General features: G+C 44.7%; 3 protein-coding genes across 4 annotated transcripts in view; 1 reads left to right on the top strand and 2 right to left on the bottom strand.

Annotated features, from left to right (window-relative positions):
• Positions 1-4267, top strand: part of LOC311354850 (cell adhesion molecule 2-like) — a 15282-nt gene extending 11015 nt beyond the window's left edge. The window contains exons 5-6 of the mRNA XM_084474713.1: positions 3380-3502; positions 4114-4267. Coding sequence (XP_084330839.1) covers positions 3380-3502; positions 4114-4232 — 242 coding nt within the window. The 3' untranslated portion in view covers positions 4233-4267. The remainder of the gene's footprint in view (positions 1-3379; positions 3503-4113) is intronic.
• A 36393-nt stretch (positions 4268-40660) lies between these two features.
• On the bottom strand, positions 40661-62360 carry ltn1 (listerin E3 ubiquitin protein ligase 1). 2 transcript variants are annotated; one of them, XM_084474692.1, is made up of 32 exons: positions 62219-62360; positions 61824-62030; positions 61630-61728; positions 61303-61533; positions 61141-61193; positions 60868-61048; positions 60270-60443; positions 59550-59740; positions 59221-59368; positions 58862-59119; positions 58447-58755; positions 57944-58165; positions 56520-56561; positions 56215-56404; positions 54836-55075; positions 54493-54646; positions 52559-52709; positions 52122-52329; positions 51797-51950; positions 51320-51433; positions 50999-51126; positions 50568-50703; positions 50266-50410; positions 49718-49934; positions 48972-49209; positions 47792-47869; positions 46868-47054; positions 45565-45730; positions 43186-43406; positions 42472-42666; positions 41913-42080; positions 40661-41554 (listed from the first exon to the last, which is right to left on the bottom strand). In XM_084474692.1, the coding sequence occupies exons 1-32, from the start codon at positions 62258-62260 to the stop codon at positions 41492-41494; spliced, it is 5310 nt and encodes a 1769-aa protein (XP_084330818.1). In that variant the 5' UTR covers positions 62261-62360; the 3' UTR covers positions 40661-41491. The 2 variants fall into 2 exon arrangements, with proteins under 2 accessions (XP_084330818.1, XP_084330819.1); XM_084474693.1 differs by lacking the exons at positions 40661-41554; positions 41913-42080; positions 42472-42666 and adding an exon at positions 42716-42757.
• A 1101-nt stretch (positions 62361-63461) lies between these two features.
• Positions 63462-71551, bottom strand: tmem135 (transmembrane protein 135). The gene is made up of 15 exons (XM_084474090.1): positions 71371-71551; positions 70708-70835; positions 70398-70490; positions 70221-70254; positions 69403-69468; positions 69230-69276; positions 69027-69068; positions 68719-68898; positions 66928-66997; positions 66662-66829; positions 65616-65679; positions 65342-65418; positions 64998-65096; positions 64836-64903; positions 63462-64739 (listed from the first exon to the last, which is right to left on the bottom strand). The coding sequence occupies exons 1-15, from the start codon at positions 71506-71508 to the stop codon at positions 64604-64606; spliced, it is 1410 nt and encodes a 469-aa protein (XP_084330216.1). The 5' UTR covers positions 71509-71551; the 3' UTR covers positions 63462-64603.
• Between the last annotated feature and the right edge of the window lie 538 nt (positions 71552-72089).

The raw sequence follows: 72089 nt of genomic DNA, 5'->3' as shown, positions 1-72089 counted from the left end.
TCTGAATCACACAGGCTGCCTAATTGACTGTCAAAAGACTCTCATTGCACTTGTTGCAAAATAAATGGAACCATACTGATAACTGTTCATGATACAAAGTAGCTGGCCAGCAGTAACTTGTAGACCTGTAAGCTAGATCTTGCCAAGCAAGATGCTCAGCAAGGCTCCTAGTCTAGTTGCAGAACTATTTGTGTTGGCAGAGCCAAATCAATAATCTGTTGTCACTTATTACTGAGAACTAATAAATGACGCTTGTAGAGCTGGCATATGAAAGTAATATCACCATCAAGGTTGTGCTGTTATACTGAATACCGGATCACAGCCAGACTGTTATTCAGTATAACAGCACCTCTCCTGTGATATTGCTTAAGTACAACCAGTTTGACTTGTTTGTTATTAACTGCTGCTTCCCCACTGACCACACTAGCCTCTTCTGGGGGGGGGGGGGGGATGAATATTTAAGATAGTCTTTCCTGGTCCACGGGTAGTTGTTCCTAAATGATTAGCAGCAGTAATTAGTTTTCTGAATCAAATTAATCGACTTTGACCTTGCATTAAATAACCATGCTCTCGCTCCCTCTCTCCCTATCTCTCTCTCTCTCTCTCTCTCTCTCTCTCTCTTCTCTCTCTCTCTCTCTCTCTCTCTCTCTCTCTCTCTATCTCTCACACACATACACACACACACACGCTCAAACCAACACAACCAAACACATACTCATACGCCAGGGGACATAGTAATCTTAATCATCTAACTTACGTGAGAGAGTGTTTGTGTGTGTGTGTGTGTGTGTGTGTGTGTGTGTGTGGTGTGTGTGTGTGTGTGTGTGTGTGTGTGCGTGCGCACTCTCCTCTCATGGTGCACCCTGGGGAGCAGTCTTATCCTAGCCGTGGGCTTTCGAAGCATCCCCGAAAAATCCCAAAAAGTTCTGCATTACAAATTTATTGAGCAAGACATCTACACAGAAGCTATTCCTCTCTGTTTTCTGTTCATCCTCTCACCCACCCTGCAATCAATACCGAGAACAAAATGTGGCTATCGGGCCTCTGTCCAAGACAGCAGGTGAGGAAATACCTTAGCTTAAAGGTGAAGTCTGATATGAGTTCAGTCAATTCCAACACTGTTTGGATTTTCTGAGTTCAAGTTGTGTCAGACACCAATAGGCCGAGTGTGAAATTTCTGCTCATTTCTGGCTTTAAGGAAAGCTTTTAAGAAAAGGCTGGTATGTGAACTGAGTTTACCCTGATCTTTGTGTCTGGAATTGAAAATGTCCAAGAATTCTCACCTGAATTTTAGCACACTTGGAAATCCAGCTGTTAACTCCCTGGGCTTCTCTATTGATCCCTATTGCACCCTGTTTATTTCAAATAAATCTCAGCAGCAAAAGCCAGTGGATCATGACCTCATCTAAAATAAGGACTCCCACCGTTTTGAGATTGCTTAGGGAAGGTCAAAGAAAGATCCGCCAGGCTCTCCACTGATATGAGGTGACAGCTGGGCTTCTTGACAAACGGCAAGATACAGAGGGTTGCTGTATGCTGACCATACTTACATATCAAATCGTATTTGAAATGCATGCATTTAACCTATCCCTCGTAGATCTATTTGTTATTGGTGGGATGGAAACGGCATCCCTCAAAGTCTAGAAAGCAAGAGACTTTGAGGCCTCAACGGAAGTGACGGTTCATCTAGAGTATTCTGCGCTCTGAACTGAAGTTCAGTGGCAGCTTGTTCCTACATTTCTGTTTACTGCATACTCTATATACACCATAATATAGTTCATTTTCTGGCTGGCAGAAGTGCAGTGTCTTGCCTTGCCCACAGGTTTATGATACTGGCTGACAGTGATGTGGAAATTATTTTTAATATGTGATATTTTTCTCAACGGTGATTACTTCAATTTGAAAGTGTGGTAACTCATTATATTATCAATTACACTAACTTTTGCGTTCCTTTCACAGACATCGACAGAAAGTTATTAATGGAAGAGTGCACATATGACAGCACTGCACTAATAAATAATACCTTTGAAAAGAAGGCTATTAGTTCTACCGCCTGAAAAAATTGTTGTTTCTGATTCCGATAACGGATACAGCTGCACGAAACAAGGAGATGCATTGTTTTACCAGTTTATATTGATTATTTGGCTGAAAAAGGCACAGAGCTCCTTTCATTTATTAAAGATGGCCAATGAACAAGGCCTAGCAACAACGACAGTCCTATAAATATTGAAATGGGAGCTGGCTCTGCTACACTATTATATCAAATCAAGCTTTGGAAGAATGTCTGTGCACTTTTTCAAAGATAATATGTCACAGGAGCATAAAAATACATAAGGCACCACATCAGCCAGGCCTAAATAATTCTGCTTCTGTATCAAATGCTTTTCACATAAAAATAATAATGGATTTGCCTCACCCTGATGTTTCATCATCTCATGGACTATGTCCGTGGTCAAAAAAAGAATGGCAGTAAGAAAAGGCCATATACTAAGGCAATGATTCATCACATTGTTGACCATGAGCTTTCTTTGGAAAAAGGGTGCAAATGCAGAAGTGTCACCTCTATATACACACCAGAGACAAACACACGCGTCAGTCAGTGTTTTAAACGGCAGAGCATATAAAACGTTGTTCCCAGTCGTCATGGACTGATATAAATGTTACCTACTGTTCAATTAGCATCTTTCACCGCAAGCCCCGCCCCTCTGTTTAGCTGCTCCAAGCGGAGGAAGCACAAGCATCTGCAGGCGGCTTAGGAGGGGGGTCACACCAGGTCATCTATCAACTCAGAGGCCTGCTGGCTCAGCCCCCTCCACTTCTCCTGGCAAAATGTCATCCAACCCTTAACATCTCTCAGGGGGCTATGCCGCCCGGTAAAACGAAACATAAAAACAATTTGTTTCACAGGCTTGATGGTTTAGATAGAATTAAATCAAACTTGAAACAATGAGGCAAAACATTACCTCCGGCCCCACGGACGAAAACCGCTTTCCTGTCAAACACAATGATCACAAAGATTGATCTTTTATTCTGTTTTATTCAGTGCATACTGGTACTTGTCATTCTCCTCTCTTCGTCTGCCTGTCTCGACCAACTACCCTTTTCTCTGTTATCTGCCTCTTTTCCACCTCGCTTATCATTTGTTTTGCCTTATGAATTAATTATCCCTTGCTCTCTCGCTCTCTTTCTTTCTCTCTCTCTCTCTATCTGTCTCTCTCTCTATATATCTCTCTCTCTCTCCCTCTCTTCCTTGTCTGTTTTTCCTCTACGTCTCTCTCTCTCTTCCCTGTCTGTTTCTCTATCTCTCGCTCTCTCTCTCTCTCTCTCTCTCTCTCTCTCTCTCTTCTCTGTTTGTTTCTCTCTGTCTCTCTCTCCGCAGATCCCAATGCACTTGGGCAGCACGGTACTGACCACGCCCTGATCGGAGGTGTTGTGGCCGTGGTGGTGTTTGTCACCTTGTGTTTGATCATTGTTCTGGGAAGATACCTGGCCAGACATAAAGGTAACTCACAGCTGATTGTCCTCAACTGTTCAATTGGATCTTATATACATACTTATTTTTTTCATTCATACTTAAGTTTTACGGTTATTTGAGCTAAAAAAAATAATAATAATGTTTTATCATTTTGATGACTTCTCCTAGAAGAAAGTATATATTGTACTGTCTTATACTGTTCTGTTGTTTGTTTTGAGCTGAAGCACTACATGGAAATTCAAACAGCAGTTCCTTAGTGGTCATTAAGTTTCTGAATTTAACTGAATTATAAATACTGAAGACATACCGAATTAATTAAGGGACTGCAGGTGGAAAATAGCAATCTGCTAAAACCTGGCACAATGCATATTTTCTTGTTGTGCAAGATTAATGTTTTATTGTGCATTGCCCCTGTCTTAAAAATAAATTACAATTACAATTACAATTACAGACATACATAGATACAGTAGTAGATAGGTCGATATGTAAGTAGATAAGAAGGTGGGTAGGTAGATAGATACATCGATAGACAGACAGACAGACAGACAGATGGACGGACGGACAGAATGACACATAGATAGAGACAGAGAGTTGCCTCACACGTTCACTCACTGAACCCACCTCATTGGCTGTCCCAGGAACGTACCTGACCAATGAGGCCAAGGGGGCGGACGACGCGCCCGACGCCGACACGGCCATCATCAACGCCGAGGGCAACCACGCCCACACAGAGGAGAAGAAGGAGTACTTCATTTAGACAGCAGGGGGAGCCGCCCCGCTCCCCCTCTACCCTCCCCGCCTGGCCCCCCCATCACTCCCCTCCTTTCGCCCCCCCCCCGTCTCTGCTTTCTCCTTCTCTTTCTGTCCCCCCCCCCCCCCTCCTCTGCTACTCCTCCTCCTCTGTGTTGTCTCGGCTTTGGACCCCCCGGCTGCGGCCCACCGGGGGGGGGGGGGGGGGGGGTGTCCCCGGGGGGGGGGGGGCCCACAGGACAGGGCCAGTCACGCTGTTGTACTGTTACTGCCTTTCTGCACCATGGCTCTCATTCCACCGCACGCCGTTCGTTTCTGTCTGTTTGCTGTTTGCTTTCGTTTTGTGATTTTCACAGGTGGCCATCTTCCTTTTTTTTTTTTTACTTTTTTATTGTCCATGTTGTTTTGGTTCTTTTTTCGTCCACTTCGACACGATTATCTTCAAACACGTGTGTGCCAACACAACCACATGCTGGGACCCTGTCCACCTCTCTCCCTCCCTCCCTCCTTCCCTGGTTCATAGATCTCCTATCGCACTTGTCTTTAGATACATATCACATCACATGTACACTACATGGTGCCTACTACTGTACACACACGCATACCCACACACACACGCCCACGCACACACACACACACACACATGTGCACACGCAGCTCCAGCCCTGATCGAGGCCTTCATGCGTCCTCTGTCCACACGTTGGTAAAGAAAACGATCTCTGCGTTTGTCTACTCCCTGGCTGATATCCCATTGCTAAGGCTCACTGCTCTCAGTTATGCATTTCGTTTTCAAAGTTTTCTCTTTGAATGAAAGCCTGCGCTCTTTCTGCCTTATTGATGTCTTATCAACCCTGATTATGATATGTTGAGATTACCCTCCGTCCTTTCTCCTCCTTCTCCTACTCCTCCTCTGAACAGACTTGTAATTAAAAAGAAAGAAAAAAAACAGTTGTAAGATAAGCAGAGGGATTTCTGTAACACTGTAGCAGGGTTGGTCCGGTGTGTGTGTGTGTGTGTGTGTGTGTGTGTGTGTGTGTTTACTTTTGACCTTTTTTTCTTTCTAGTTCATCAGGTCAAGGTTAGTGTAGTAACTGTTTTAGAGAAGCCGAGATTAAGTCACACCAAAAATATACGTAAGAGATGCTAGGTCGCACTGCGTCGGACACACACAATCAATCACAGAAATAAAAGGAGAAACATTTTGCGAAATCCGCCGTTTTTATGTAGCTTAGCCTGTATATTCTGCTCTGCTCTCGCTGTGGGTTTAGCTAAAGCCCGGCGCATCGTATGTCTCACTGCATCTCTCTGCTACTTTGTGATTCACATCATATATGGCTCTGGGGAGTTCAACCCACCACCCATCTTTGTTTGTACTCCATACCTCCCCCCACTTTCGCCCCCATCACTTTAGCTCGTCTCTTGGAGTCTACATGATGACATGAATGAACATCTGTACCTGTAGCTGACAACCGTGTTGAGCCAACATCATTCATTCAAACTGCCTCATGGCAGATTCATCGCTGCAGCCTGTACTCTAAAGCTCCGATATTTTCAACTACTTGGCTCTTTGCCCCCCCGCTTGAAGTACAGCCTGCTCTTTACAGAGTAGTTTACAGCAACTATATGATATAAAAAAAAAAGAAAAAAATGACTTTTCTACGCTCGTGTTGTGATGGCTGTCATCGGCAGATACTCCCAGTACCCCCAAATCACCAGATGCTATCACGCTAACCAGACTGAACAGATACAAGGGACACATTGTACCATGGCTCATTTCACCGCTTACTTCACAGGTCCAAATGTGTTTGATGTTGGTCCGACCCAGACCCTGTTCTGCCCCGATACTAAATACATGAAGACAAACACAGAAGCACAAAATTGGTTCGGAGGGGGCGTGCCCTTGCCAATAACTAGAATGTCCAAACAGAATGGCTTTTGACCAGAATCTCTCTTTCTCTCTTTCTCTCTCTCGCTCTCTCTCTCTTTCTCTGAGTTTGGATGAACACGTCTTACTTTGCAAGTGTGTGTTTTATTTTAGTTTTCTATACTTTTTTATTTTACCTTTTTTTGTTTGGTTTTATGGTATCTGAGCTCCAAGTTGTATATTGTGACTGCTAAAAAAATGTGATTAATAGTGAAAATTTGCTGTTAGATTTTTGATTCCCTGATCCCTTCCAATGTGTATATTAGCCACTATATCTATTTACAACAGGAATTCATTTTTATTAATTTGTTACTGCATCTGCATATCATGAAAAAGACCACTTTGATGAGTTCAAGTACCAGGCATGTATATAATGTGTGGTAAACTTTACTTTGGTACTACAGATTGGCATGCTTTTTTGGGGGTTTATTTCTCTTCCTTAATTTATTTGAAATGAAGTTGTTTAAAAGGTCCAAATGGGTTTGATGTGAAAGGAAAAGGAAAAGAAAAGTACACGTTGAATTGGAAATCTCAAGCTGTAATATCGGCTGGCCTTGTTTGTTTTTTGTGTGTGTAATTTCTTTCATATTTTTGTAGAGACATCATCATTACATTTTCCTCCACTGACTTTGAAAGTTCATCCTACAGTTAAGGAGACCATTGAAGACCAAGTACAGTTTACTTAAAAAAAATACTGATGTATATTACTGTCACATTCAAGATTTGCCTACAGTAGTTATGTTTGACATATGTGGGGCTTTGGGGAATTTAATCAATTGTCATATTTCATAGAATAAGTTGAAATAAATCTTGTAAAAAAAAAAGAAAGAGCTGACAACACTATGGTATTCAGACCTGAAACATATCTACTAGGAGAAAGAAAATAAGAGAACTGTTTGTGTTTCCTTTATAGAGTAATGTAAAATCCACTCCTTCTTAAACTGAAAAAAAACTATAGATTAGTTATCGATTACTTTATGTGTGTAACAAACTGTTTAAGTGAACTCCAAGTTGGAAATCGTTTAATAAATGTCTTTCTCCTTTTTTAGTTGAAAGTAGAGGTTGAACATGAATTATATTCCACCCTAGGTCCAACTATATAATATTACAACGTGTATCTATTAGTTTTGAACCGAAAACACCCGATTCACATTTCCGCTTATAATTTTGCCAAGGCTTAAGTGCTCTTTTGTTGGTTCAACCTACTGGATCCCTCCACGAGCAAGAATACATTAGTATTAAACTAAGTGTTAGTAAATCCAGGCGTTGTCGTGGACTTAATCTATTCCTCATCGATAAATTGGTTATGAGATACAATACACATATTTCATAGCTTTTATGATCATGCATTTATTAAATTGCATTTTTAAAACAGTTGTGTTTTTATTTGCCACAATGTGCTGTTAGAAACACACAAAATATGCACTCTCATTTACTCGTTTTTCTAAATAAAAGATTCAAATGGATGCTCTTTTTATTCGATTTTGTTCGCTGTGAACTCCAACCTGTACCCACACTTTCCAAATGTTGATTTTTTTATATAATAGCCATGTTGTTTTGTGTGTTTATTTTGTGTGTTTAACTGCCTACACACCCGCCAGGGTACTCTGTTTTTATAGAATCATAACTGTTGCAGTTCTTTGTTGGTCTAGGTCCACAATTTTCTTTTTGTCCGTTAAAACTAAGCTTTAAACCTCCTGCCTCTGCTACATCACACACACACAATCTCTTCATCTTTGACAGACCACCTCTAAACCCCCACAGAAAAGAATCCCACCACATCCCTCTCTCATTAAAAACCAACAACAACTTTCAAAAAACCAGGCTTCTTTCCTTTGCCAGACGCAACCGACGCACGGGATCTAGGAACCGTTTGGTCATCTGTGCTCATCCGATGTTGGCGTGCGTGTATAGCGTGAGCGTAGCATGTTCTCAGCGTCTCCCCACCATACTCGGCTGTCTCGACACGCTTTAGCACGCGCCGGACTCTGAAACATGTAGAAAGGCCTGGAAGCCCTACATGGTACCTACTCGCAGCTACGTACCGTGAACCAGTGTGGAGATTGCGCTTTCTTTGTTTTATTTTGCATCTCAGGAATATTTTCATTACGTACATTTTGATTTGGTTGGTTTCGGGGGGTGGGGGGGTGGGGCGGGGGAGGGGGGGTTGAGGTGGTGTCCTGGGGTGTAGGGGGGGAGGGGGGAGGGAGGACGGGGGGGCTAGATGTCTTAAACCAGTGTTCATCACTTCCTGTTTGTCGACGCCTCATCTACTTTCTTCAGTTTAAAACTGTCACGATGTTGATGAAAAAAAGTGACTATTGTGATTATTTCATATCTTTTTCATCTTCCTGTCGTCGGGTTACAGTTTTTTTTTTTGCTGTAACCACTTGAGATGTAAAAATATAATGACGGAAGAGTTTCCAAAACACACCGCGCTATATCTGTCTGGAGGAAAATAACCAAGATTGTTCAATGTTAGGGTATGTGTGTGTATATCTATGCTTCTGTCTTTTCTGCCATCGCTTTCTGACAGAGAAACCTTTATGTAAATATTCTTTTTTTTTTTTTTTTCTTTTTTTTTTTAGGTGGTTGGAGTAGTAATTCACTTAATATTTGTCACTCACATTGCGCCCAAAAGCTCGTTACACAGCTGTACACACACAGTTCCAGTGGGTGACAGTATGCAGCACTCTCTTGGTGTATAGCGGGGGGGGGGGGCGGCGGGGTACTGTACAGACTAGACTGAGTAATGAGCACCATGACTGAGGTTAATCCCTCCCCCCAGTGGCCCTTGGAGATATTTGGTTTTAATTTAGAGGCTCATTCCCATGTTTCAAATACAATTGTTGAATAAATAGTTGCCAAAACACACTTCCACGTGGCCTGTCTTTGTTCTGTTTTTTATGGATTTATCTTTAAAAATCAATTACACGGGTGAAGCTAGGACAGCAGAATCGCACAGGAAGGAACGCACTGATGATTCATGATGATTCTTTCATTATGAAACATGAATTGCAGCATCTACCGGAAACATTTTTTTATTGACTTTCATTACTCCACGTGTGTGTGTGTACTGTTTGAGCTTTAGCTGTTTGATATCTGCAAATGAAAGAGTTTCTAAGAGTGTGATCGATCTGAGCCCCCCCTTGCTGCAGATGGAGAACAATACAAGCCTCACATTCACAGGGGAAGTATTGTATCATATATGGTATTATATCAGAAGGTAATGTGAGAATTACTCCTGGCTAGAGTGGGTTTGCATCATCGTCTACTTGCATGGATTTAGGGAGGGAAAAGATACAGACTTTCTCTCTTCTCTGCGAGACAACACGGAAAAGACACAGGAGCCATTGAAAACTAGAATCCAATTGTACAATGTGAACTACATGCTGAGGGTATATACACAAATAGGTATACTGCGGATAATGATAAAGGGAATTAAATGACCTGCCATTAGTATCATTTAAATTCCCATTCATTCATTTAGCAGGCGGTTTTAACCAAAGCGATTCCCAAGTCTCTAAAAGCATTAAAAAACGATCCACATCAAGTGCTGCACAACCACATTTCTAAAAAAAAGAAAGTGCTCTAGGAATTAGAGCAAATGGTTCTCTCATTGGTGTCATTAGTGGTTGTCAAGTGCATAATATACACAGGCAGCTTCATAGCATTACTCCTGGTATATTTAATAAAACAAACAGACAAGAGGCACATGTTTCATTAGTGTCCATTGAAGAAAAAAAAGAAAGAGAATCTTCTGTCAGTCTCGTCTTAAGATGAGCATCTGAGGGAGTGGGGTCAAGCTCCCGCAGTAATATCATGAACAGAGGTGGAGTGGAGAACAAAGCCGCGGGCCGCCGGGCCCTGACAGGAGAGGGGGAGGCCCGACACCTGAGCTGTGAGGAAGGGGAAATGTCATGTCGGACCTGGGGAGGACGCTGCCATGCCCACCTTAAGCTGTCAAGCCTATAAAACACCCTGCAGCCGCGCGGAGATCTTTCTCACTATATAGGAATGAAACAGAACTAAAGTTGACAAACTCTCCTTGGATTCATGGCAGTTAAAAGAACAGAGAGAGCAGGTAGGGAGGAGGTGAAGGAGCTGTCTCGTCTGTTTCGCCGGCTGCCGGCACCTGCTTCCTCGTTCTCTTATCTCCTGCTGTCGCGTAAAGTCAATCAAAATGAAGAGATGTGTTCTTTTTCTCTTTCCCTTTCCCTCTCGCAGGTAGGAGTTGGGGGTGGTAGATGTAATTATGATTGTTCTTACTTCGCCCTCTCTGTCCCTGTCTCTCTCTGATGGTAGCGATATATCTTTAACTATTTTTACACTTATCACATATTATTATTTCACATGATACATGTACTTTAATGGAATGGTACGATTTGAAACGGTATTATACCGTAGGATATATCTGATCTGCATATTGCAATCGTGTGGATCCCGACCATGTGTATCCAAACACACACACACACACACACACACACACACACACACACACACACACAGTAGAACCGCCAGAAGCTGAGCATAAATCCTATATGCGATATATGCAGTGGGGTGCTTCATACCTGCCAGGCTTATCAGCCTGCCAGCAGAGCGAGACCCTGGAACTGAACGCCGGGAGAAGCTTCCTACGCTGCACCTCTGCTTGCATATGCTGCATGTTCACGTCCCTGCAGCTCTGCCCGCTTCCGGCCTCACATCCTCCTTTCCCAGTTTCCCTTCCCCATGCTCCTGCGTTGCTCCCTTATGAGCTCCCTCTCTGTTAGCCCCCCCTCCAAGCCTTATCTCATCCCATTGTATCAATCCGCACCCCTTTGTCGCAATCCCCGCACCCCTGTTCTGTTTTGTCCATTTCTCTCTCTCTCTCTCTCTCTCTCTCTCTCTCTCTCTCTCTCTCTCTCTCTCTCTCTCTCTCTCTCTCTCTCTCTCCTCTCTCTCTCTCTCTCTCTCTCTCTCTCTCTCTCTCTCTCTCTCTCTGTCTCTCTCTCTCTCTCTTTTTATCTCTCCCTCTCTATGCTCCTCTAACACTCTTGCCGCTCATTCTCTGCTCCTCAACAGAGCCTATTCCAACACTCTCTCTCTCTCTCTCTCTCTCTCTCTCTCTCACACACACACACACACACACACACACACAACCACACAACTCCCTCTACACCTTCAAGGTGCTGAGGCTATTGTCCCAGACCTTCTCGCTCCTCAGCCCAGCTCTGGATGAATGGCCCGGGGAGCCTTTCATGTGGTGTCATTGTATTGTTGCAACAACGCACGCATGTATGTGCACCAGCATACGCAGACACACAAACACACAGAACGACACACACACACACACACACACACACACACACACACACACACACACATACATACATACATACATACATACATACATACATACATACATACACACACACACACACACACACACACACACACACACACACACACACACACACCCAGACACACTAAGTGCAGCCCCTCTTTGGGATGCTTGAAAATATTATCCCAAATCTTTTCAGAGCAACACAATTGTTCATGTTTTGATGCTGCGTGGCGATACGGGAGATGTGAAATGAGATTATTAAAAGTGTTTCGCCCGCTGCAAGGGGGCGTCAACTGAGAAATGGGTTTGGTTGTTTTGTTGTTAGCCTCAACCCCAACATTACATTTTGAAAGGGCACTTGAATGGCCTTCACATTTATAGCGGATATACATATCTTGATCATTTAGAGTTGGTGTACCGGTCTTCGTAAACAGTAGTGAGAACCTCTGATGTGTTTGTGATATAAAATATGTGAGCCGGTTAAGACTCTCATGGAGCAGGTCGCTGTGACCCCGTAGCCTCTCCTCGTCCTCTGGGATGAAGAGGGTTTTTGCTAAATGAGAACAGTCGTGAGTAAAAGGTACGAGGTATGCATTTGAAACAAAGGCTCAGTATGGTTCGATTCCTCTTTCCTAGGACGAGCTATGGAAGGAGGAATCCTCCGTATACGTTTCCTCCCCGTATGCCTGCAGACAAGACGAGGGAGCTCACTGACAGACGCTGGCAGACGGAGCACTGACAGATGGACACGGCTCCCATCTTGAGCTGGCGAGCTAATCAACTCCGTCAAACAACCAGCAGGCTAGTTATTGTTTAGAAATAGGGCTTCTCCCGTCTCTCTCTCGTTAATTGAATTGCGTCTTCTGGTTTAAAACACAGACAGCTTGGGTGCCATTTCAACAACGGCGAGATTTAAATGTTTGAGGATGAAGTTAACTTTCAAAAACGGGAAGTCAGGAAAGTTCACATTTGTGGTGCGCTTTGAAAGCCCTCGTCAAACACAAACTAAAGGGCTGATTATGGTTCCACGTCGACGCAATGCAAGGGGGTTTAGACCCATTACGTCCTTGTGGACCCTCCTTGCAGATCCCCCTTGCATCCATCGCAAGGGCCTGACGTGCTTCTCCCAAAAATTGTAACCTTGCGTCGAGGCGACGCAGCAGCAAAGGCTGTGATTGGTCCATTCACTAAAATCGGACACAGAACCAAAACAGGTTCACAACTGCGTCGAAGCGTCTGCGTGGTCATTGCGTTGCGTCGACGTGGAACCATGATCATCCCTTTAGAAAAGGTGCAGAAACCAAGGTGCAGAAAAGAAGATTATGAAGTCAGCTACACATCGCTTTTAGAATGACAGATACAAGATTTAAATCCGGAGAGTGGGACCTGTGTTTGCCTGCATTGTGGGCTATGGTATGGAATAAAATATGTGCAATCTAGAATAGGTTGTATGAGGGCAGGGCTCAAGTAGCTAGAGTGATTGACTCCCTCGATGCCAAACCCATACCTGCTGCCTAAATGACCTGTATCTAAATTCACTTAGAGTTGCTTTGGATTAAAGTGTCTCATGAATGACTAAACAGTTGTAGTTTGTAGCAAAGAGGACTCTCAAATCTACAATTAAACACACAATTAAAATCTGAAACGCGTGGTGTTATCGAGCCAACATTTGTCTAAATAAGAATGTATTAATATATATAATACACTTAGGACTTTGGGCCGTGTCAAAATTGGACCCAACACGGCGGATACATCTGTAGTTTGTCAGCTGTTCATTTAGAAGGGCTTAAAATACCCAAAATCAATGTGGCAGTCTGCAGCTAAGTCCACCAACAGCTGTGTCCTCTAGCATCCAAGCAACCAGCACACTACCGCCAACATGGAGGAGTGTGCAGAGCCAAGCGCTAATGGAGCACATTGTCTGACACATACCAGCGTGTGCGTATACGTGTGTGTGTGTGTGTGTGTGTGTGTGTGTGTGTGTGTGTGTGTGTGTGTGTGCGTGTGAGAGTGTGTTGTGGTGGGTGTTGGAACGCAAGAAGGTGTTGATAGAACAATAGTCCCAATTGTCTTCTAATTCATTTCTGCTTGCAGCCAACAGCAGAATGGCACACATGTGTGTGCCATTCTGTAAGAGAGGTGTGTGTGTGTGTGTGTGTGTGTGTGTGTGTGTGTGTGTGTGTGTGTGTGTGTGTGTGTGTGTGTGTGTGAAGCCATACCATAGCAGTATGCTAACCACCAGGTATCTCTATCTAAATAGATGGCTCTCACAAAGCTGCAAAGGATACATCCTAGCTATATAAAAACTTTGGGCATGTAGCTGAATGGAATATCCTTTAAATACTGAGATGATCTAAAAACCAATACCATTTAAATGATTGAAAAGCCACTATGCAGCCATTACAAGCAGACAATGCTGTCTGGATTGAGCCCACCAGTGCTTGCGCCGTCTCCCAGACAACTGATGCAGTGATTTTCCCTCATTATTTTGCATTTATCAGGTTAATCAAGTCTGCACTGCGTACATTTTAGGATAGGAAGTAAAATACTGAACTGGCATTAGTCATAGTTATTCGATTTCCGTTCAGTATAACCGCGCTCTTAAGGACACAATTATTCAAATCATACTGCCAGTTTCATATGTATTCATTCCGCCTGTATTATAAACATATTGTCAACATCAGACTCATATTGCCAAAATGGTATTCATATTGCCAACATGATAATGGTATTGGCAGAATCATCATCATATTGCCAGTAACATAATAACATTAACAGTATTATAATTGCCAGATGACTGATCAGCTGGAGCCCACTGTGTCTAGAAAGAGTTTTTCTTCCAGTCGAACAAACACTCCACAGCAGATCCTCCTGGACGATTAGCATTAGCCTCATCCAGTGTTTCTCCTTCCAACTCTGCCGTCCCATCACCGCGCCACACCAGATGTCTGCTCCCTTCTCCCTGGCCACGCCAGCACTCAGATGTCTCAGCTGCGGAGGCCCGGGGGCCCTGTCCTGGACCCCACCAGCCCGCCAGAGACCAGCAGAGAGACCACCGGGGTCCATAGTCTTCCTGCTGGGGAGGGAATCCGGCTGGGGGGGGGGGGGGGGAGAGGTCTAGTCACAGCCCCTGGCTATGACTAGGAGGAGCCAGAACACCCTGGGACAAAACCCAGTTAGGCAGACTTCGTACCCAAACCCGGTACTGACGCCTGAGGCCGCCGTGGAACTAATTAGATAGATGTCGTTCAAATAAAGTTCGAAAAATACACAAATGAGTGTACATTTCAGCTACATTCGAGCTGTGTTTGTCTTAACCAAAGAGACGACGGCAAACGTTCACCCATTAGCCTGCAATTTCAATCATTATTTTGTTATGGTTAAAGCAAAGCTCTTGATTAGCAAAGCGCATCGAAAACTTAACACCTGAACATGCTACGTTTTTAGTTGCTGACGTGTGACATACCCTCACATATTAAGCAGTGTACCCTAGCACGCATGGAACCTTCTGTTCAGAGAAGCAGCTGCAACTGAGCACAACAGAACCTTGTCGATTAACACCCACTAGAGAAACCCTTCATTCCTTTCCTCGGGCCTCTCCCTCTGGGAGCCTGTGTGAAGGTCTGTTTCAAAGCACTGCTCTCTGTCCTTTAGCGTCAACAAGGGGTCCCCTGGTAGGAGCCAGGAGAGGCCCTCGCATCCAACCCCACCCCGACCCCACCCCTTGTTTTGGTGCACATGTGGAGATCTTACGTGGACAGAGGTGTGTGATTCACACAGGGTTTACATAGCGAGTAGGTGTGGGTGTGTTTGCGTGTGTGTGTGTGTGTGTGTGTGTGTGTGTGTGTGTGTGTGTGTGTGTGGGTTCAAACTGAACCAGATGTTTGGCAGTGGCCGAAGCGTGTGCACAGACACCGGGGTCGGCATTAACCAGATGTCTCCTACCGGGAGGGACCAACGTGTCATTTCCTGTTGGAGCTGACTAAATGCTGCATCCCCCCCCCCCCCCCCCTCCCCTCCCACTCCTCCCCATTAAGAGACCTGACAGTGACAGTCAGGGAGGTGGGGGGTCCGTGCTTGTGTTCTATCAGTAGAATCCCTGCAGATGTCACTGCTGTGGCTTACAGGCTGTGTGTGTGTGTGTGTGTGTGTGTGTGTGTGTGTGTGTGTGTGTGTGTGTGTGTGTGTGTGTGTGGAGGGTCTTTTAAAAGACGTAACCTCGGCCTGAGTCCCTGAAGCCCCCCCGACAAGCTGTCCTCATTCTGCCCGCTCCCCTTCCCTGGGAAATGGTCTCCATCCTTCACTGTTAAGGTCCCACAATGAAGCCGTGTCTGTGGCTGTTGTTTGGAGTGAGTCATATGTGTGCGCGCGCATACACACACACACACACACACACACACACGCACGCACGCACACACACACACACACGCACGCACACACACACGCATGTACATGCATGCATGCATGATGCACAGATGTGTTGATTATGCATAAAACACATGATTATTGTTTGACAATAATTAAAATGTACATTCATATAATTGTATTTGCCGACATTACCTCACAACACAAAGGTGTGCTGGGGGTAGATGTGTATTAAATGTACAGCGTGTGTATGTTGTATTGCACTCACGTTGTGGCACAGAGTGAGACAGTCAGCCAGACGGTGAACGTTGACTGAATGTCCTTGAGACGAAAAACGGGTGAATTTGAAGCGCCACTGTTTGTTGAACACACTGCTCATTTCTCTGGCGCTGCCGCACAGCAAGACTCTATATAATTAGTTGTCATGGTAACAATTCCACCAAGATAGTGCAGAATTGTTGTACTCTTTGCAGAATTGTCGCCCAGACAACTAATTAAGGTGCTTTTGGTGCGGTAGAAAACACACTTAACTGCCTCTGACCGCCTTGTTCGTCTTTATAGGAACAACTGTGTCTGTGTTTCAGTTCAAAAACCTGCAGGGTTCCTATTCAGAGGCAGATGAACCAGCAACAGCTGTTGAAATGCTTCAGAGTGCGCATCTCTTGATATAGAGTGCTTTTCTAGGAATCATTACAGACCGGTTCTCAAAACAGAAATATTGCAAAATAAAAACAAATATAAACGGTTGTTTTTTTCTCATGCACTGAATCAACAGTGGAATGATATTGTCGAATTGAACTACAAATGAATGAAATTATGTAATATAATTTGGGCATGTATTAACCACACACCACTCATATGGAAAAGAATAGTGAAAAGCCTCCAGTCTGACGTGATACATACATGTTTATTGTTATGCTTACTTGTCTAATGTTATAAATAAATACATAAGCTTTCCTGTCTCTTGTTTTCCTTTCCAAGTCATATGCATTAATATGCAGGTAGTGTGGAGTGTGTGTGGATACTGGCTGGTTTAAGCAGCCTCACCTGGCCAGAGTCAGTCTGATTGGACACTGGGGCTGGGTGAGGCTGCACACCTGTTGCACATTGAGCAATCAGTGTGCACAGGTTAAACAAGCCATCAATGTACAATATTATAGATAATAAATAATAATATAGACAACAAACCGGCTTCAACATCTAGGCGGCTGCATATATTAAAATAAAAAAAACACCTAACCCTTAAATTCAAACTAAAGGTTTCTCAGCTGTTTATTAGGTGTCCTTAATAACATACTAAAAGTTTATCTAATTTTCTACACCTTGGGCAGGAAGAACTTAAAATAAAATATCCTAAGAAGAACTTAAAATATCCTAACTCCTTCATTATTTGACCTAGCCAAGTAATGTTGGTGTCTAACCCGGCTATGACTCCATTGGTCTTAATTGCACTGACATGTGTAAAGTAACTTCAAATGGAGTTGTATAACTTTGATCATCAACAACTCTGAATTAGTTAATTTGAATAAGGTAATACATATGCATCCTCTATAGATGTTTTTTTTTGTATAAAAGTGGAATTATACTTAACCCAACAACACTAAATTCACAATTTTCAGCAATTCAGAAGATGGTGGAAGAGAATACAGACCTTTGATATTGCTTGCCTCATTGAAATGTTGTTGGCAGCACAGTGTATACCATTTTTCTCAAACAAGTCACTGAGTTCTCAAGCAAGAAATCTAACAAAACAGTTCTCGATTCCATCCCACCAACTGAGCATTATGTCCTTGACTTGGCATGGAAAAAGGGTGTGAGTTACGGTGCCATTGTCATATGCAGACTTTACCATACGCCATTATGGTAAAGCACCAGTCGTTTTTGATGGTTATAGCGAAGGTCCTTCCATCAGAGTCACACGTGGTGAAAACACTCACCCCGTCGTTAACTTCAATCTAGAGACTGAGTTTGTGGGAAGAAAAGATGATTTCCTTTCCAGATTGCAACAAACAAGGACATCGGGTAATGCAGACGTAGACATTGTCAAAACTGCAGGCCTCAGAACATCAGCCCTCTTCTCCTCTACTATGCTGGGACGAACAATAGAGGCCTCTATTTTCGTTTAGTCCAAAGCTACTAAAGTGTACAAAATCAGTGAGATGAAACAAGTCCTGGGTAGTGACTTGTTGCTGTTTATTCACGCCTTTGCAGGATGTGATACAACTTCACTCATTTTTAGTGTTGGCAAACAGACAGCATTCGAGAAACTTGTGAATGGGGAATCAACCATCCAGTCCTGTGCAAATGTGTTTCTGCTCCCACATCAAGCAAGGAATATCATAGAGGGGACCAAGGTAATGGCAGTGTTGTTTGGCAGAAAGAGTTCCGATTCACTTGCCTCTTTGAGCTACAACCTTTTTAGCAAGAAAAATCGTCACCGCCAAATCATTTGTTACCCCAGAACGTCTGCCTCCAACTGAGCCCTCGACCAAATACCACTGCCAAAGTGTTTGCTTCCAGATCATGGTGTGAATTGGAAAGGAAGGTGACATGAACACAGTGGATTGGGGATGGAAACTGGTGGACGACCGGTTCCTGCCAGTTATGTCCAGTAAGACTGCTTCCCCAGAAGGCCTCCTGCAGATGATCCACTGGAACTGCCTGCCGAACACAACGGTGCAGTTGCAGGGAAAGTGCAATAAAAGTATAAAAAAATGAACCAGAATAAGAGGAAACAACTGAAGAAAATTAAAAAAATATATCTGTATAGATAAGAAAAAAAAAAAAGAAATAGTATAAAAAATCAATTAAAAAAAACAAGGCAAACGAAAAAAAAACGCATTATAAAAAAATAAAACGCAAAGAAATAAAAGGGGTTAGCGGTACTGAGTCTTCACGTGGCAGCCCTGTTTTGACTCGTTTTACAGTACCACACAGTTCTAATGAATGTAATCTTTATTGGAATCAAAATAATGGTTATGAATCACAGAAACCACCAACACTAAACAATATGATAAAGGAGAAATATGCAATTACTTAGAGGAAATTGTCCTTATTTTTCGCATATATATGCTTGTTATCAATTGCTTAAATATATAATTGTACTTGTTATCACTTATCTATCATGCAAATATGCTAATTAGAATATTGCATGGCCAAAACATGTATCAGGCACCAGTATGCCTGGTATAGAAGGAATATAAGAGAGTAGCCTAATGGTCATAGAGATTATTTTGTACATGTGTCCAGTATCACACGTGAATGTGATACAGTGCATGTCTCCCTGCCAAATGAGATTGATACTTACATGTCTTCCTGTCATTTATACGCACGTGTAGGCCTACACCTCTCCTTGCATAATGTGATTAATATGTACGTGGTGGGATTTAAGATGTACCTGTCTCCCTGCCTGATGAGGATACAATAACATGTCTCACTGTCTGAAGGCATTAATGCATGCAGTTCATGTCGTACTCGTGTGATTTAATATGTACCGTTCTTGACCTGCCTAAAGCGATTTAACGCATGTGATTGGATACGTTGGTGCTGTGATTGAATACGCACGTGATGTGATTTAATCCATACGTGTTGTAATTTAATGCACACACGTGACGTGATTTAATACGCCACATGTCACGGGAGAGCAATGGGGCCTCCCCTTTGGACAAATGCGTCCCCCGTGAATCCTTTATCATCATGCTATATCATGCGTTTATACATCACCATCCATCAACTTTAAGGACACATCCGCCCATGATGGATTTTCGTGTGCCATATCGCGCTGAAGGCAAGGCACTAGACGCATACTCACACATTAACGCCGCAAAGAAAGCCATAAAAGCACTCAGCTCGCACACTCTGCATGCACACATTAAATGCCCATTTTATATGCGCCTATCAAGGTCTTTTGGATGCCACATGCCGCCATGTCTGCAAATATGCTTTCACTCCCAGCTTTGCTTTGCAACTACGCAATAAACACGCTGTGTGCTTGCAAACATGCCCCCCCACACACACACACACATACACTGTGTATCTATATAGAGATAAATATTTCATATTTATCTATTCTTTGAAAACTGATTCAGATTATTGTCTCAGAATGTTATCCAGTGCAGGGGACACTTTTAAAGCTAAATATGACATCCGGTCATTGATTATATTAATTTATACAACAGTTAGTTCCGACCAAGTAATTTGATTGGACAAGAGGCTTTCCATGAGTGCTGATATATAACATAATATAACGGCAGTGGGACTTTTAACTATACATGTATCACTCCGCTTTACGGGTGTTCTCATAACAGTTAAAGTTATTAACAGTCTTTATGTAGCTTAGATTGTAACTTACTTTGCACAGCAAAGATGAACATGTTTCTAGGCATAACATTTGAGTTGAATTACGAATGGTCTTCAGAAGAGGACCAAGGGTCGTAACGTAACGTGTAGACCTATACAACGTAGTAAGCTAGTGTTTATTTATGTGTTTCTTGGCAACAGTTCAGTGAAGCTGCGGATCTATTTGTGTTGGCGAAGCCTAATAAATTACGAAACAAATCATAATCACAAATCAATCAAAAAATAATCATGCTGTACTGGAATATCAGCACGGCTGTGATTATCTTCGGCACTCGTACCTACTATTGTACCAACGACAGAGTACAGCCGTGCTGATATTCAGTAAAACAGCACTCCCTCTCGTGTGATATCGCTTAAATAGACTCACGTATTAATAAATGAATATTATAAAACGGGGGGCCTAAATCAAGCGATCTGATTGGTTCCCAACCGTTGTATATTGAGCGTATACACACAGCTATGACGCCCGTTCTGTTTACAGAGTCCAGTATCACTCCGCGCCTAACTTGAACTGTTGTTTATTTATATATAAAAGCGATAGCATAGTTCACTGAAGCCTAAAAAAAGCCTGTAAAGCAATAGGCACACGGTCGCCGGCAATTTAGCCTTCAAAATTGCTAAATTGCCGGCGAACCAAGCTACCGTCTCTAGCCTTCTCTCTGAAGGACGCTACAGTGTGTTGCATAGCAACCACCGTACACTTTGCCGGCAGCCAGGAGGGACTACTTTTCTGTATTCGTTAGAAAAAATGCTTTTCCGACTTTCTCGCTTTTTCAAAATTGAGGGTGTCTATGACTTTAATTTCGCCATATTTACGTAACCGTTTTATAAAAGCAATAGATCACTTCAGTCAGTGATATACGGTCATTATACCACAGTGAAGGGGGTCGCCGCCCCTCCGCTGCGCGTCGGGACGGACAACGCCCCTTAACTGTGGTATAATGAGCGTATACCACGGCCTGTCGTGATCTATTGCTTAATTATAAAATGGGTGGCTTAAATCAAGTGATCTGATTGGTTCCTAACTGTTGTATAATGAGCGTATACACACAGCTATGACGCTCATTCAGTTTACAGAGTTCCGTATCACTCCGCGCCTAACTCTAACTGTTGTTTATGTATATATAAAAGCAATAGCATAGTTCACTGAAGCCTAAAAATATGTTGATTGATGGAGAGGGTGGAAATGTTGTAAAGCAATAGGCACATGGTGAGTGAACTGCTCGATAGTAGGCTAAATTGCCGGCGAATCAAGCTACTGTCTCTAGCCATCTCTCTGATATCTCTGGACGCTACAGTGTGTTGCATAGCAACCGCCGCGCACTTTGCAGGCAGCCAGGAGTACTTTTTTGTATTCGTTAAAAAAAAAGGCTTTTCCGACTTTCTTGTTTTTTCAAAATTGAGGGTGTCTATGACTTTCATTTCGCCATACTTACAAAACCGTTTTCCGTCCGCTGCGCGTCGGGATGGACAACGGCCCTTAACTGTGGTATAAAGAGCACATTCCACAGCCTGTCCTGATCTATTGCTTAAATATATGTTATGTAACATTTTAACAGGAGAACTCGGGCCTAGGAGTTTCAGATATGTGATCTGATCTCTCTTGACAGTTGTAATGGTTTGAAAAAAACAACAACATTGGGTTCTACAGGAGCAGGTGTAAGGGGTGTTGTCAAACATAGTCAAAACCCACACCACACTCTCTCTCGAGATAGGGTGCGCAGCCCATAGAAAAATGACCACTAGCAGACTTCATGGATATTACAGAAAGTTTCCCCCATTTAGCAACATTACACATTTAGTCAAAAGTAACACAGAGGAAAAAAAAGTTCCTCACACTCACACCCGTCGACACACAGACGGCGGTGTCGACCGCGCGAGGCGACCGCCCCCCGGTCGGGAGCAGTTGGGGTTAGGTGTCTTTGCTCCGGGACACCTCGACACTTGGCTAGCTACTTGACGCTACTCATATCCGGCATAAAGCCATAAAGGCCCGACTCCGCGCAGGTAGGGGGCCGACTGGACTTAACCCTCAGCCGTCACAGCGTGTCCCTCTGCGATTAATAAACCGCCCACACGCACACACGCGTACGGCGGTCGTCGCCGCCCGCGTTGGCTGTTCCGCTTTGCGCTGTATCGCCGCGCGGCGCGGCGCGGGCGAGCAGCGTGAGGGATGACGCTGACTGTGGGAATCCATCAGCTCGGCGGCGCCACGGTGAGCACAGCGGCCTCCTGGCGTACCTGTGCTCACACATAAATAATACCCTGTTGAAGGACAGACACACATACACACACACACACACACACACACAGGCACATGCACATAGATAGACAAATAGACACACACACACACACAGGCACATGCACATAGATAGACAAATAGACACACACACACACACACACACACACGTATGCACGCTCACGCACACACACAGGCAGACACATGCACACACACGCACACACACACACACATGAACACACCCACATTTATTTTGTGGAGCCATCTGCCCAGGGCTTTTAAATCCACTTTATTGGAACAACAAGCGGCTGGAGCACGTGGGACTGGGGTATTACTGTGTGAGAGGCAGAGAGGTGGAGGTGGAGCAGAGCTGATCAACAATGCAGGTGAAACACGCACCCAGGACGAAAAAAGGTCCAATATCAACAGAAAACATGAAGCGAAATCAGGCAACCACAACATACAGATCAGATATCAAGATAAAACATGTAGCTCAATAATGCAGCCATAATAACCAGATCCAATATCAAGATACAAGACGCAGCTATATGATGGATCCAAAACAAACGGATCAGATATCAAGATAAAACATGCACCCATATCATGGATCCAAAACAAACAGATCCAATATCAATATAAAACATGCAGCTCTATCCTGCAGGTGAACAATGCAGGTGCTAAAATTGTGTGTTATGTGGAGGGTAAGTTCTTTACTGTACCTGTGAAGGGTCAACCAGTGTCCAAACATACATCTGAGTAGCTTTTCTATCACGGTCATTAAGGTAATTTCATGCAACCTTTTAAAGATCCTCTGTAACATGTGACCGGATGACCCTGACCAGGTGATCAGGCTTATCCTTGTTTTGCGTTATCACAGCTACAATAAGCATACCATAATAACCCATCCAATCAGAACCGTTTTGGTTGACAACAACTACAACAGAGTCATTCAAAGTGATTCAAACTGAGATCAGTGAGTCAGTGAAGCATACTTTTTAACACAAAAACACCAACATGCACACGAATACCCACAAACACACACACACACACACACCTACACACACACACACACACACACGCACACATCACACACACACACACACTCACTCTCTAACACACACACACACACACACACACGTCACACACACACACACACACTCACTCACTCTCTAACAAACACACACACACACACACACACACACACACACACAAAGCAGCAGGTTTATCATCCATCCATTGTGGAAATGTCAGCTTCCCCTCGGTAGGGGCTGATAAGTGTTCTCCTTGTCTGTCTGTCAGGATCCATCCTGATTCGCTCTCCACCCACGCGCCCAATTTAGCCGCCATGGGAATCTATCACAGAGCGATGTTATCTGCAAGAAGCCCACTTCTCTCCCACCCACCTGTCTCCCCTCCTCCTCCTCCTCCTCCTCCACCTCCTCCTCCACCTCCTCCTCTTCCCATGTTCTCCCCTGCTTATCTTATTATTCCTGTCTTCCTTTACTCCTCGTCCTCTTCCTCCTCCCCCTCCATCCTTCATGGCCGTGCGTGTCTCTCTCTCTCTCTCTCTCTCTCTCTCTCTCTCTCTCTCTCTCTCCCACAGGCACCTCGGAGGCTAATAAAATGGAGGAACAAGCTAACTTTGCATATCATGTGCTCAGCCGACGGGGCGAGGGAGGCAGAGGAACGATCGGCTCGCTCTCTCATATTAAGTCTTCAGGGAGTGTGATGGATGAGTTGTGTTTAGCTTCAGCAAACTTTTGAGACGTCTCCTCTGATATGACTTGATTAATGACCGGCACGGGACGCGCAGCAAGAAGGAGAAGAAGAGAACGAGAACAAGAAGAACTGCTTCGGGAGGGGATTCGTCCTTCACAAGAAGCTTGCGGATAGAGCATTCGCTGTTGGAGCTGTCAATCAAAAAAACGGCCGGGATCAGGATTTATGTATGACGCACCCGAGTGTGTCAGCTCGCTCACACACACACACACACACACACACACACACACACACACACACACACACACACACACACACACACACACACACACACAAAACACATACACACACGAAGGCAGTGGAGAGGATGTGTAGGGTTAGAATACCATGTCATTATCACTGTATAACAAAAAGCAGAACAGGGAGAATCGCTGTTCGGGATTGGCTGATCGATTAACAGCTGGCATTTGATTGGCTGGGCTCCAGAGACTAGAGTGAATGCGCTCTGTGATATGCACACACAGGAATACAAATAAGCTCTTTACTACAAATTATATTGTTGAAACAGTTTCAAACAGAGTGTGTGTGGGTCGAGCCTAGGTATTAGCAACAGTGTTGAGAAAGTCGCCAGATGCTTAATTAATTGTTTCTAATCATAGTAATTGATTAACTAATCAAAGTGATTGATTGCCTCTATATTTCATTATGAGAGCGATATCCAAGCCGACATTTTTTGCAAGCTCCTACACTTGCAATAAACTATATCTACAAGCTAGTAAAAAAACACATTTAAAACCATAATTTGTTTTTGGAGCTTGCAAAACACTCGCGGCCCAGCTGGGATTCTGGCTGGGGATTATACATTGCAGGTGTGAATTACTATAAAATATAGATATGAACAACGCAATCGCTCTGGTTGTTGTTGAATTAGATTTGATGTTTAATTTAGAAGACACTTTATGGAGATAGATGAGGACTTTATGTCTCAGATGGAGGTATGATGCTGGCTAAAAATAGTTTGTCTAGCTACTTTTTTTAAATTAATTTCTTCTTTTTTGATTGTTCTTAGCCTCACTTGTTAGTTACTTTGGATGAAAGCCTTAGGATAATTGACTGAATGGAAATATTAAACAATGCTATAGAATTTGTTTGATGTAACTTTTGGATGGTCAAAATATTATGTGCAATCCTAAAAGACATTCAGTCCAATCTAGGCCTTCTGGTATAACACTCGTTTTAGAGTATTCAGCCAATCACCAACCAAACCCTGTGTGTCACCTCAACCTATCCACCAATCACAAGTGTCCTTCTCATCGGTTGGCCTCAACCCAACCAAAGACCTGCATTTTCCGAACTTCCATTTTGCCTTGATGCATATCTCCATGACATTAACGCAATCCCGGCATGCCTCAAAGTCATGTTTTTTTAAATCCAACCCTCCAATGCTCCCTATAAATATTTATTAAAGATAAGCCATTAAGATGAGCTAGAGAGTTCCCAGTGCTAGGGCCGCGGGCAAACACCTCCTGTTTGACTTCTGTAATGCACTTTTAGATTAGAAGCCCATAAGGCGAATACTTACAGCGAGCAGCAAGGCTGTGGCGTCAGAAACATAGACTTGTTAGAGTTATTTACAACTCCCACACTGACTGCATTTGACCCGGCAATTACAGCTTGAAGCTCTGTGTCCGAGCCACCGCCCAGAGGATTTAGAGTGCGCCAGGATGAAACCTCCCCAGAGTTTGCGTTGGGGGGTGGGGGGGGGGGGGGGGGAGAGAGGGGTGAAGGAGCGGGATAAAAAAAAATGAGGATTTGTGTTTAAATAAGGCCTTGTGTGTCTCGGCATTCACTTGAGCTTGAATCTCCTCCTCATGAATAATTCCTAAACAAGCGCATGTGCGTGCATATGGTCTCACGCCTCGACTAGAGCAAACAGGTGTGTGGGCCTTGCAGAGCAGATACGGCGGATGAGGGGCCGTGCGGGCTGATGCAACGGAGGAGGCTTTAGGGACGAGGAGAAGGGCTTGTCTAGAGCCAGAGTAAGAGCCTCACGATTTGGAAAGCAGAACGCCACACATGGCTCTGTGAGGTTTGCTCCCTTGCTTATAGGCGGAAGCCCGGAGAAAGAGTCTGGATGGACGTTTGTGATGTTTGTTTGGCATGTGAGTCAGAGGAGGGGGAGGAGACATACAGGGAGAGGGTTAGAGAGAGAGAGAGAGAGAGAGAGAGAGAGAGAGAGAGAGAGAGAAGAGAAGGCAGGATGAACGAGAGAGGATTAGATTAGGAGAGCATGAAACAAAGAGAGAGCGAAAAACAGAACAGAGAGAGAGACAGATCGTGTGAGAGAGAGAGAGAGAGAGAGAGAGAAAGAGACAGAAAGAGAGCGAAGAGAGGGCAAGATGAACGAGAGAGGGTTATATTTAGAGAGTTTGAAACAAAGAGAGAGAGAGAGAGAGAGAGAGAGAGACAGAGAGAGACAGAGAGAGACAGAGACAGAAAGACAGAGAGAGAGAGCGAGAGAGAGAGACACACCGGGAACTGAGCAGAGGAAGATAGAGAGGGACTTGTTAGGTCAAGACATTTTAAAACTCTATAGGGCCTATCCAACCTTTATCCTTCTGAGTTCTCCTGCTGTTTCACATCTGCTGTATTTCCCCCCTATCCCCATCCTCTCCCCCTCGCCACACACACTCCTCCCTCCGTGCTCCTCCACCTCCCCATTTGGCTGCCATACTTTCTGCCCCTATTCATTCTCCCTCCGAGCCGCTACCTGGCCCACTTTAAAACCCCTTTTACTGTGTGTGTGTGTGTGTGTGTGTGTGCGCGCATGCGTGCATTTGTGTGGGTTTCATCATCATTATGAAAGCATCATCATTATGCATCCACTCAAACTCTCAAGAACCACAGTTCAGGGGCAGGTCAACCGATGTCTGGGATGACCTGTATATTGTGTGCACCCAAACAACAAGCAAATACAATTTGAGTAAAAGCATAAAGAAAACAAGCAAAAAGTAGAACCAATGGTTTTCAGTGGTTAACAGAAAGTCCGTAGTGGCAATCAACTCGACAGTGTGCCGTGACTTGCCCGATAACAACATGACACTCGCCCTGTTGTGTTTCTCGTACATAGCAATTATTCACTATCCATTATTCAATATACTATTGATGTGTTCACGCATTGTTGTGGTGAAGCACAACACAACAACATGAGCCTCTCGTTGAGCCTCTCGGTCTCACGTAAGCTCAATTCTGCTCTACTCACAGGACAGCACACAGCACAATACACACTTTATATACATTAGCTACTTTTGGGTAATGCCAAACATAATTTAATAGTAAAGTTAAAAGGTTCTTTGGCATGGGGTGTCTGAACCTTTGCTAAATGCACTAGATAAAACGCCACTAAATCAGAACCGGGGACGGTAAAAGTGTGTTATGCATTTTATTACCTCACTAAGTGCACACCGGACCAGATGAGATGGGTTAGTGGCACCCTAAAATACTACACTTTAATATTACACTTTAATACCCAGATTTTATTTGCTCATATTAAACCCTATATACCTTGACTGTGTGCCATATAGGGGTGGGGTGTGGGGTGTGTGTGTGTGTGTGTGTGTGTGTGTGTGTGTGTGTGTGTGTGTGTGTGTGTGTGTGTGTGTGTGTGTGTGAAATAGGGTGAGAGAGAGAGAGATTAAAGGATAGAGATCCTATTTATTCCATACTGTGTGTGTATGTGGCATGCTTATGCAGGCCATATTGTTTATGAACATAATGGTGTATTCTGCACAGGAAACACCCGAATTGTACTCAACCCATGGGAGACTATAAACACACAGACGCAAACACTGTGTGTGTGTGTGTGTGTGTGTGTGTGTGTGTGTGTGTGTGTGTCTGTTTCTGGGTGTGTGCGTGCGTGTTTGTGGTGGGCAAGTGTGTGTGAAAGCATTGATGCATGTTCAGAAAGGGGCCTATCTGTTTGATGTGGTAGTTGAGAATCCATCACATACCTCGGGGAGTTCCTCCCCATCTACATACTCTTATAAGGTACCTAAAGGACCTCTGTGTGTGTGTCTGTGTGTGTGTGTGTGTGTGTGTGTGTGTGTGTGTGTGTGTGTGTGCATGTGTGTGGGTGTGGTTGTGTGGGTGTGGTTGTGTGTGTGTGTATGTGTGTGTGTGCGATCTCTCCCCCCACAAAGTCAACGTGAAGGATCAATATTGTTGATCAAGCGGTGAAATGACTTGGTGATATCGACATATTCAAATCCAATACTGTAGACATTATATGTATATATTGATATATGACACATCCAGTAATTATGGGAAGGATGGGTTACTATGGGAACAGGCACGAACAGATGGCAGACGTACACACACTTTGTCTCCCAGCCTTGTTTACATTCATCTCCCTGTAATTCAGATATGTTCCTTGGTGGCAATCATAGTGTGGCGTGTGTGTGTGTGTGTGTGTGTGTGTGTGTGTGTGTGTGTGTGTGTGTGTGTGTGTGTGGATGATGGCTGGTTTAAGCAGCCTCACCTGGCCAGAGTCAGACTGATTAGACTCTGGGACTGGGTGAGGCTGCACACCTGTTGCACAGTGAGTAATCAGTGTGCACGGGTTAAACCAGCCATCTCCACACACACACACACACACACACACACACTCGGGGAAGTCTCATGCGTGGCAGCACGGAGCACCAGCGTCATGTATCATTGTCTGCAAACCTTAAAATAAACCGCCCCTTCATTACCAGCACTCGGCGTCCTTGCCTTGCCGGTTAGAGTCACCCAGGTGTGTGGCAGCCACCTAGGTGGCGTGTGGCGTTGGACATTTGCTACACATCGCGTTTGCAAAGGACGGTGTGTTGGTGTTTTTCGAGTATACCGTATATCCATGTTCAGAATGTATTGAAACTGCTGCTTATAGGCCTCCTCATCCGTGTAGGGGAAGGAGGGAGAGCCGGAGCACAGACAGACAGACAGACAGACAGACAGGCGGACCAAGGTTCGAAGCCCCCTGAGCTTGCAACACAGTTTCTCCATTTTCGCCGCTCCATGCCTCAGTCACCATCAGCCTGCTGGGTAAACACTCACTCGGTCACCGGGCCTCAGCTCCACCGATGCTCCCTCTTTGCAGAGTACAGAGAAAGCCAGCCCCGATCCTCATCCAGTAGGCAAACACACAACACGTTTCCCCCTGGGAAGGCTCTCCGCAACCCCAGCTAAAGAGGGACTGCCCCGCTCAGCTGTTTTCTAATAAAGAATATATATATTCTATAATAAATAAAGAGAGCAATGCTTGTGAAAAGAAAAATGGTGAAAAAACCTCAAGTATGTTTTCCCAACAGAAAAGGATAAAAGATATATAACAAATGTAGATTTTATTATTATTATTATTATAGACTTTATTTAACCAGGTTAGTCTCATTGAGATTAAAATCTATTTTACAAGAGAGACCTGGGCCTAGTTTCCCGATGACGATGGATCCACGCTCGTACGATCATTCTCACAAAGGATCTTTCAAACCTTCGTAAAAAAAATTTTGAGCGTTTCCCGAAACTCCTCTTAACATGAATGCGCGTGCTCTGCTCTTACGACGTTCGTAGGCTTGTAACTGTCTACTGACATGGTGCTGAAATAGGCTCTGTAGGAGGGGGAGATGCAGGAATGTTGTTTGATGAAACTATATTTTGTGGCAGCAAAAAAATATCTCCCCATCAAGGCCAACAGCAGAGCAGCCTACGAATTTTTTTTTACTAATATACATGCCACAAATATTAAAACACAATTGATTAGGCCTAGGCCGACATATCAGTTATATGTCGTTGCTACCCGTAGTCGGGTTAATACAGGAGTGAATGGGCTGCTGGAGCACCCGGTCTGAACGTCAAACATCGACGGGATAGCATTACATTGTAGTGAATTGAATCCCTTCTCCGTCTGCAGGGGACGCCAACAGGTACCTTTCCCGTCAGTGACTGATGCTAAAGTACCCTTGCCACTAGTCGGGATTTGACGTTCTCGGAGTGAGACTGTGTTGGATCGGAAGATCGAAGATTCTAATCCTTCAACGCTGCTTGTTGAGTTGTTGACATTGACATTAATTGTCGCCCCCTGTTGGTAGTCCTCCATTAAGCAGGCAAACAGGTGTGCTCTTCAAGCTGAGGCTTCTTCTACAAGACGTCATCCCTGCTCTCAGATATACGTGTTTCTAATAAGATGATATCATGAAAAGTTCATAAAGTAACGGTTTAATAACACAACAGCAGAAAGCATGTGAGCTGCTAGTTTAACAGCAGCGTCCCTAGCAACCTGACATCGTTGAAACATGCTTAGCGAGACCGAAAAAAAAAAAAATCAATTATCAAACTAAAGATCAGACACATTCACTGACTGAAGATTATGCAAGTTAAAAGTATATTTTTCGCTAGAAATGTTATTAGAAACACTTTTAATGGTGAATCTGCCCTAAAATATTGCATTTCCCCGTCAGATAATAAAGACTACGTAAACATTTCACCAAATGCTGGGAGAACGTCTCGCCCCCTGTTGGTGCTATTCCTCCATTCATTTAGATGGGCGGAAGAATGCGTGTACTCTTCATGCTTTGATCAGGCAAAGCGTGACAATGTACACGCTTTGCGAGGTGGACCAACGTATCTATTTCACGCTTTGGCGTGATACCGGGTTGCTGTGTGACAACTATAGCACTTATCTAAATGGCGCGCACTCAAGTCTAGAATCTTTGGTGTAAACATTAAAAATGCAACGTTCCATTAATTCATTATCATTCAAACGCAGAGGCATTGACACGGCTATTGCTGGTCTAGATCCTGCCCATATTGTTGGGCAGGGGTATGATGGTGCGGGCAATGTAAGCGGGGAAGGCACGCATCGCAGCACAGTTTCCCACAGCAGTCTACGTTCACTGCAGAAACCACGCTCTCAACTTGGCGTTTATGCACTAAGGTCAGGGATGTTCGTAACTGTCCAGACACGGTCCAATAAATAGTAAACTTCATCACAGCCTCACCAAAGCGCCTACAGTGCTTTATGGCAAACAATCGCAACAAAAAACACCTGCAGAAATTCTCTGACACCCGCTGGTCTCAGCATGATTCATGTACAGTAACCTATGTCTTCTGTCATTGATCAATATGAGGACATTTTAACCACGATCATTGAATTAAAATCAGAGGGAGACAGCAAGTGCAGCTCGCAAGCGACCTCCCACACGAGCAATGGAATCATATGATTTTATTATATGCCTTGTGACAGGGTTGCCTAGTGACGTGGCATTTGATCTGTACATTTCGGCTGCGCATGTATTTTTGGAATTTTAAATTGCTGCAATAAATTATATTTTTGTGGACTTCTAACATGTCTCTGTCTTTGCTGTTTAAATCTAACAGTAGTCTATGAGTAATACATCAGCGGTAACCACTGTTTTTGGGGTACTGCGAAATTGCGCCAGCTGGACGTTCTATGGTAACGATGCTCTTAGCGCTCTCCGAGTGCCCCTGGAGCCCTCGTTAGCGACGAGTGTTTTCACAACGTTCGCTACGCAACGATGCTTTCGGGAAACGGTGTGAAAACTGTACGATGCCCATACGATGAACTTAACGAGCCACTTAGGCTAACGATGCTTTCGGGAAACTGGATGGACAGCAATACACAGTTCCAACATAAAACACAAGACAAAGTACAAGTTCAATACTAAGTGCAATAGTGATAATACATTAAGATCATTGACTAAAACATTTGCAATTTCCAATGGAGTCCGACGTCAAACTCTTTACAACAGCTTTAAACTCACTGAGCGTAACTAGGTCTTGAATGTTGCGCTGCTTCTGCAGGTCATTCCGGGAAGATGGTGCAAAAACCTCAAAGGCCTTTAATGTTACATTGACATAACTTTCCAGAAGCAGATCGATGGAGAGGGCAAATCACGGGGCAGTGACATGAACTATACCCGGTCGCCGGCGCCTCATTCCCAACAAGTGTATGACATAGCGAGTGTGACGTGCCCCCTTGGACCCTGTGTTTCTCCCCAGTCGTCCCATGCCTCAAACTGGTGAGGCTTGACCGTGCTGTGGATCGCACCACGCCTGCATTGGATGTTTTCATCCACCACAGCGTCCGAGAGCCCCGTACCCGATCATGTGTCACATGGTATTGGATAACATGCCCTGCCAGGCAGGGTCCATGTGAGCCACAAAGAACAGCAGGATGTGGTGTCACCGTGGGAGAGAGAGTGGCAGCACTTTTTAGTGAAATATTAGGAGATGTATTATTTTATGATTACACAACCAGCGAGGCATGAAGACAGCCAGCAGCAGCGTCTGAAACCATGTAATACACTGCGGACATCTGCACATCCCAGCTCACCGTGGCTCGGAGATAACTCACTCCCCCTGTTGTTAGTATCAAATCAATTTGATACTAACAAATAAAACGGTTTTATTTGGAAGTTCTATTGTTGAGTTTGTATGCGTGTTTGTGTCAACACATGGCATCTAAAATGTGTGTTTGTGCGTGGGTATCCACTGTGAGTAAGCTCTTGACAGGTTGTCTGTTCTCACCTGTTCATGATTGTGTGTGTGCATGTGCGTCCATGTGTGTGTGCCTGTGTGTGTGTGTCAGTGTGTGTGTGTGTGTGTGTGTGTTTGTTTTTGCGTTGCACGTGTGCATGCATTCATGTGTGTGTGTGTGTGTGTGTTTGCGTGTGTGTGTGTGTGTACCTGCATGTGCGTGTACGTGTGTGTGTGTGTGTCGGTGTCCGTGCACGGGAGTGTGTGTGATGCATGTGTGTGAAATCTGATGTTGAAACAATGCACCAATGCCAGAGCTGCTGAGATGGAAAATGTTCTCTCTGGCAACAAACCAAAGTCTGTTTTCTGCGCGTCGTGTCGAATGCCACAACACACACACACACACACACACACACACACACACACACACACACACACACTTCCCTTCAAGGTTTCCAGATGGTAAACCTTCACTCTTTTGTTTTTCATTTTACAACAGGCGCACACAAAGATGCTGTTGGTTCTTCCATTACTAGAATGAGAAGCCGGCAGCACTGGCTTCTACGCCGTCATACTGACAGGGGGCTTTGAAGGGGGAACTAGTCACAGGGTTAATTGTACCCACCTCCTAAATTTCCCATCATCCAATCACCATCTGTGATTTTCCAGCACGCACCAATTGGTCGACACCCGGCCTGCACGCTCCTGGCTCTTTTCACGCCTCTCCTTCTCGCGCTGCTCCGTCTCTACAATTAGTTCACCACGTGGAGCCCGCTCCTGCGGAGCGAGCATTCTGCTTCACCGTCATGGCCGCCGCCCCTGCTGAGCCACAGCTAACCAGCGCTTTGGGTCGCAAAGGAGAGCTTAGCAATCAGGGCGGTGGATGCTGCCGTGAGTGTGTGTGTGTGTGTGTGTGTGTGTGTGTGTGTGTGTGTGTGTCTGAGTCCTGGATCCTGTTTTCAGGGAAATATAACCAGTGTGTGTGTGCTCCTGTCAGTGGAACCCCAGTATGTCTGGGTTCTGTCTGTCTGGCCATCCGGCCCACTGTGTGATCTTCATCAGAAGGATGTATCCAGCTATTTGGGTGTGTTCTGTCAGGGAAATATTTAAAGGAAAATAGAACTACCGTTTATCTGGGTTCTGCTTCCATACTGCAAAGTACATACTTACTTCATATATATAATTCACACAATGATATTTATTTTTTATTGCGTGTGCGTGCGTGCGTGCATGCATCCACGTGTGGGTCCAAATGGAACAAGCTAATGTGTTCTTTTATTTCTGGCCTCCACCCTATTGATCAGCCACAATCAATAATTCTTCTTTGTAATGTATGGATACCAACGCAAAAAATCAATATCTTTCCAGGAACCCCCTAGATCCCTCTAACGAACACGTAACACAACCACAGGGGGAGACGCCGAGGGCCCAGACAAGCACCTAACCATTACTCAAATGCATCTACTCGCATAACCTGTGATGACTTATGCTAAAGCACATGCCAGGGGGTTCAAATCGTGTGTGTCCGTGTGTGTCTGTCTGTGCGCTGGCCTCCGCGCGGCGTGTGTGTGCGAATGTGTATGTGCCGGCATGGGTGCATATACGTATGCGCGTGCACGCGTGTGTGTGTGTGTGTGTGTGTGTGTGTGTGCACGTGCTCGAGTGAGTGTGTGTGTGTGTGTGTGTGTGTGTGTGGGTATGTGTGTGTGCGTCCGATCTGCAGCCACCAGTGGCGCGGCCTGTGTGTTAAGTGGGCGTGTTGTGTGAGTGTGTGAGGAGAACTCTAACAAGGCGCAGTGGGGCTCTTCAGCCTGTAGTGGCTCCTCTTGGTCTCCAACGGCATCTCTGACCGGCGCAGGACCCAAAGAGGATGCAACTCAGGCCCCGGGAAATTTCCTGGGCTTACAACCAATTAATTAGCTTAATTGCATGGTTACCATAATTTATTACCTTGTTATTTTTTTTTTTGCACAGCCCAGATAAGCTATATTCCACACGGAGAGAGATAGCTCACACAGAATGCAACACCAACGGCAATGGCTTTCGTTCTTTCCCTCGCTTTGCCTCTTTCGCTCCCTCTCCCCCTCGCTCTCTCTCTCTATCTGACTCTCCCTTTCATTCGTTCTCCCCCCTCTCTTTTTATTTCTCTCACTTTGCCTCCCTCCCTCTCAGACTTGGTGGTACACAGAGATATCTTGGTAGTGCAGTAAGTGACTAATTGGCGTGTAATTATCATGTCATTATCATCAGCATAATTAGTTATATTTATATATGCAGCTGAACACGTAAGTGATCACATAGTATTAGTATTATTAGTACGTAGTGTGTTCTGGGGCTGCAATGTGACTTCAGCATGGCTGGAGAGCTCTGGTGTAATAATTACTAGCCCAGTAATAAAGATAAGACACCCAGCGCTGGCCACCAAACCAGTAGGCCAATCACAGGCAAGCTGGCTATATGATATCCTAATGACCAGCCAATCGCAAACCAGACGTCTTTATGCAATTCTAATGACCAGCCAATCACGTACCAGCTGTTTATATGCTAATGACCAGCTAATCACGTAGCAGCTGGCTATATACTAAATGCAATGGCCAGCTACCGTACCAGTGAACTATTTTATCTTCTAGGCCAACCAATCATAAACCAACAGGTCATACTATCTCTTAATGACCAGCCAATCACATGTCATTTGTATATATTCTATTCTAATAAACAGCCAATCACATGACAAGCGTATATATACTATGCTAATGACCAACCAACTTTTCTTTATACTATAATCACCAGCAAACCAGCAAACCATGAACGAGCTGGCTATAATCTAATGACCAGCCAACCATAAACAAGCTGGCTATATACTTTCCTAATGTCAAGTCGATTACTAACAAGCCCTCTGACAACCATGAATCCCATACCAGCCATCGTGAAACTAACTTTCTATATTGTTCTTAAAGTAAGAGAGAGTTAGAGCGTGAGAGAGACGGAGAGAAAGAGAGGAAGAGAGAGAGAGAGAGAAAGAGGAAGTGAAGTAAAAGAGAGCCGAGAAGTGAGAAGTGTTGCTTGAGAGAGACTAGGGCCATAGAGTGAGTTGTTCTCAGGTTTGGCCTCTGATGACACGTCTTTGGCCCAGGGCAGCCAGAATACCTCTAGTACTCTTCTATCCATCTTTCATCCCCTGCTACCTGTTCCACTTCTCCATTGTCCACCCTTTCCTCCATCTTATCATGTTTTTCTGTGTGTGTGTGTGTGTGTGTGTGTGTGTGTGTGTGTGCGTGCCTGCGTGCGTGCATGTTTGTGTGTGCGTGTGTGTGCATGCGTGTGTGTGTGTGTGTGTGATGGCTCTTCATTGTAAGTATATTGCATCCTGGAGCCCGGCTGTATTCTGACAGCCCTGACCTTGTTAGACCAGAGAGAGGCTCCACAGCACGGCCAGAGTTTCAGGATCCCGCCTTGAAGATGGATGTGCATAAACACATCATCTTCCAGAACGCAGCATCAGGACCACAGCATACCGACAGCAGCCTGCCAACTTCCTGCCATCTTCTTCCCCATCTCCCTTCTAATCTGTTGCGGTGCTTCCAAGAAAAACTTTATTCTTCACAGCTCATCTCTCAAACACACCTTGATTCTTACACTTCACTGTTTTTTCTTTGAAAATAAAAGCTAGAGCATTACCATATCCCATCATGCTTCAGGATGCTGGTCAATGAAGCATATTATTATTAAATTACGGATTAAATGTCACTGTAATTGCCAATTAGGATTTACCAAAGTATGTCAAACTTTCACTTTAAAAAAAATGGTGTCAACTTTTATATAAATGTATCTGTTGAGTAAGTATTTTCCAATTATTACAATTGTGTCATTGACTTCCACCATTACAGTGAAATGCAACTGTTTGAAGCGTGCCGCTATCCTCATCGTTTCCATGTGAACATTGACCTCACGTCTTACAGCGTTGACTAATGGAAACCATTGGGTGGGAGGTGACAGGTTAAAAGCTTTTGGTTTGAGCTATGTGTATTTTCCCTGTGCAGCCCTTCTATAGGCCCAGTGTATGTTAAATGTCTTATTCCACCTCAGCCTGATGTGTAACAATGCTCCAAGCCTGGCTATGAAAACACCATTTCTCACACGCCGCAGCCGTTTTAGAGAGAACAGTGAATCAAACGTAGCTGAAGGCTAAAAAGAGGCCATTTTAGCTTCTATATGGAGCTCCTCCACAGAATATGAACGCGCCCGTAGGTCGGTCTGAAACCTGAGGGAAACAAAGAGGTCTGGAAGAAAGAATGGAAGAAAGATAGATGAATGAGTAACCTCTTTATTCAGCGAATACATAGTAATCACCTCTTCTTAATCATAACCGGAACAGCCATCTCTATTCCCTGGCCACATGCTTGTTTGTATGTCAAATTCCCCATTACTTTTCTCAGAAAAGGGGCCTTGAGCTATTTTTTACACCTACTTCATCACAATAATCACCTTGATTACAGGATGGTGACAAAGGTCAGAGGATGGATGCGTATTTGCAGATGCGTAAGTGCAGATAAATTGTTGGAACGGGACAACTTTGAACTTCTTCAGGAAAGGACAAGGGTCGTTCCCTTCACACATTAAAGTCTCCCAATTAAATACAACAACCACAACACAGGTACCACGGCAACGTTGTGTGTGTTGTTGTGCTGACCAGGTTAAAGCCGAAGTTGGCTTTGAAGTCCCCCCCTGTACAATACCGTCCAATACATTACACCGAGATCAATAATCATGTCTACAGTTGATGAAATTCACAATAGAAAAATGAAAAAAGAATTGATCAGTAAAGTCTATGGAGCTCAATGTGATCAGGAAAATAGCTGTCAGTCTCGGGTCGGTGTGATGGACGTGCTTGATGAATTCTCAAGATTACATTCAGATTCCGGCATCGATTAAAAGTCGTTTGCAATCGTAGAACCCTTCGTGACGTGCACACGGGGATGGCGACTGGGAGAAGGCTGAAAGAAAGAAAGAAACACTTGCAGAGACATGTGACCACCAGGATGAGATAGATCAGTTATATTGAATGAACAGATTCATTACAATGGATTCGACACACACATCAACGGCAATAGAGACGTGTGCATTCTAATGGAAACACACACACACACACACACACACACACAGAAACAGAAACAAGTGTAGCCTACCTAAGCATAAACTGACTGACTAATGCAAACACACACACACGCACTCACACGCACACGCACACACACACATACGGAAACAGAAACAAGTGTAGCCTACCTAACCATAAACTGACTGACTAATGCAAACACACACACACACACACACACACACACACACACACACACACACACACACACACAGAAACAGAAACAAGTGTAGCCTACCTAAGCATAAACTGACTGACTAATGCAAACACACACACACACACGCACACACACACACATACGGAAACAGAAACAAGTGTAGCCTACCTAACCATAAACTGACTGACTAATGCAAACACACACACACGCACACACACACACACACACACACACACAGAAACAGAAACAAGTGTAGCCTACCTAAGCATAAACTGACTGACTAATGCAAACACACACACACACACACACGCACTCACACGCACACGCACACACATACGGAAACAGAAACAAGTGTAGCCTACCTAACCATAAACTGACTGACTAATGCAAACACACACACACACACACGCACTCACACACACACACACACACACACACACACACACACAGAAACAGAAACAAGTGTAGCCTACCTAAGCATAAACTGACTGACTAATGCAAACACACACACACACACACACGCACACACACACACACACGCACACGAAACCGAGACGAACGGTAACTGTAGGCCTCACTAAAGCTCCGCCAATAAGAATACACGACAGAGCCCCCCCCAGCACATGAAGCTGCCACCGTCGACGTGTTGACTGCTAATGAGGAGCGTAAAGCAGGAGGAGAACGGCGGTTCAGGTGGGTGGGAGTGGTACGGCTAACAGAGAGAACATCACCGCAGGCCATCCCAGCACTGAGGACGGAGACACCAGATGAATCACACCCCTGCTCGCTGCACCACTCGCACCTCCTCTCTAACGCTGGCTCTCTCGCTCTCGATATATATATACATTAACATTAACATCACCCTCCCTCTTTCTTGCTCTGCAGATACCTGCCAATAGAACTGTAATTGTTTTTTTAACGTCTACACTGTTACCCAAGCACTTTTTATTCATCAGGCAACTGAATTATTACAGTTACATTTAGCTTTTTGCTCATCCTTATCGGTGTCACATGACTTTGTCGCTTTGGTTGAAATGTAGCATCAAGGTACTTGGCCTATCGATTGATCTAGACCTTCCAAACGTGATTAGGCAAATACAACAATGTATTTAATGTCATTATCTGCTCTTTCCCTATTGGCATCTTTTATATTTCATTTTATGTTGTATTTGCAACCACATTATATAAATGTATGTCTATATGGGGAGTTGGTGATCTTCTTAGCTTCTTAACTCTTATTAAACTCATAAACTCATGTCCTCATACAACTTTTTTGTATCATGTTTTTTTCACCCAATGCATTATCTATATTTCGGATGAATTGAATTTATCTGATAAACATGATCATGATCTAGTTAAGGCAATGCAAGCTATTTATCTGCACAACTATCAACCCCGCTTTTCCTTTCGAGGACAACACTGCCACCTATTGGTGTAATCCAAACTACATAATCACAAAGAGTATTTATTATTTATCATGAGTACTAGTCGTAGTGCTATTTAAGCAGATGTCCATGCGTACACGGCTGTATTTATATGAGGAACGATTTCTGCATGTTTACGCCTGGAGTGGAAATCCATAACAATTAAAAAGGTCAAGGGAAGACCATGATTGATATTAGGTACAAATATTGATCATCTTTGAAGAGTGCATAAACAAACACAGACACACACACACACATGCATGCGCACAAGCATAGGCTTGGGTGAACTTTATCATCATTAAAAGGCATAAATTCATTGATTGTGGTTAATCCGTCATCATTTATTTCAGAGAAACTACATTGATGAGAGAGCAGCCATTACGGAGATAAATTATTCAAAATGGACCCAAGATGAATAGCTGCCACTGCTACCACATTGCAGGCTAATTAAAGTATTTCCTCAGCAACGAGGAGCTAACAGCAGTAGTTATCACCCAACTCCATTTCCCCGCAGGTTCATATAAATGCCAAGGTCTCATAGGTGATGTCATCATCAGCCTCCGAATGGTTAGTTGTAGTTGGTCATATGGTCCAATAAAGCTTCATTGTGTGTGTGTGTGTGTGTGTGTGTGTGTGTGTGTGTGTGTGTGTGTGTGTGTGTGTGTGTGTGTGTGTGTGTGTGTGTGTGTGTGTGTGTGTGTGTGTGTGTGTGTGTGTATAGTGAAAATTCTGCAAAGGTTGAATACGTTACTAATCAGCACTTAAACCCAGCATGGAAGACACACAAAATAAGAAATACCCCTTAAATGTTTGCCTTTCAAAAATTCCCAACTTGAGGGCAGCTGTCTGACTTTACTTTTTTAAAGACCATTGTCTGACGGTCCCTTGGGTGGCAATGGGCTGTCAGTTGATTCTACTGGCATGAGGCCGTCATTCACCCAGCAGGGTAGGGAGTGCAGCAAACGTGTGTGTTAAAAAGAAGTGTGGATTGGGTTCTCTAGTGAATCCAGGGAGCCAGATCGTTGCATCAGTGTTTATGCAGTCTGGATGCTGCACCGTCCAGTAAACAACATTAGTATGCACTTTAATAAAAGTAGGCTATATCGTGTAGGCAGGGAAGCCATCTAGTGTACAAAGCATGTATATTTTTTGTTGTAACCAAACATGAATGAAGATGAATCAAAAAAATCCTTGTTTTTGTTTTATAGCCACGTTATTAACTAATTAAATTTCAATCACAAGATTCAATCTGTTTTTATTTACATTTCAGCATCATTTACAAACATGATGAGCTATAATGCAAGCAAATACGAGTTGTGAACATATATTCATATTTCTTAAGTATTGGATGAGGTGTTCGACCCTGCCTTATACTTTACAAGGTTAACCCACAGACACTCCTAAATATTAGGAAATAATCATAAAAGCTAATTGTATGGAATATTTTTGAATAATAAATTTTCAAGTCCAGCAACACACTGTCAGATCAAATTTCCAAACTAAAATCTATTTTTATATGGTTAAAAAATACCAGGCAATTGATTTTTTTTGTTTGAATCACAAAGAGGCCATTTTGACAGGATTGTACAACAGCGATACAAATGAGCAGTGACTCTATATTTTCACCTAATTCACTGGAAAGGAATGAACAACACAAGATGTCAATCAACAAGGACTCGGCTGAGGCTAAAGTTAAGTTATATTTATACCAAGACCGTTGTTTTAATACCTGAAGGCAGATGCTTTATACTGTACCTTGGAGCAGGTTAAGCTGCACAGTTGCAGCCAGGCAAAGACTTCAGGGACTCACCTTACCATCAAGGCAACACTGACCGCCAGTCAATGCTGCCATCACGTGTGAGAGCTACGGTTATTATTACAACATTGTTATTAGACGTTGATTACAGCTTTTAGCCAGATACCTCATGACGACACGGTGGTGAAAGTAGGGGTTCTGTTGTCCAGACCGGGCCGATGTCTCCGTATGCTTCCTCCAATGTCTCTCAGTGCCACACGCACCAGTGCACAGCTGGGTCAGTGTTTTTTAAAAAACCTCGGAGGATCGCTGGCTAGAAGAAGGTTTCCCTGCACAGCGGACAGGTGGACTTGTTGCTGGAGGTGAACCACTTGTACTGTAGCGAGGAGAAGAGACAAATGGAAAAGAATATAGAAACAATGCCTTAAAAGGAAAGACTATAATAATATAACCGGCTACTCTGTAACGAGATGCACATTTATTGTGCGACGAATAAAGAGTCGTGCACATTTTGTAGTGTAACGACATTAGAAAGTGTTTTTGTGATATTTGAATGTGTCATTTTATGATGTAATAAAATTTGCTTAACGGCGTTTTACGATGTAATTGCATTTATGGAGTGTCCTTTTATGATGAAAAGTAATTAGCGTAATGTAACTCTGGTGTAATGTAATCAGATAATGTCATTTTATGAGATCATTGCATTAGTGTAATGTAACTCTGTGTATTCTCACCAGGCAGGCGGAGTGGAACTTCTTCTTGCAGGTGCGGCAGGCCTTCTTGGGCAGGGAGTAGTTGGAGCCGTGGATGACGGAGAAGCAGATCATGCAGTCCTCCACGCCCTCGAACCTCTTGTCCACGTTGTTCTTCCACAGCGCCAGGCCCTCCATGATGCTGCCGTTCTATAGACACACAACGTGTTCAATATATACAATATAACATTAATACATGAATATATTAAAACACACAGAGCCAGGCCCTCCATGATGCTGCCGTTCTATAGACACACAACGTGTTCAGTATATACAATATAACATTAATACATGAATATATTAAAACACACAGAGCCAGGGCCTTCATGATGCTGCCGTTCTATAGACACACAACGTGTTCAATATATACAATATAACATTAATACATGAATATATACATACATTCATATACATGAATATAAATATATAAGTACACACAAAGCTGTGCGTGCGTGCGTGCGTGCGTGCGTGCGTGCGTGCGTGCGTGCGTGCGTGCGTGCGTGCGTGCGTGCGTGCGTGCGTGCGTGCGTGCGCTACACACCTGGTGAGTGAGGTAGGTGCTGAGCTGCAGCATCCAGTTCCTCCACTGCTGCACGGCCACGCCCACCCGGCGCCCGCTCTCCACCGTGATGGACCCCAGCGGGTGGTTCTGGGGCAGCTGGATCACCAGCTCGATGAAGATGTCGTCCACCGAGTAGGTGGCGATCACCTCCCGCGCGGCCGAGCGCGCCTTCACCTGGGGGTCCGGTGTGGAGGGGTGGGGAGGGGGACCGGGGGGGGGGGGGGCACAGTGGTCAGGACGGTCTAGTGGTGGCTGGAGGGTTGGACTGCTGCTAGCAGAAAGGTTCTGGGTTCAGTGTCCAGTGTCCTCCAGACTGCCTGTGGGTATCTTTGAGGATAACGTCTAACCCCGGCCTGCTCCTGAATGATCCGTCTCTGGATTTACTGCACTGTCTCTTTTTATTGGGACTCAGTGACTGACTAAGTACTTGGTTTTAATGTCCGTCTTATTTCAACTAAAAACAGACTTTTTTTTTCAATTTGTTTTTTTTCAGTACTTTTCTGATTCCAGTATAAAGTCCAAGCGGTCGGCTATCATGCTTAGAAATGCATCGTTAACGAAAGCTGTCCCAACATAATTCCCCTTCGTTTCCACGGTTTCAAAAGTGTACAGGCATTAGTTTAGCTTTTACTGTCTCATGGGCTTAATGCAACCGCCACGAGCTAAAATGCAAACTTTAAGAACGGTCCTCACCGTCATGCTGTCGAAGGTCTGCGTGCTGGCGTGCACCGAGGCGATCTCCTGCGCCGACAGCACGGGGCTGACGTGGCGCGTGCTGAAGCGCTCCACGGCCGTGCTGACCCGCTTCTCCTGGCTGTTCCACCACAGCCGCACCATGGCCGGCAGGTCCTGCACCGCGCTGTAGTACACGCCGCACGCCAGGTGGGGGAGCTCCCACTCAACGCCCGCCGTCTCTGCAAGGTGTGGTGGGGGGGGGGGGGGGGCAGGTAGGAACGGACAGCTTGTCATCACGGACGCGATCATTAAAAGGTGAGATATTATACCACGGTGTGAGTGTGATTAGCGGTTACAATCCGTTTTAAAAATGGGCCTCTTCAGACATCACAATTGGCGTGTCCACCTAGCTGTGTGCTGATCAGTCTACCAGCCTACGACTGTAGCAAACGTTGCTCATCTAGCCGTCATACATCTAGGTGGACACGCCCACTTTTCAAAACGGCTTATAACGGCTAATCACACTCACAGCTGGTGGTATAATATATCACCTTTAAAAGGCGAGGCCGGCTGGCCTGATCAGAAGATAGTGGCTACGTCGGGAAGTCTGACACGCGACGGTAAACTTCTCACTTTCTCGATCGCACAACAAGCGATACATGTGCATGACTTATTGCACTAGCAGTTCCACTGGGAAGATGGCAACAATGAAGAGGGATAAACACTGTGTGCTGTACTTACGGCACTGCCTATGGCCAGAGAATACACAGATACACACACATACTCATCAATAGAATACAGACATCCTCTGTACCGAAATTAACTTTTTGGCTCACCTACTAAGGGGACTGGTAGATGAAAGAAAACCACGGCCCGAATAATAAATTGCCTTTTTGTGTCACATATACACATTCGTTTCAGGCCATTTCATTGGAGATAATGTGTTATTATGTTGAAAATAAAATGAAAGAAGAGGCCAGAGCAGAATTTGGCTGCGAGTGATGATTAATATATTATTTCTGAAGTAATTTACAGTCTTGTACAGGCTATTTTAACCATGGTAAATGTAGGCCTACTTATTTATTTATTTACTACCTAACATTTCAATCTCCCCTCTCTTTCCCACAATAGTATTCTTCCATTAAAAAAATGTATTTGAGGAAATATGGAAGGAATATTAGTAGTATGGCATCCAATTCAGACTCTTCGATCTGGCAGCTCTTGAGGTACAAAGTTAACTGATGAATCCAATCAAATCGCATATTAATTCAGGAATCTTCATTTTACCTTAAATTCAAAATCTCTACTGATATCTCGCTAGTGGAAAAGCGTTTAGTACCCAGGTATAGTACATTTAAGGGTCCGGATATTTTTTGGGGATTATTCTAAATGATTAAGTTAACGAACAGGACTTGGTATGAAGTAGGGCAGCTCGCAGGAGGATGATCGTCCCACAACGGCAGCCGGAGTCGGTGGTCTTCCAACTCAAAGTCAGTCGAAGAAGGCACTACGTTTTGGTTCTAACAGATCCCCAACTGTGAGGTTAGGCATTGACGTTGTGTGTCCACCCCAACCCCCACCCCCCCCCCCCTTCATAAGAAATGAACTGGGAGTATAAACAGCATTTCTTTCCTGAAATGCAGCCAAGCTTTTGACCGCTTTGCACGTTCACCCATCCTATTCAACTCTTCTACGGTTAGCTAAATGCAGATTGGCAGGCAATTCAATTGAATTCAATAACTTCGTTAGGCAATCGAGGTATGCTCAGTGCACCAGTGATTCGATTGAAACGGCATGAATCTCGTCTCTCGAGATATAACGTTACGATATAGGACCTGCTAGACTCCAATATCGGTATCGATGAGCTCAGACCTGATTTTCGGGTTCGGAAATCGCCCCCCCCCCGCCCCCCCGGCTCCTCCTTTTATAGCACAGGGTCTCAATCGCCATCCCGACACATAACAGCTATTTTATGTACCATTAACCTTAGCAGTAGCTCTGCGGCGGGTGACAGTCGACAACATAAATAGTACTCTACAGTAAATAGGAGAGCTCGACACGGCCCGACCGCCTGGAGCGGTCAGGTGACACACAGTGTCCATGTGTACACCGTTCAGGGACAAGCATGAGTCATTTCCTCTGAGCCGCCATTGCCGGCTGTTTTATTACATGTCTTATTTTGTTCCAGACGTCCGCCTGCCGGTGTGGCACAGAGCCGTCCGGGAGTTACCCGGCAAACTGAACATCGACCCCGGCGTTTGCAGCTCGGCGGGTGTTCATCTCGGACCCTGTCGACGGCGCACGTCCAGAGAATACACACACACGTGTTCTACCGCGCCACAGAAATAATCCTAAATAATATAATAAACACAGAGTCCGCCTTCGGGCTGCACTCACTGTCCACGTCCAGAGAGAGGCTCTCTGTGAAGAAGGTCTTGGTGTCCTTGGTGTCGGCGCTCTGGCCCGGGTACACGGGGTTCTCGGGCATCATCTTGAAGAGGTGGATAAGGAGCTTGTGGAGGCTCTGGCTCCTCTTCAGGTACAGGGAGTACTGCACGCGCAGCTGGGGAACGGACACCAAAGTGGCGTTAATGCCTGAGCGTGCTCCTACCTCGGCGCAGGTGGAGCTGCAATGTTGGTAAGTAAAGGACACGCGCACGCGCACGCGCACACGCACACAAACGCACAGACACACACACTAGGGCTGTCAAAATTGATCAAAAATGACGTTTGAATATTCGCTCTAAAAAAAACACATTCAAACTATTCGGATATCTATATGCATTATCTATGCATTATGTCAATGACGCGCATTACGTCAATAACAGGACAAACTAATACGAGACATAACTAGTTGTATAGGTAGTTTATTTAAGTTTAAACATATTTGACAACATATTACCTACACAAAAATAAGTAAATTAACTAAGGGCCAAGACTGCAGACCTCGCTCTCGCTCGCTCTCTTTTTCTCTCTCTCTCTCGCTCCACCTCACTCTCTCTGCGCATACTTGTTTAAATAAACAACAACAATAAACAAATGCTGAGTGCTGATCAAGAGTTTTGTGCAAGCAATTTAAGGTCCAGACTCTTGTCCCAAACATGGCAGGCTTCATTCAGTGTTTTTCCACATTCAAATATTAATTTTCACCTTTGAATGTCTGCTTTTTAAAAACTATTCGAATATATATATATATTCAAATTTATAATATTCGTTGACAGCCCTAACACACACACACACACACACACACACACACACACACACACACACACACACACACACACACACACACACACACACACACACACACACACACACACACACACACACACACACACACACACGTTAAGGCAACGCCCCCACACCCCCCCCCCCCCCGCCGAAAGGCTCTGGGTTTGCAATCTATCTTGTGGACCCAGACGACAGGAGAATATAGTAAACGGTTCATATTCACAAAGTGTTTCACATACCGGGCCTCACATGTATCCATGCAGGCGGAAACCAGGCGACACCTTGCTCAAGGACACCCCCAGTGCTTCAGCCGCAAGCGCCGGGGATGGAAACCAGCTGTTTGGTAGCAGCAGGACTCTGAGCCGTTTGTATTTCACTGGCTGGGTGTTATCACCAGTTGTGAGTGTTGGGTGGGTGGGGGGGGGGGGGGGGAGGTGGGGGGGGGGGAAGAGGGTGTGGGCTGACTCACTTGCGATGGCGAGGCTTTGAAGAAGGAGAGGAGTAGCTTCCAGGACAGTAGGTAACCAAGGAAACAGGAGTACTCCACACTGAGGGGCTGCACCACCGCAAACTCCCCAACCTGGACCCCCGCCAGCACGCTCTCACACAGGTCCTCACACGCCGACAGCACCGCCATCAGAGACTCTGGGGGAGAGCTGATGCACACACACACACACAAGACACACACAAATATAGACACACGCACACAGACACAGACCCATAAATCCACATGCACAAATAAATATATTGCACACAGACACCCAAACACACAGACACACACACACACACACACACCCACCCACACACAGATTTTGACACACAGATCCACCCCCACAAACAAACACTGACATATATACAAAACAACAACAACAACAACAACAAAAAACACACAACTGTCAAAAACAAACACTTGAGGCTAGCGGAAGCTCCTCCTGTCTGCCTCTCAGCGCGGCCCCAGCCAGCGGATGCCTTTTCAAGCTCGGCCTGTCAGACGCCCTCAGGGCTGTCCTTAGCTTCCCTCCATCAGAGGCGTGCCCGTGTGTGTGTGTGTGCCCGTGTGTGTGTGTGTGCCCGTGTGTGTGTGCCCGTGTGTGTGTGTGTGTGCCCGTGTGTGTGTGTGCCCGTGTGTGTGTGCCCGCCCGTGTGTGTGTGCCCGTGTGTGTGTGTGTGTGCCCGTGTGTGTGTGTGCGTGCCCGTGTGTGTGTGTGTGTGTGTGTGCCCGTGTGTGTGTGCGTGCCCGTGTGTGTGTGTGCCCGTGTGTGTGTGCCCATGTGTGTGTGTGTGCCCGTGTGTGTGTGTGTGCCCGTGTGTGTGTGTGTGCCCGTGTGTGTGTGTGTGTGCCCGTGTGCGAGTTTTTTTTTGTCAAAACAAACTCCTTAGCGTCTTAACTCACAGGCTGGGCTCCTCTGCGTCCTCCTCCGTCTTGCTGCTCTCCCCCTCGCCGTCGCACTCTGGCAGCTGGCCCATTATCCTGTTGAGACGCCACAGGTGAGCCGAGGCAAAGACCCCCCCCCACCACCACCACCACCACCACAAGCCTGGCTGGACACACGGGAGCTTCCCACCGGCCCACCCCCACAGCATCCACCCTGGGGGTCTGGGGAGGCTAAGGCTTGAAACGATATCATAAACACCCGGGAATCACTGGGAGAGAGAGTGAGAGAGAGAGAGAGAGAGGGGGCGAGAGAGAGAGAGGGGGCGAGAGAGAGAATGGGGGTGAGAGAGAAGGAGGGCGAGAGAGAGATGGGGGGTGAGAGAGAAGGAGGGCGAGAGAGAAGGAGGGGGGCGAGAGAGAAGGAGGGCGAGAGAGAGATGGGGGGCGAGAGAGAAGGAGGGCGAGAGAGAGATGGGGGGCGAGAGAGAAGGAGGGCGAGAGAGCAAGCGATAGGATTATGTTGGGCGAGTGGTGGTCAAGTCAAGGTCCCTTTGGGAACTGAGCGCTGTATGCAGAAGTCTCGTTTCCTCCCAGAAATGCCTAAAATTGTTGACATTAATAAAAAAGCAATTTGATTGGTCAAAAAACCTTTAATTCTTTAGGATTAGAGTGTGATCCAACTGGGTCATACTTCTTTAAACATGGCTTTTATGGAATTTACCATAGATAAATAATGCAGGGTGGGAGGCTTTGAATGAGCATCTTTTATTCCCTTTTAAGTGTCACCGCCTCCAGCCAGGGAAGATGTGTGTGGTGGAGATTGGTGCTGACACAAACAAGATAAAGGGAAACTGCATACCGGGGGTTTGAGAAGGCAGCAGTTTAGTTTATCACTTTCTTTTTTCCATATTTTATAGAGATGTTATTTTAAAGATCTTACTGGTCACACACACACACACACACACACACACACACACACACACACACACACACACACACACACACACACACACACACACACACACACACACACACACACACACACACACACACACACACACACACACACACACACACGATCAAAAGGATTTCTTTCAACCATACATATACCTATATGGAGCAGTTTATCCCCATCCTGACAACCTGATTCTCAGAGAAAGGTGTCCCTAGGCTGGGTCTTCAAAAAGAGTGGACCTACTTCTCCAGGAGGAGGTAGACGGTGATCTGCAGTGGCCTGGCCTTGAACAGCAGCAGGGGACACAGGGTGTTCAGGAGGGTCTGTAGGGGCCCGGAAAGGTTGGTCTTTTGGTCCGCTATCAAGTTTGCCGGCAGGGAGTTCTTCAGCAGCTGCTGCACCGGAATGTAGGTTAGAGCCACGCCCACCGACTGCAGCACAGCCAATGGGAAGCGAGGGTCATCCGGCTCGGTGAAGGCGTCTGAGGAACAAGGGATGGGGAACAAACACTGGATGTTGGCCTGGATGTCAGGAACACGATGTGAACAGATGCAATGCAGATGACTCGGTCTCCTGAAAGAGGCAAGCAGTCTGCTGGACGGAGTTTGGGAGCTCTTCTTCTGAGACACACAATCGATCGCTTAACCGCCAGTACAATAAATCACAACAGAAAGAACAAAAAGCAGATTGAAAATCAACACAACTGAAGACACAGCCAATAACCTGCTAATAGTCCTGTGTTTCAACAAGATCTTAAACAACAAGCAGCATCTGAAACCAGCCGCATCTTGAGCCCGGGTGAATGCTTGCAGAAAAGCACAGCAGTAACGCAATGCCTCTATAATTTACAGTACATTGGGTATAACACACACACACACACACACACACACACACACACACACACACACACACACACACACACACACACACACACACACACACACACACACACACACACACACACACACACCACACACACACACACACACCTGTGATTTTGACGGGCAGGTGGAGCAGGAGGCTGTAGATCCCCTCGATGAAGAAGTCGCTCCACTCCGCCCTCAGTTCGGCGGGCAGACTGTCTGCGGCGGCGGTGGCGGGGGCCGCCGCAAAGAAGCGGCTCAGCGTCACGATCAGCGACGCGTTCTCGCACACAAACAGCTGCACCCAGGGGCTCCCCAGGCCGCTCACGTTCTCGCAGGCCGTCTGCCGAGGGGAAGCAGCGAGGCAGAGGCGTCGTGCGTCAAGCGCGTGACATAAACACGGGAAAACACTTTGTCGAAAGCTTTCCCGCCCGCCCCCCGCCCCCCCCCCTCAAAGAACGCCGGCTTAGATGCCGGTTTGGGATGCCGAGGGGAGACTCACTTCCCCTTGTTCGCCAGACATACCCGTCTAGGAAACGAGTGGGCTGGCGTTCACAAAGACCTGGAGTTCACTGCCGCGAAGAGCGCACGCCTTCGCGGCAGTGAAGGTGAAGCCCTTCGTTTGCGTCATGCGTTTTGCGAGTGGGAGTTGCGTCATCGTCGGGCTTGCGTACCTCGAGCCACGCGAGCATGCAGCAGAGCAGGAAGTCCCACTGGCTTCCGCTGAGCGCAGAGGGGGAGCTGGAGATCAGCCAGGACAGGAAACGCATCATTTCCACCGTCAGGATCAGCTGGTCTGCGGACGCCTTGGACAGATCACTGAGAGAGAGAGCGAGGGCGGTTTGTGTTATGTCGGTATGAGAATGTGTGAGTGTATTTGTGAATGCGAAGGTCGACCGGTGCTCAGAGTGGCTTGACTTGCTCTATTCCCCATTTAGGCTTTGAACAAAAGCTCTGCCCGAGGAGTTGTGGTTACCTGCTGAAGAGGAACCAGTCCTCCCGGCTGTTCCTCCACTCCATCATGGAGGCCAGGACCGCCTGCAAGACCTCGACCTGGACAGGGCTGTTCTCATGCAGACAGCATAGCAGCACCCCCAGACAGCCACACACGTCTGGAGAACAGAGATACAACACACACCTTGATCAGGGAGATGCCACACACATATTGATCATGGAGATACCACACACATCTGGATCATGAAGAAGATACCAAACACACATCTGGATTCAGGAGATGCCATACACATATTGATCATGGAGATACCACACACATCTGGATCAGAAATACCACATCTGGATCTCAAAAATGACATTCCTTATGCAATTCAGTGTCACACTTGTTTATATAGGGAGTGGTGGATGCGTATTCTCATGATAATGTTTATTTAGTGTTTTTGATGCCGTTACCATCGTTCTCTTGCCAGTTGATGATGCCGGCAGTGGCATGGGAACTGACAGACCTTCGTTCTTCTCTGGTCATGATGGGGCACAGAACCTGCAGCGTGCTCAGTTTGGCCCGAGACACCGGGAACCAACTGACAAATACAACGGCAGATTGATAGTAATGGCACCGGGCTACTGTTAGCATGAAGATAGGTAAATATCGAACTGTGATCAGAAGGTGATGTATTGTCGGCTGCTCCTACAATAAATCCATCCTGCTATGTTTGTGCAAGTAAGAAATTGGATATATAAAAATATATATATAAAACCGGATGATGGATTTACCTTGCCGGGTCTCCATATAGCTTCCTGACGTTGCCGATGCTGCTGGTTGCCACGGCGTCTATCTGGAGATACGTCTCCAGACATAACGACCACAAACCGCCTTCTGCAACTGACCTATGGAGCAGCGACGGCGTTCCAATCAAACACAGCAGACACGGCGAGACTTAAACCCAGAGCGCGCACAGACGAAAAAAAAAACAAGATCAGATTGTACAGTAGCTCCGTTGTTTGACAACAGAGATTGGATTTATTGATCGCCTCGTCCCCCCCGCCAGACTCCATTAATCCAGTGTTTTGGCCCCTCTAAATCACTCGCTGCTGTTATGAAGCCAGAGGCAGCCCAGATTCCGCGCAGCCAGGATGTCATTAAGATGAGATAAGAGGATGCTTTATCAACCGCCCCCCCCCCCCACCCCCTGCCTCTGAGGGAGGGAGACAGTGGGGGCTTTACAGTTGTCTGGAGGCCCCCCTCCTTACCTGCTGTACAGGGTCTCCAGCAGGTCCCTGACGGGGACCAGAGACCTGCAGCCCAACGAGCCCCAGTCCGTCAGCAGGCTGTGGTGCTGGGCCACCGTAGGGAGACTAAGATCCATCTCCACACACCACTGGACCGCGTACAGCAGCTCAGACACTGGGGGAGGGGGAAGAGGCAGCAAGACATACAAACAAAAAAACAAACACATGAGCGTTTATCAAGAATCGATGTCCCATCTAGCACTAAGGGGCGTAAATAATCTAGTGGCTTCAAAACAAAGGAGAAAAAAGGCTAGCTAAACTTGAGATCTTGGAAGTCTGGTCTAACCTGTGTATTTAAGGTCTGAGTATAAGGACCAGTCTGCCCTCTGCTGGTCTGTGGGAGACACTGCGGCCATCTGGATGACCCTCCCCAGCAGGGTGCAGGCACAGAGGTGAGCTGGCACCTGGGACGACAAGGTGGACTTCCACACATCCATGGAGGGGTAGTCACAGGTCATACGGAGACGACCCGACAGCAGAGGACTCTTCATCCACTAGGTAACAAAGAGGATTATGTGCAGCATAAGGAGGGGTTAATAACTTGGAAAATGATATAGTATAATATGACAACCGTGCAATACAGAATGGCAGTGTTAGGTGAGTGTGTTTTTTTCTTTGAGCATGAACAAAAAAAAGCTGCCAGTAGTGTTAGGCTGAACCTGGACAACCAATAGAGAAATTGAACAACATCGCACAGTGGGAGAACCTGATTGGACGGCTCACCTGAGGGGGCAAGGCCTGTCTGATGGAGGTCCACTCTTGCTGGCTTGGGGTCAGGAGGGAGAGGAAGTGGGGGAGGAGGGGGTTGTCCTGGCTACCAGCCGTGGTGAGGATCTCTACCACGCTCTGTACTGCAGAGACCAACACCTGCAAACTGGAGTGCAACAGGAGCAACGCTCAGTCGGATGCAGATTATGCAATTTAATAATTAAATAAATAAATAAAAGTGTATGACTTACTATGAATTATGATATTTATGGTAGTCTCAAACATTACTGTACACTTGATCTGTATAGTTTAGGGCTGTCCCCTAATAGTTGACCAAACGTTGGTCGATGAGAAGAGTCTCAGTCGAAGTTTTCATTGGAAAACTTCGAAGTCTTCATTTAGAAAAAAAAATATATATAATAATAATATATATTAGGGGTGTAACAATACACTCATTTGTACCGAAATTTTTCGGTATGGGTCTAACGGTTCGATGCATGTTTCATTTCGGTACGTACCGGAAAAAAAAAAAAATATCACGTTTTTATTGATTATCACACACTGACTGCCTTGTCTTGTCCTGATGTTTTGTGTTGAGGACCACAATGGAAATAAGTCCTGGACTTTGTGTCTTTTCATTTGTTTGATACAATTTCATAAATCTAATCAAATAAAAAAAAAGTTTAATAAAAAAACTAAAAACTGCTGTACTGAAAAACAAACCGAACCGTGACTTAAAAACTGAGGTACGTACCGAATCATGACTTTAGCGTATCGTTACACCCCTAATATATATATATATATACACAGTAAATATATATTTTTTTAACTCCATCAAATCATACTAATTATGATATTGACGGTGTCGGATCTGGCTGAGAGTTTATCTCCAGCTGAAGCTGCTCAGAGAGAGGATGGTGACAGCAGTACAGAGGAAAGTGAGCCCGGCCCTGCACCAAAGAAGAAAAGGGAAAAGCAGCAGGAGATATCCACGCTGATGGCTGCTGATGAAGAGGAGCAGACTGAAGGCTCCATTTTGGAAATAAATGTACAAGATGTTCAGTCTCCTGGCTGGTTGCTCTGACACATTCAGAACCAATACCGCTTTGCCATTAACAGGTGGCTCGCTTCGTGCGTGCGCTTGTAGATTTATTATTTTAAAGGCTCATTATTATGGTCTTTCTCAGCCCTGGAACTCAAACCATTTTGCTGATGCCCCCAAAAAAAATAATAATAATTATATCATAAACGTGCAACGACTGGTCGACTAATGGCTTGTACTAACGACTACTAGTCGACGAGCAAAATCTTTGGTCGGGGGCAGCCCTAGTATAGTTAGTATAGTTATTGTATTATAGCTTGTAATCATTAGAAATGAAAGAGGACGGAATGTCATTAATTATTGTACAAATGAACATTCATTCCCTCAATAGTTTTTTTAATTGATTAATGAATCATTTATTTTCTATGATTGTACTCCTAGTCCTCCCATGAAGAAATAAGTAGTTTTTTCTCAACCCTGGGGATTTAGAGAGAGGATATGTGGTCTTAATTTGAAGCTTTGTAATTGTGGTAATCCACAAATAAACAAGAACACTGAAACCACCCATGAAGACATATTTCAGCCCTATAATAATCAGAGGAGCTGATTAAATCAGAGAGTGGGAAGTGGGGGTGGAAAGACTGTGGTGGGCGAAGAGCCATTCACTGATTTGCTGAACCAGTTAACCAGTCCCCGGAGAAACACTAATAGATGCGAGCAAGAAGAAGAAGCAGAACAACAACAAGGGATATTTTTTTGGGCTAATTTGACAACAATATCCAAAACACGTTTCAAAAATGAAGAAATATCCCTCCCTGGGATGTCCCTACTCGGTCTATCTGCACAGTCGAAGCACCCTCCTTCCCCACCTGGGAAGGAGGTTAAGTGTCCGGTTAGAATGGGTTACCTCTTGATGTCCAGAGTGGCCGTGAGCAGCTGCCTCTTCACCCAGACTGCTGCGCTGCACAGGAAGCCACTCTCTTGGAACTGGTCCCCAGAGTGCTGCATCAGAGCCTGGACACCGGCCACACACACAGCCCTGAGCTTGGATAAAACAGAGACTAGAGGGAGGGAGGGAGAGAGGGAGGGAGAGAGGGAGGGAGAGAGGGAGAGAGGGAGAGAGAGAGAGAGAGAGAGAAGGAAAAAAGGTCAGACATAGAGGCATCATTAATAACATCCAGCCACCTGTGTGTGCGTGTGCTTTGTAACAAGGCCGAGACGGGAATGTGTGCGCGTGTTTGCGTGCTCACCAGACAGGTGTGTGTTGCTGTGGTCCTGGGCAGTGATCTGGAAGGCGGTCAGCAGCAGCTCCTCAGCAGAGGCCAGGAGGAGGCAGTCTGTGACGGAGGAGTAGAAGGTGGAGGCCACGTCACAGATGAAGCAGATCAGGGGCTCCATGCCTCCCTGGTCGGCCTGAGCCTTGGTCTCGGACAGCGTGGCGTGCAGCTTCTCCAGGATCTTCTCCAGGTACACCTCCCCTATCAGCGGCTCTGTGCGGGAAAACAAACAACAAGGAGTGCGTTTTAAAACGGCACAAAGAAGCCCCCATGCAAGATGCGTGCAGATTCTCTCGTCAGATTCTCTCATCATGACGGTTGAGGCCTGAATCCAGACCAGGACTTTTAGTTGTGGACATGGTGAGATAGGGGGCTCTCCTCTCTGGATCGCCCCCTGCCCTGGTGAAGGAGCGACCCTCTGTCACACGTTTCGGATTGAACCTTTGTCTGTGTGCAACCGGAAAGACAACTCTACGAAGGGGACATCTGCACAGGTATCTCAGGAAGGGATGGTCTTGCAGTAGATAATGAACATTGCATTGTGGTACAGAGCTACATCACCACCAGGTGTGGGCCCTACTGTCTCCATCTACAAGTTGTTCCTTGCAAGTCATACATTTATTGTGTTCTGCCCTATTAACAGTGTAATATCATCAATGGCAGCAACCGTTTTGACCAGTTGAAGATACAAACGGAAGATGGGTAATAAACACAGACTTGCTTGCTTCTCGGGCGCTAAACATAGGAAGCAGGAGACCTAATGCTCTCTGGACTCTCCCTTCATCCTGTCATGTTCAACGTATTGTATGTGTTATAAATAGGGATGTGAACGACTCAGTATTTTGTGAGTCGACGTATCGGAGGCATGAGTCGACAAATCGATTTATTCATTTTTCTGGCCCCGCGGCTGCAGTGGTTGCAGAACTCAAAAGGATCAAAGGCCTGTCATATTTCAAAGGCTGCGTTCAGGAGCATAGCAATAATGCATTTTTCAGTCTCTCTGGCATTGAGCGGGTCTACAGGATCGCACTCTGCACAATCCAGTCAGTAAAAAAGTGAACGGCCACGGTCACGTACGACTCCTTAGTTTATATATATATATTAAAAAAAACGATTTTCCGATTTTTCTATTTTTAGAGTCGACTTGAGCACAGGTCAAGAATCGATCGTTGAGTCGACACATTTTTAACATCCCTGGTTGTAAATAGAGATTAAGGATATAATAAGCAACTCTGGGGTCTGCATGAATACTTTGAATATGAATTTAACCAAGTATACAGAGTTTTCTAATCTACTTTTCTTGCATGCCACTGTAGTGACATTTAGTAAAGAGAGAAGGAGCAATAGCTTACCATTGTCGTGCTGCTGAGACAGAACCAGGCTGATGAGAGTCCAGCTGTGGGTGTTTTCTTTGGACGACGAAGCGGCAGGGCCTCGCCCCGTGTTGCACAGCTCCTCGGCCAATCCGAGGAGCCGCTCACCCAAAACTGAACCTTTCAACCAATCACGGCAGCTCTTGAGGGTCTCAGGGCCTTCATTCGCCTGATGAGTAACAGAAAATACTTCAAATTAAAATGTTATCCAAGCATATGTACAAGTTAAATTATACAAAACACATCTAAAGCCAAAGACAAGGATCGGTAAAATTGTCACTTACTTTTTGTATAATATGCAAGAGAATTCCCCAGGGCAGAGGCATCTGTGTAGAGAGGGAGCAGTGTTGTTGATTTAGGTAAAAAGCAATACTTAAAGCCCTGGGGGGTATTCCATCAACCAAGCTAAACGCAAAGCCGGGCTTATTTTGCTTAGCCTGGCTTCTTTCAGCTAGGGTTGCGTTCCATTAATGTGGCTTAAGAGAATCTCCGCTAAGTAACCATGGCAACTTATCCGACCAAACAACCATCAAGCTAAACGTAAAGCCGGGCTTCTTTCAGCTAGAGTTGCGTTCCATGAACGTCACTTAAGGGAATCTCCGCTAAGTAACCATGACAATTTATCCGACCAAACTAACCTGGTCGGGAGCAGGTTAACTGTCAGGCTAACTTGAGTGGTGTTTCAGAGAAATCCATCTGTCAGCAACAATTGTACCATCAGAAGGTTCCGCCAAGAGTAGTCCTCACAATTTTGTCATAAATGTACATATATGAAGTACAAACAGCGTATATTTTCACTAAGGGTCTAAGATTAAATGATGCAAAGGAAATAATTCAATGAATTGCTATCTATTATTACTGTGGCTATTTGTTCAACACATTTTTACACAAATCGATGTATTATCGCGTCATCAGTAATCAGCGGCTGGGTGAATGGTCTAGCATTTGCCCTGTGATACTTGCGACCCGAGTTCGCATCTAGACTAATGCGTAGTATTCTTGGCGTTGGCTTCATTTTGTAATTCCCTTTATTAATTTGATTAATTCCCTAATTAAGAATATTCAAAGAAATGGAAAATAAATGGCATGAAAAGTTATTTGATTTCTCTTGTAATCCTTCCTGTATTACTATTACTTGCGTGGGGTTAGAACCCCGGACGACCGGGTGCAAGTCCGACACGTTAACTCGAGACTATCTCCCTGCTTTTAAATCCATGGTCAATAATAAATTAAAATATGTTACGCTTAATACTACTTATGCATTCAACAGATCTCCGATTTTTGTGCCAGGCAGCCTCCCTGTTTCTATTAATGGTTACGGTGTTCCCTTTTTGAGTTATTATATGCGTGTACTCCTCATAGACCTCCACAAGCAGCTTCTGTTCGCCGCTGGAAAAGACCCCGCTCTGTCCTTTTCGGACATTTGATCCATGATTCGACATTCACGGTTCTGGGCTGGTTACATATCTCGTGAACGCGCGTAATCCACGATAACGTGAGCCTGGTTTGAACTAACCTGAGCAAGGCGCGGCTGAACTGCGTTGATGGAACGGCTTTAGCCTCAAGTGGAAGTTGGCGCTACTTCTAACCGGGCTTAATCAACTAAGCGCCGCTTTCGTTAGCGACTTTGATGGAATACCCCCCTGGTCTGTCACAAAAAGGTCCTTTGGCGACATGTAGTCATCAGTGGTCCAAGGGCCTGCGTTACCATGGTGATGTGGTTGAGGATGCGGGTGGTCTCCTGGGGGCTGCAGCAGTGCAGGGAGCTGAAGATCATGTCCACCAGGTGGTCACTTTGGCTCCGCCCCTCCTCCGACAGCCATGCCACCACCCGCTCCAGCAGGAAACGCATTGCCGTGTTTTTCAAACCCACCAGCGGGGGGCTCTGTTCGGCACTCTGCTTTTCTTCACACTCTGACTCCATCAGATTCTGGTGGGAAACGACAAGACGTTCAGGGGAGACCAACACTTCACTGTAAATAGAATGGATTAGAAGAAGATCTACCCAAACTCAATTTGGAGTGTGCCTTGTCTGTCTGAACCGTTCTATCCAGCATGGAACAAATTGTTCATACACTTTTTAGGTCATTTTTAAAACAAAACAAAACAATGCACATTCAAACTACACCTAGAGATAAACCCGTTTTAAGTGGACACGGTGGTGCAATAACAAGCTAAAAATGCAATAAAAAAAAAAGACAGGGGACTCACGGTGAAGACCCTGGGCGTGTGGAAGGAGCGCAGGAGGAGGGAGAGGAAGACGAGGTGCCTCTCCGACTGCTTCTCGTTCACGTACACCAGACACAACTGGGCCAGCTGGCACACCACCTCCTCCAGGCGCTCGCTCTGTAGCGACCCCACCGCCCTCTTCTGCTGGGCGTCTCCCTCTGAAGGCTCATCCTGACCACCTCGCTCCGCCCCGTTCCTATCCGTGTCTCCGGGCTCCGAGAGGCAGATTTTGACCGATTTCTTCTTGTGGCCCTGCTTCCGTCCCGTCACCTTGTCGGGGTAGCGCATCACCTGAACGAACGCAACGCCACACGTCAAGTTTCAATTACTTTTGAGGGATTTTACCTCAAAAGATCTGAGGGATAGAAAAGCCCTTTGTGCCACACCCACTGCTCACCTGTAGCAGGGTAGCCACACCCTCAAGAGCCTTTTGATCTGCCTCTTCAGTGTCAACGAACCCGACCAGCAGATGACCAATCCCCTCCCAAAAGTCTCCCAGGAGAGTTTGAAATATATCTGCCCCTTCTTTGGAGCCATCCCCACCATGAAGACCCGCCCTCTTCTCCCAGGAAATCAGCATTTCCGTAACCAAGAGGAAGAGGGGGCCATTCTGCAGAGATGGGTTCCCGACGGCACTTTCCAACAGCGGCAGAAGCTAATGGGAGAAAAGCATAATATTGTGTCAGATTATAGGACGCATTTTATTTAATAGTAACTAATGAGAAACAGACATCGAGTGCTGCCGTGTGATCCTACCTGCTGGGAAATGAGCATCTGTTGTATTTTCCTCTGCTCTTCCCCTTCTTCGGTGTGTTGCATAACGCTGAACCTCATGCACTCCACCACGGCAGTGACGATAGCGGCGCTCTCTGTTGGACTGCTCAAAGCCCGCTCAGCAGACAAACTGACAGAAACAGAGAGCGAAAGACCTCAATAACACAGTTTATCTCCCATTTCAAATGCGCACAAAAATGAAGCAGAAAACTACAATCAAGGCAATTTATCAAATTGGAGTACCCTAAGGCCTGTCATGATAATTATGTTATAGACTTATCGCAAATAAATGTTATGCACATATAACTCACCCCTGGATGAGCGAGGTGAAGAAGGTGGTGTAGAAGTCTAGGGCTGGTTCTGTGACCTCCTGGGGCAGTCTGCTGATTAGGGGCATCAGGTTTGGGTGGAGGGCTTTGGCCATGCCCCCGCCCCCATCCCTCATTAGAGCCCACAGTTTTGGTAAGAAGCCCTTCCGGGCATTTACATGTGTCCAGCAATCCTGAAACAAGAACCGAGAATACAGACTGAGGTCTATTTCTATAACATGCAAAAAATAATCAAAAAATGTATTTGCATCCTACACTTAAACCACATCTTCACCTACACCAACGATGACTTTGCAAATCTTTTTTTGAATCGTTTTCTCATCACGATACGGACAAATCTCATTATCGATGTACCACTGTCTGGGTTATGTAAATTTGCAGGGTGTTTGTTGAGTTATATACACTAAATGGGAGGTGAAATTTAACATTGCACATAAGATGAAGGACACATTCCTCTGAACAAACCTTAAATTATACACTACATGTATTTAGCATCTTCGATAACAAGGGTTTTTTTGGCACGTACAATAGGAGAAAATCACTTAGAAATACTCAAAATATAAACCACAGGACAGGAAGGAGGGAGCGCAGCAATGTTAAACTTATGACGTTCAACATAACATTTACTGGAAAAAGTGTTTGACATTGATAATAAATGGAAGAATGTAACAACAACCTCCACACAAACAAGTGTGTACTCACGGGGGTTGTGGTGACCACGTGGAGGACGGCCTCCCAGAGGGGGGGCAGGACCACCGGGTCGGTATCGTCGATGCTGAGCAGCACAGCGGCCGAGGCCCGCGCCGCCTCCTTGTGCACCAGGCCAGGGGTGTACTGACACAGAGCGGACACCACCTCGGACAACGCCCCCCGGACCTGCAGACGCATGAAGCCATCAAATCACGCATCATCAGCCCCGAAGAGGGGTCAGGCTACGACTGCTACGTTAAAATAAAACTGCATTCTGGGTACATTTGTGACGACTACTTGCCATAGCTCAGCCAGCCAAGTTAGATTCTTTCTTTTTTTTTTTAAGTAAAGTTTGAGAGGATAGTTTGGCTAGCCTGTCTGAATCCCCGTCAGAAACGTTTGTGTTCAATTCCCAATTTCCCGGCCTGAGCAGTTAGATAGTAGGAATAAAATAAATCACTAAAAAGTACCAAAATACTATCATATATATTATATCATATGTAATATATTCAAATAGGTCATAAAAACAGAACATGTTTCCCAAATCCCAGAGGATCAAATGAATCGAGCACATTGTTACAACAGAGAAGTGATGTTTTGCTGCAGTTACCTGTGGTGTTTTATGTTTGCTGTACTTCCAGAATTTTGCAGAGCTGATGAGCTGCGTCAGTCTGTCTTCCAGAAGGTTCCGGTCGCTGTCCGGCAGCAGGTGCAGCAGCTTCTTCACTCCGAGGAGAGAGCTGGTCAACATGCGGATGTACTTAGTCTCCCTCTCCTCCTCTGGGACACTCCTAGGGGGGATTAAAGGTTAGACCTCGACTGCCTCAGTACACACTGTGGACCCCACACATGGACATCATGGACTGTTCAACCAAAAACTTACTTTGGGTCACTCAAGGTGTCTGCCGTTTCTTTCAACAAAGTATCTTGGAGTACCTAGGACAGAACAACAAAGCCAATATTTTAGAACACCTGGGCAAATAGTAATAATATGCCAGCAATCCTTAATATGATTGATGACGCGGGTATTTGTGATATCACTCACATTGAGGATCTCGTCCCTGCAGAAACTCAGGGCCTCTGTCTGTTTGCTGGGTGGGAAAGCAGCCGTGAAGGCCAGGCAGGCGGCTGAGGCTGCAGGAACATAGGTGTCACACTGGGCCATCAGCCAGTGGCCCATTAGACTCTTCAGGAAGGGGGCAAGGCTGCGACGCACTTTGAGGACCAACTGCTCGAAGGCCTGTTGGGTGGCCTCTCTCACGCGCCGATCATGGTCCTGGTGTTCCACGCACATCATTTAAACATCACATACCCACATGCCATAAGGATAAACAAATACATTTTGTAATCGTTAGCTTGAGATCAAACTCACCACTGATATCTTGCAATAAATCCTCGGCCAGTATGGGAGGACACCTTTCACCTCCTCGGCATCTCGCTCTTGACACATGGAACCAAACTCCTGGATCGCCTGAATAGAACATCAGTATTTTTTCCTTTAGTTACTATTCCAATGTTGACGGTCATGTAGTAACGCCAGACCACGTTTAACGAAAGACTGCTTGCCTTCAGCTTGGTGACCGTGTCCCTCTTCGACATCTTCCTGAGAACTAGACGAAAATCAGCGTCTACCAGGCTGTCTATCTCCTCAACTCCGTGGACTGCGGGGACATAACCCAGCTCTGACGTGACCGTGGAGCCGAAGCCAATGAACCCCGGTACGACGCCGCTCTCCCGGGCCAACAGCTCGGCAGCTCGGCCACTGCTAGACGGCTGGTGAAGCAGAAAGTTGTGTTTTAGTCGTTAGACTAACGTTACGTAGCCACGAACTTAAAATGAAAATCAAGGAGTACCGGTACAGTAAGTTAGGTTAAGAGTCAACAAAGCACATGCTGTAACATTACATCAACTAAGGGTTTCGTAGAATCGTTTAACACAATGTAAGAGTTACTAGTACGTACCCTAACGTTTCCTTTCGTTCGCTGTTTGTTCTTTCCCCCCATGATGTGTTTCTAATATAGAACTAAATTCATAAGTTGAATGAGATGAGAGTAGCTAGCTGACGAGCAGAGATAGCAGGCCTTGCGGAGACCACAACACGCCAACCCAGCACTCCAATCAGGTTCGCGGAAATGTCCACGGCTTCAAGTTATTAGTCACCAGGACCAAACACATGTTTGTTGAAATAACGTATACCGTTTGTATGGACCATAGACTTTATAAAATAGCCTTGTAAAGAACGGGTATTTTAGAGAATGAATTTAACGTGAATTGTTTTATGCTTAAAACACTCTTATTTCCTGAAAGGCCGTTCATTTACACTTTTACTTTGAAAGAAAAGAATCCTCGATCCTAAGTGACGTAGACTAACGGTGTTCCGGTACATTTTGTGTCATAAACTTCAGAGCGCTGATAAACTTTATCCACGTGACGGATGTGTTATAATAAGAATAGATATTATAAACATAAGCTCATGCTGCCACTGCAGGGAAAAGGGATGCATAAACAGATTGGTGTAGCCGTTTTGCTTCCGCCGTTATTATATGCCGATATTAAACGTTGATCGTTTAAAGTTATGTTATAAAATAGGCTATATATAATATTTCTCAGTAATAATTATTTTTTTGTTATGAGCCACAATTCAAAATAAAACGACTTCAAACTATTTCAATGGATTTTTATCGATAAATATATATTTATTTATTTTTTGGTTGTAAAATTGTTGAAAATACATTTTTAAAATGTATTTTCTGTTTGATTCCTAATTTGTGAGTCACATCCTTAAAAAATCAGTATAATTCCAGGAAATAAATCGGTGAAACTGAAATCTCCAAATGTCTGTGGGCTCAAGGTTGGCCAGTATGAACATGTTACAGGTTACAGTACTTTCATGAGGTCAACTGCAATATGTTAATACATTTATCTGTACAAATCTTGAAAATATTACACTATCAATGGCAGAGTTTCTTTAATATCTAAGATCTTTAAAATGATAAGCCGTACATTTGTAGTTTCAATCGTGTGATAATGCATGAGAATAAATGTCAACACAAATATACAATACACCTCATAACAGTACTCTTTCCTCAGTGATGAAAAAACATAGTATTTCAACAGTGTCTTTCGCTGTGTTATATTCTGAAGCTGCTTCTATGATACTGAAGAAAGTGCACTACTCCCATCAAATGAAACAGGAAGCCAGTAAAGAGAGGCTAAAATATTTATTTAAATTCACAGATTTTACAGGCATTTAAAATGAATCATACACACAATTATTGTATAGGATTTAGAACAGTTTTTAGTGTTGCCATACTTTCTCCTTGTTCAGAGAGTTATTTTGCCAGTTACAGGTACTGCCATAGTTCTGTTCTGATTTGGTATAAAACCTACGTGCCTTCACAGAAAGTTGCATTGTGACCCTAGAAATTACAAATACAATTTCAATTATGCTATGATTGTAGATCCACACAATTGTTGTCTTGTAAACTGTACAAATACGACTTGTATTTGAAAAAATGTAATTACAAAGTTGAAATGTATGTACTTCAAAAAGGTATTAGTTGTAAGATGTGTTTATAAAAGTTACATTACACTTTTATAATCAAGTAAAATGCCATTGTGAAGATTTTAACTCAACACTTTTACAACAAATCATGATCAAAAATGTGAATGAATACAAATTAAAATGGTTGCAAGTGATCTTCTGAAGAGAAGAATTACATCATACTACCTCGAGAGCACATTGAGGTCTGTCTCAACAAGGTAAACAAACCAAAACATTTATTAAAAGTCTAGTCTATTAAAAGACTAAAATAAATCACCAATTTCATGGATTTAAGCAGTCTTCAATAAATGTATTTGTATCGCCCTACCACTGCATTAATAAACATGTAGTTCAAGTGTTTCAGTGAAGCAATAAGTGCTTTAGAATAAATGCTACAAACATATCCATTTGAGATCTTTTATCCAATACAAACAAGACTCACTGGCAATCACCCACCTGAATTATTTTTTAAACCTATTCAGCCATTCAATATTTTTTGCTGTTTGATCTATATATAGATTCATAGAAACATCTTCAATCACACTATATGTAAAAGCCTGTGTGAACTCCACGACAATACAGAGAGCAGGTTGCACACGCCTCACACTGAGACCAATCCTTATTTTCACTACACAACAGCTCTTCCTTTCAACATCCGCTGTGTTGGCCTGCAAGAAACAGACCAGCTCTGTGTTTGGAGGAAGTGCTAAAAAGGTTTTTGGTGATCAAAACTCCCTGCTCTTCCTCAGCCCTCTAAGACCTTAACACGCACCCCCCCCCCCCCCCCCCCCCCCTTTCTGTATCAGCCCAGTATAGTGTCGGCCCCCGACGCCAGCAGCGTTGTGGTGTGAAGGGGGTCCAACTTGGGAATGACTCCAAATTCCTTGGAGGCCTGGGTGCCAAACACATCCAGCACCTGCCTGTTCATCAAGGCGAACCTAGACACAGAAGACCGGGAGATCAAGGAACCTACTAACAAACACCTCCAGCTGTGGACTATTCTATAGACCGAGTTCAGTCAAGCCGTGACATACCTGCCCTGGGTCAACCGCAACAGGAACTTCCAGTATGAAGGCCTGAGGTTCTGGACTTCCATCACAGCCTGAGAGGGGATTACAGTACAAAAAGTGGTCATAGAACTCAACGAGCAGCAAGTGGTCCAATTGAATGTGTTGGATTGTGTTTGTGTGTATTACAGCCTGAAAGCAAATTGCTGTAGAGATGGCGTAGAGGACTGTATCTGCATGGGGAAAGTAAGGAAAGCGGCCAGCCTCGATGCCTTTGAAGTACATGGTCTGGAGGGAGGGACACACACACACACACACACACACACACACACACACACACACACACACACACACACACACACACACACACACACACACACACACACACACACACACACACACACACACACACACACACACACACACACACACAGCATTTTTATCTCCACCACGCTGTGTCTTTTTGTTAAAAAGATATATAAAAAGGGGTCTTAGATACATGAACATGTTGACATTATTCATTTTTTTTTTACCTCCACAAGCTTCGAGAAGAGGTACATAGATATTGAAGTGCTTTTGTAGAAGAACATCGACGTGCCAGCCAGGAAACCTTCAGCGGAGGGAAGGGGGGGGGGGGGGGGGTCAAAGAATGTAGCAGCAGGACAGGTGGGGAGACGATGTTTCAAGCATGGGTTTGTTCTAAATTCAAAACTGGAGAATCTGTCTGAGGATGGTCTGAGGTGTATGTCCATTAGTGAGTGAGTTAAAGAGAGAGAGAGTGTGTGTGTGTGTGTCACCAGCACTCACCAGCAATGAGTGCATGGAACTCGTCATCCACATCCCGCAGCCAGCGCAGGAGGCAGCTTGTTCCCTGGGGTGAACACGTGCACAACATCTAGGTGACGAGAACTGAAAGGAACTATGGGGCCATGTGTCAAAACACTAATACTTAAGAAGGCATCATTCCATATTTTGTGGATATGAATCCACACAAAAGGGCTAGGAGAAATGTATGATGGCCATAATTAATCACAAGGAAGAAATCTGCCCACCAAGGTAGTGATCGACCGATATATCGGCGGGCCGATATTATCGGCCTATATTTGCGTTTTTTACGTGTATCGCATCGGCCGATTTGTTTTGCCAATTTTTATTATATATATTTTCCTGGTATTATTTAGAGACAGTAAAATCAACAATATGTTGATTTGTTAAATTGAGACTTCATTTTTATGATGTAAATTGAGGGAGCCAAAAGCAGTATTGGCTCCAAATATCGGCTCAAGAAAATCGGTATCGGCGTATCGCTCATCAGCTAAGGCTGATGAAAAAAAAAAAAAAACGGTATCGTATCGGCCCTAAAAAATCCATATCGGTCGATCCCTACACACCAAAGTGACAGGAGAGATGTGCTTTGGGCAACAACAAGGGTCTATTCCATGAATCAAGTGATGCACATCCTCAGGTCGATTAGACGGAAAATATTTGTGACTAGGCTCCATCTTCTTCCCAGATGTTTTAATCCCTGGGTGGCAGATCGCACAGAAAACACATAATCCAAGCATCGCACCCCTGTCGTAACATGCAGGTTCATTCTTCTTTGACAGACGCCGATTCGGCTTCGTTGCTACCTCCGCTGACGGCTTAAAGGCAGAACAAAAAATGCCCCCAACTCTGTACTATTTAAACAGAAGGCAAGGGAGAATAACGCTGCAACATTCCTGCCTTCAACAGGCTGTAAAAACAGGGGCTATCGTCTTCTGACAAATTAGGGCATTTTCATCTTTATAAAAAATCAATGAGTGAAAGCATATGAAGAAAACATCAACAATAGAGAGATGAAGGAGGGATACCTTGTAAATACTGACGAAGGAGCCCAGGAAGGCCCCCAGCTGGAAGTTGTCCTTGTTGTAGAGCAAGGAGAGAAGGCGGGACGGCTTGGAGAACATCTGTCTGAAGGCCGACGGCACTTTGAGGCAACACTGGATCAGGTAGCCCACGCTGAACATCCGAACAAACCCCTGCAATGGCAGGACACCCCTGGGGTTACAGATGATCCCCTCCTCACATGCATGGATAGGCTTATAGGACCATAACAATATGTTTGGAAAGAACTTACTTTAACACCGTACGATACACAGTTGTCATGGTAATGTCTACAACATCGATGTCTAGGTCCACGCTTGCATCTGGAGTAAAAAATAAATATGAGTGCTCTTATATCCAACTACTGCCCCTAAACCAGAGAGTAGAAATTTGGAGTACATTTTTTCTGGCACAGTGTAAGACAACGATGAATGATTATTACAGTCACATGTCAAAAAAAACAATTTTTACTGTTATTCTAGAAGTAGTTTTGTTCTGCATGCGTTTGTCCATATGTATGCTTGTAGCCAATGGCGTTCTTTATGTACATACGTCATACGTACATACATTACTGTTTTTACGGTGTTAACAAAAACTATGTGCCGTTCTTCAATCTTTAAACTTCATATCCTGTTCTCATTTTGCTTTGACATATTTAAGGAAGGCTTTTTAATACATTGGCTAATACTGGAATTTTTTACCCTATGTGTATTTGCACAATCCCTTCTCTCAAATATACTTAACAACAACCAGCTCATAGGTTACAGACAGCCAGAGGGGTATTCCATCAACCAAGCTAAACGCAAAGCCGGGCTTATTTCAGCTAGAGTTGCGTTCCATTAATGTGGCTTAAGAGAATCTGCTAAGTAACCATGGCAACTTATCCGACCAAAATAACCATCAAGCTAAATGCAAAGCCGGGCTTCTTTCAGCTAGAGTTGCGTTCCATGAACGTCACTTAAGGGAATTTCCGCTAAGTAACCATGGCAATTTATCCGACCAAACTAACCTGGTCGGGAGCAGGTTAACTGTCAGGCTAACTTGAGCGGTGTTTCAGAGAAATCCACCTGTCAGCAACAATTGTACCATCAGAAGGTTCTGCCAAACCTAGTCCTCACAATTTTGTCATAAATGTACATATATGAAGTACAAACAGCGTATATTTTCACTAAGGGTCTAAGATTAAATGATGCAAATGAAATAATTCAATGAATTGCTATCTATTATTACTGTGGCTATTTTTTCAACACATTTTTACACAAATATATGTATTATCGCGTCATCAGTAATCAGCGGCTGGGTGAATGGTCTAGCACTTGCCCTGTGATACGCGCGACCCGAGTTCGCGTCTAGACTAATGCGTAGTATTCTTGGCGTTGGCTTCATTTTGTAATTCCCTTTATTAATTTTATTAATTCCCTAATTAAGAATATTCAAAGAAATGGAAAATAAATGGCATGAAAAGTTATTTGATTTCTCTAGTTATCCTTCCTGTATTACTATTACTTGCGTGGGGATAGAACCCCGGACGACCGGGTGCAAGTCCGACACGTTCAACTCGAGACTATCTCCCTGCTTTCAAATCCATGGTCAATATTAAATTAAAATATGTTACGCTTAATACTACTTATGCATTCAACAGATCGCCGATTTTTGTGCCAGGCAGCCTCCCTGTTTCTATTAATGGTTACGGTGTTCCCTTTTTGAGTTATTATATGCGTGTACTCCTCATAGACCTCCACAAGCAGCTTCTGTTCGCCGCTGGAAAAGACCCCGCTCGGTCCTTTTCGGACATTTGATCCATGATTCGACATTCACGGTTATGGGCTGGTTACATATCTCGTGAACGCGCGTAATCCAGGATAACGTTAGCCTGGCTTGAACTAACCTGAGCAAGGCGCGGCTGAACTGCGTTGATGGAACGGCTTTAGCCTCAAGTGGAAGTTGGCGCTACTTCTAACCGGGCTTAATCAACTAAGCGCCGCTTTCGTTAGCGACTTTGATGGAGTACCCCTCTGTTCTACCTCCATGGCTGTTTGCTTACACTGACTCCAGCAGCCGTCGGATGTAGGCCAGCAGGCCGCCCCGGCCTGAGCCCGGGCGGCCTGGAGGTTCACTCTCTGTAGCAGCAGCAGTGGCGGTGCTCTCCACAGGCGCGTGGGAGTCCTGCTCAGACAGCCCTACTAATGCATGATTTGGAATCTCTTCCTTCCCAGCGATGAACCTGGGGGAAGATCACATACAATAGTAGCGTCGTCTACCACAGTTTGAGCACACCTCGAGAGCAACCATGACTTTACTTGATTAAAAGTTGAGTTAATACTACTAATACTTAAGTAAAAGTAAACGTACTTCAGTGCAGAGAACGCAAAGCCATTGAGACCATCTTTACACCTGTAAACAGAGAAGATCTAATGAGAGGAATTTAAACACACAGAACAGACTCACTGAACAGAATTTTAACCGCAGCAGGAACACATGCTGGGTTCGGACAATCAAAATACAACCGGCTCCTAGATTATTCTGACATACAAAATGCTCTGGGTTCTACTGACCTGAAGAAGAACATGTAGAGGGACGCAGTGATGCAAAACAGCAGCACCTGGTTGGAATAACACACAGAGGTCAATGACTATGGACAAGAAGTACAGTGACTGCATTGCTGATGCCTCATTTGTATATCACGTCCACAGGGATAAAGCTACAGCAAGACTACTCCATACAATACCTCTCCATGTTTGAGTGGGCTGATGATGCCACGCGTCACCGCCATGCGGAACAGGGTCTCCGTGGCCTGAAAACAGGTCCGCAGATGCATGAGCCAAGACAGGGAACTGGATCAAAACAAAAAACCAAGAAGCGGTTCCTCTAGTCTAGACACAAAGCAATGATCTAGACACAATACAATAGGGGTGTAACGATACACTCATTCGTATTGAAATTTTTCGGTACGGGTCTAATGGTTCGATGCACGTTTCATTTCGGTACGTACCGAAAAAAAAAAAAATATATATATTTTTTTTTTTTATTAAGTTTTTATTGATTATCACACACTCTGTGAGTGTCTTGTCTTGTCCTGATGTTTTGTGTTGAGGACCACGATGGAAATAAGTCCTGGACTTTATTGTGTTTTTATCCTCAATTGTATTTGATGTCTTTTCATTTGTGTAACGCATTTGTTTGATACAATTTAATAAATCAAATCAAAATCTAATTGTTTAATAAAAATGAAATAATAAAAACTGCTGTACTGAAAAACATACCGAACCGTGACTTAAAAACCGAGGTACGTACCGAATCATGACTTTTGTGTATCGTTACACCCCTACAATACAACAATAATATATTTCTTATAATATTTCTGGTGGAGAGAATAGGTATTCTGTATCTCTCCTGTCTGGCTATACGTCAGTGCTTCCCCTATGTGCTGCAGTGATCACACTTAAACCTTGACAGAGCACAACAGCACCGTGCACACGCACATCAACACTGTTTAACCGTGCAGCGACATTGTGCTTGAACTCTAAACCACAGAGGCGTTCTTACCAGATTGGTCATGTAAATTGTCAGGAGCCCTCTCCTGAGAGGGAAAAAAATAAAGTAAAATAAAAATAAAGTTATAATAAATAATAACGTTTTTTAATTAGTAAACAAAATGTTAGTCGCTAAACACAAACTTAATAACAACGTCATTCTAATCACAAACATTATTTACATTCTCACCTGCTCTTGCGCTCGATGAGAATAGCAATATAGGAGGCAGGAAGAGCTGCCCCAAAGCCAGCAGACCATGAGTTGAATCCTCCCAAGAGTTTCCTTGAGGGACAACAGCAGGAGCATTAGGCCATACAGCTGACACAGAGTCCCAACAATGCATTGTATTCAAGCCCTCAGGAACTCTTTACATCTCTGAATGAACAACATTTGATGTAGCACACAGCCAACAAATGGATGACTCAGCAATTAAATGATGTTTTTGATTTGTGTGTGTGTGAGTGTGTTTATATGTAAAACATTTGGGGAATCTGCCAACCTGAGAATGCAGAAGAAAGCAATGTAAAGTCCTCCATTAGCCCCAAGGAAGGTGGTAGATAAAAGGATCTCAGGAAGGAGTCGTTTTTTGTAGTAATCCTTATTCTTTCTTCTTAAAATGGCTGCTATCTGCAATGGTGACATGGACCAAAAAGTGTAGTATTCACCGGGGAAAAGCAGATACAATTGGTCAATACAAGTTCTAGTTCTTCTTCGTGTGACAGAATTCTGCTGCCTGTCACTCATAGGAGAGGTCATGAGATACTTCATGGGAATGTCATGCGTGAATGTGTTTATCAATTGGTAGAACGTGCTAGTAGACATGCAGCAACAAGGTCAAATCGGTAAAGAATGCAAGCACACGGGAAGATGAACGATTGTAAACTTTAAAGGTGAATGACAAGCGTTAACGTTATGTTGTAAGTCACTGGAGTCAGCCTGGAGTCAGCTTGATAAGCTCAGCGAAAAAAAGACAGATCAGAATGAGTTGCAAAGTTTGCATTTGTATATTTGCCGCTGGCCATCATATTGCATGAAAAAGTGCAATTCACAATTAACACAATGATCTTGACTAAATGCGTTTAGCCTACCTGTCAAGACGAGTTCGCTAACCCAGCGTTAGCTGCTAGTGCCGACAAACGCGCTAATTACTATCAGGACTTACCAGATAAAGCGGCGCATAAATCTTAAACGACATCTCCAGTGCCCCCCGTGTTACTTCCAATGCAGACTGCACACAAGACGGATTCCATGTATGACCAATTTCATAGCAGCTGTGTGGTATTTTGCTCAACACAGCCATGTCTGCACTGCAGAAGTTGAAGAATTGTTTTTCGACGGCAAGACGATTGGTTCAAATGGGGGAGGAGCTTGGTGATATTTCGTAAGAGTGGATATATATGATATATATATGTCCATGATATTTATGTATCTATTTTTATATATATATATATATATATGGAGAGAGAGAGAGAGAGAGAGAGAGAGAGAGAGAGAGAGAGAGAGAGAGAGAGATACAAATTAGGGCTTTTAATTATCCAAAAAGATAAATCACACGATAATCATTTGATTAATCGCAAATAATCACAATTCTAAAACATGCTGGGAAAGTTAAGTTAAGATATTCAATTTCGAAGTGAAATATTTTTAGCAGATGAGTTAAGCATTGAAACGCATTGAATAGTCCTGTAGAATGTGCTGTAGACACTCATTATCGACAGTATTTCTACACTACTGTGACCTATCTTTTCAATGATTACCCTATTACACAATTCAAGCCTCTCCCTCGAAAGAGGCTTGCTATGTGTTTTGAAATGGTCTAGTCACAACATTCCCAAATGAAAGTATTTTTGAATAAACGTATTTGAGCCTTCAAGTTAATGG

The sequence above is a fragment of the Micromesistius poutassou genome (genome assembly GCF_964030765.1).
Source record: "Micromesistius poutassou genome assembly, chromosome: 10".
Classification (NCBI taxonomy): Eukaryota; Metazoa; Chordata; class Actinopteri; order Gadiformes; family Gadidae; genus Micromesistius; species Micromesistius poutassou.
This window is presented reverse-complemented; position numbering and strand designations above follow the sequence as displayed.

Coding starts and splice junctions, on each gene's coding strand:
- ltn1 (XM_084474692.1), bottom strand. CDS start 62,260: ATGGGGGGAAAGAACAAACAGCGAACGAAAGGAAACGTTAGG. Junction 58,166..58,446: donor ACACGCCCAGGGTCTTCACC/GTGAGTCCCCTG, acceptor GTTTCCCACCAG/AATCTGATGGAGTCAGAGTG. Junction 49,210..49,717: donor CCTGCCCGTCAAAATCACAG/GTGTGTGTGTGT, acceptor CTTGTTCCTCAG/ACGCCTTCACCGAGCCGGAT.
- tmem135 (XM_084474090.1), bottom strand. CDS start 71,508: ATGGCTGTGTTGAGCAAAATACCACACAGCTGCTATGAAATTGGTCAT. Junction 70,836..71,370: donor TTTATGCGCCGCTTTATCTG/GTAAGTCCTGAT, acceptor TCACCATTGCAG/ATAGCAGCCATTTTAAGAAG. Junction 65,680..66,661: donor CCTTCGTCAGTATTTACAAG/GTATCCCTCCTT, acceptor TGTTCACCCCAG/GGAACAAGCTGCCTCCTGCG.